Source organism: Vanellus vanellus, assembly GCF_965231255.1.
Source record: "Vanellus vanellus genome assembly, chromosome: 1".
Taxonomy (NCBI): Eukaryota; Metazoa; Chordata; class Aves; order Charadriiformes; family Charadriidae; genus Vanellus; species Vanellus vanellus.
In genome coordinates, this window is record NC_138905.1 from 87,828,856 (window position 1) to 87,893,562 (window position 64,707).

Genomic DNA, 64,707 nt, shown 5'->3' on the forward strand with positions numbered 1-64,707 from the left:
CAGCAGTTTTAATTTAATGAATTCCACAGAGAAAAGACTTTCTGCAGCCTTCATGCCAAAGTGTGACCCAGGACTTTAACCTGGATGCACTTGCTCAATGCAGTTCTCCTCCTCCCCCAACACTTCCCTACAAGTCAAAGCGGGGGGCTGATAAAAGAGAGAGGGAGTCCAGTGAATGTTGTGCTGACTCTCATTATCACCCCTGTATCAGCAGCCAGTGATAACGGGAAAGGTTATTGCCACAGGGGAATTCCTTTTTCCTCGTTTGTGATGGATTTATTACTCTGGCTGCCAAGACAACTACTATCTTCTGTTTACCTTTGTCTTTATCTCATACTACTACCACCAGGGGTTGTTTTATGGAAGATGGGCCAGACCCGTGCTGTGCAGGAGAGTTAGGTGGTTTTGTGTATGGGTATCTGCATTTGGATGGGGAAGGAGAAGGAAAATGGAAGCCTAGTCAAAATTGTACAAGATTTACTAGTATAACTAGTATAAATTAGGTATTTAAAAATCTTTAATGGTAGTGATAACATGTCTGTGCTACAACTTTTACATTGACATCATTTACTTCAGTTAGCTGAAACAGGACAGGACACACTAGTACAGTCAGCAACCAGTACCATGGAATTCATATGAGTAGTTTATAGCATTTATTCTAATAATAATGAAAGTCTGAAATGTAAGCAAGACCAAGACCCAAGTGTTACTGAGAAAAGGTTTATGGTTGCTTATGTCTCTGCTGCAATCCGAAAAGAGAGTACCTTTCCGCCTTTCTAGGTGTGTTCCTTACCCCTTCTTTTCTGGCCATGCATCAGCTGGAATGGAGAGCTGAGCTGGCTGAAAATTAATTTTTTGTTGCATCAAGCTTCTTGATCACTAGTTCCAGTACCTAACAAATTAGGACTGTCCTTTACAACCAGTCTGCTCCTTAAGTCCCCTAAATCAGTAGTGTGATCACCCACTCAGAGATCAATAGATTCTAAGGCCTCAAAGAAGTGACTTTTCAAGCATTTGAAAGTCGAACATGTATCAGGAAAATGAAATAAATTATTTCTTTCCTTGCATACCTGTAATCCTAACCATGACCTCCTGGAGATACCTGTCCATACTCAAGATCCCTTCTTCTTGCCCAACCGCAGCTCAAGCATACCCCTAACATGTCCTTGAAACCTTCCCTTTTCATCTCAGTCCAAATAATTTTGTTTCATAAGCCAGTCCTCCTCCTAAATTTTTCAGCTGTGAGGACATTTTTTCCTAGTTGGCCATGGCTTACGTAAGAGACATCATTCTGCTCTTGAAATTAGCCAAGTCCAATACAAAACCAGGAGTCCTAACACAGCCAGTGCCAGCCCAATTCTACACAGCTTTTTCTTTCCACTCTTATGATGTCAGTCATGTTGGTGGTGTAATAGCATCATTCATGGATGTGAAATTATTAATTTTACCTGTGCAACAAGCAATCTACAGGAAGGAAAGGAAGAAAGGCACAAATTATCTACCACGCACTGCCTACCATCTCTCAAGGATGGTTGTAGCTGACAACAACATACAGGTCATGGTGCAGGTGACTTATTAGTGAACATTCACCATTTACAATCAGAGCTCATCGTCTAGATATTCAGGTAAGGAACAGTTTCCCAGAGAGTCTGTAGATTCTCTGTCCTGGAATAATAACAAATTTGCAAGCTTAGAAGCACCCCTAATATGTTTCGATCACTAAGGATGAACCTGTATTTCCTAGATGTTCCTTAGTCTCTTCTGCTAAAAATGTCTTCAAGCTGATTACTTCAGAGAATACTTGTGATGCAACATTGTTTTCCTAGAAAATAAGAAAACCACTGAACCCACTTCAAATAGTTCATTGACTGTTCGCTAGTTCTTATTGACTTTGGCTGCTTTTGGATGCATAAAACTGTTATAAAAAGCGTTCTGCCTCTCAGCAGTCTAATTTTGCTTTTTTTGTTTTTGCTTTAACTTTTTGATACTTGCACACACACTGTGCCTATTTGATTTGTTCTCAGTTTATTCTAAGACAAGTCAATCAGATCTCTACCCCACCAGCAAGGTACCTCTTCCTTTGGAAAGCCATTGAGCATATGCAAGGAAGAAATTATTTAATAGAGGCTACAGAGTACTGCGGGATAGAGAGTCACTGAGGGAATTGAGGGCTGCAATTTAAGAAGAGGGGCAGCTGTAGGGGAGGAGCCATCCAAGCTGTGGAGGTGCAGAAACTATCTCCTAGGCAATGGAGCGTAAGCACAAAATTTTAGCAGCTCAGAAGGTCACCAAGTTAATAACAACCAAGGTTGCAGTGGGTGCGGGGGAGTTGTGTATAAACTATATATTTATTTCTGTTATTCCTCACCTACATGCTTAAGTTTTCTCAATTTTTAAAAAAATCAAATAATCTTAATTTTATTCTAGTGAAGACCATTCTATTGTGAGTTTTGAAGCCTGCTGGTCTTGACCTGAGAGATCACCAGGACATCTAGTCAGATCCACCTTAAAGTTCTGGATGAGTTCGGATCCATTTACAAAACCTAATTTTGCTATCTTCTCTTTCATCTGATTTTCTGTGTCTTGCTCTTGCTTCTGGGTTTGTTTAAGTTCTCTCTGCTTGTTCTTTTCACTCTCAGTTCCAAACCGTGATGACACTGTGATGTAAGATAAGACAACCTCAAATTAACAAGTAATTTACCTTAGGTACCAGCATCGATATAGGTATGGCTGTGTTTCATTTGATTTCAGGGTGAATTCACAAAGTGCTCTCTGCAGACTGTTACATTTGGATTGTTTCTGCAACTGGGACACAACCCTGCCCCTTTTAAGCTCATTTGGGTTTTGCCAAGTCATGGCATATCATAATGTCATATCATGTCATACCACAATGTCATCATGTCATATCATGATCTGTTCAAATTTCCTTCCAAGTTCATCTATTCCAACATCTACTTCAATGGCTCCTTCATGTCCCTGTGTTCCCATAAGTATTTATCTGCTTTCAGTTGTGCATCTATTTTTTTTCCCATTCTGCCTTTACTCTGGTAACATCACCATCTCCCTACCTGAGTTATCAAAAGTTGACGATTCTCAAAATCTGCCCTGTTTCTGTCAATTCTGCTCTATTCAGTCTAGTATTAATCGTACATGTCCTCTTCAATATCGTCATATTATATTGTTATTTCTCCACGATGAAAGCCCTTAAACTTTCCGGACTTTTTCTTTCTACTTCTTACTGTGAACTCAACCCTTCTTTCAAGTGTTCTCTGAGAGTTCTCTGTCATCATCTCTCCATATTCGGCCTTGCTTGCAATACGCTCCTGTACAGCTTAAATTTCTGTCTTTTGCTACTGTTCAAGCCTTAGTCCACGGTCTATTTCTTTCTTTCACTATAAAAGCCATCTTTTCTCCCAGTCTCTCTCCCTCTTCCTAACCCTTTTCACAGCATTCTTTCTCTCCCAAAGCTCCACTTGCCTCCTGTAGCTCTTTGAAGCCTCCATGGGTATCTTGTCTAATAAAATGTCCCGTTCAAGAACCTTGTTCTCATCTACAAGACAGTGCCTTATCATATGTCTACGGAAGTCTTTTTCTTGCCTTTTCACTGTTTTTTGCTCTATCTGAAGCTATTGCTTGAGGCAAAGTACACTTACTGTGACTTCTTTCTGTCCTGTATCTCATCCCCTCGTGTTCTTCTGTGCTTTCTTTGTCTCTTATTGCCTCTGTGTTGACCTGTTAGAGCCTCTGTTACTGTTAAGTAGTCCTCCTTTTGTCGTCTTTCTCCTCTTCCTCCTTCAAAACTCCCCTTCTCCCTTTCACCTTTACAGTTTGTTTTGTTTCATAGACTATCTTTTATAGTGTCTCCTTCATAGCGTTATTGGACTGTGTTCTCTTAAGCACAGAATATTATTTTTTCTTTGTTCTTAAATGGCTGCTTTTCTGTTCTGTATGTATGGTTCTGAGTAACAATAACTCTGCCTCCACAAATTCATCTTCTTTCATTCTGGGGTGGCAGAGGGCTCTGCATCACCATCTGCTATAAGTCTGTGTATGCAGTACTGGTGGCAGCTGAAAAATAGACCTTGTGTTTCATTCCAGAGGAGGCTGCAGTCTGGCAGTGGGCCATAAGGTTTGTATACAGTGAGGTCATGAAGTGGTCTAGATCTTTTAGGATGAATCTGCTAGAGAAACACACACACACAAAAAAAAAGCTCTAGTATAAGCAGAAGGCTCAGAATTTAGTACGGTGTCTCATAATTGTGTGGGCAGGGCACAGGGAACAACATTAATCTTGTCACTGTTGATTAACAGCACTGGGATTTGAGGTGATAAATCTCCTGGGACAGGACCATGAGAGAAGGGTGAGTCTTCAATCATCCCTCCCCCCATATTACCAGAGCTTTCACTATAAAGGCAGTAGGATGGGAAGGCTAGGAATTACACTTCTGCATCATGAAAAGCATTCAGGAGAAAAAAATAAAGTCAAGGAAAGGGAGACCTGAGAGAAAAATGGGAAGAAGAGGGAGAAAGTTAGATGGTTGAGTGGACAAGAGACTCATCTTGGGTGAGAGTTCTTCTAACTTCTGTTCCTTTCTTTTTCCTCACCTAAGACCCTAATTTAGGCTGTAGCTGTAGTTTCATCTGTCGTGAAGATGTTCTACTTGAAGGAAATACCACAGAAACACACTTTGGAGTCCCTCTAGGGCCTGTAATATGCAAATTAAAAACTGGTGTATGAGCAGGTTGTATACCTTTCCTCTTGTGTGCTGTGGGGCAGTCCAGAAACATTTGTGAGCCCTTTCAAGAGGCTTAGGTGGACCTGAGGAGTCAAGCCATACATACAGGTCATCTGTGTTTGTGACTAATGCAAGATGGTTATTACATTTTCCTCTTTCTTTACATGTTCCTCCACTTCTGTGCTAGTCTCCTGAGTCTGTTGGTAACCTCTCAAGCAACAGCAGTACTACATTGCTGTGTCCTGGTAGAAGGGCAGAGCGAGACCTTGGCAGTAAAAAGCAGGACAGATGAGCAATAAGGAAAATACATAAAGATGAAATACGGCAGGAAGTTACAGAAAAAGCGATAGGGGAGATTGGACAGCAGTTGCTGGGCAGCAGCAGTGCGGAAAGGCAGATCTTTTTCAGGGTGTGCTCAGTATTCTGTCCTTTTGGGACCCTGCTGATCTGAAAACATGGACAAGACAACGGGTAGAGCTGGAACAATACCTTTCATTAGGTCAGCTATGCCAGCTGGAAGAAGTGGACAAGCTGTTGCGTCTATAAGTTCTTCTTTGAGTCTGAAATAGAAGCAGCAGATCTCAAAGCAAATATAAGTTGAGAGTAGCTGCTTTGAATTTAACTAGACTAGTGTCAGCGAGGCTGTGACAAAAGATTATTGGTATCTTGTGGAATAGAGAGGATGTTAATAGTGCCCAGAGAGCTGACAAAGTACTTTCATCCTAGAGAAAAGAGGGAGACGGGTGATTTATAAGCTGTGGAGCATGATAAGAGTAGTGTTCAGGACACAGGAAATAATGTGACTTAAATCTAGGATCTCTACAGGTAGCATATATTTTTTCATGCACTGGAATGGCGGATTTCAGTTCTCAGTCTTTTCCTTTGTAGATAATATCTGGGCAGAGAGATCAGAGGTAGAGAGATTGTTTGATGAGAAGTGCTCTCCCACTGGGAGTTAGATAAATACTAGGTCCTTAGCTGGAGATGTCCTTAGAGCTAGATCCTTAGAGTGTACACATGTACCACTGTGTGCATAATAATAATTCGTTTTCATCTGTACAGTTATCATTCTACCATTTAGTGCACTGGATGAGGTGCATTGCACTGTGGAAAGTACGAGTGAGGGCACAGGGTTATTGTGGGTTGTCTTCCTTATGAAGATAGTAAAGGTTTCTCATCCGAGTGGCATCTAGACCCATTTGGTGAATGTTGGCCTTAGGGACCTTCATGCTTTTATTGGTGAGATGAGTGAGGCTGGGACCAGTTTGGAGGCCGAGAGGGAAAAAAACCTTTTCTTGGAAAAAAACCTTTCAGGGTAGGATCATGTTATTTTAGGCTATAATTACACGATTATTTTCCATGGAAATTCCACAACAGTATCATACAAGACAGACAGTAGAGTGTGATTAGCTGGCAATAGGTTGGGTTTTTTTATACTGAAGACATTTCTGATGTGGTATTCTTGTGCCTCTTGAAAAACAAGAGCTAGAAGAGTGCACCTTTGGGTAAAGGTTCCCATTAGTTTTCTCCAGTGGCTCTGATGAGTGTTCTCCTCCAGTACGTATAATAATAACTGACAATCTGGTGCTGTATTACAGCTTTGATGTTTGCTGAAACTTACTCTGGTTGGTCTTTAGGTTTTCTGTATATGATGTACACTTACACTCTATACAGGCTTGTGGTTTTTTTATACACTATATAGTATATGCTATGCATCATTTTTTATGTAAACCATAGTGACATTGGTCTTCCAAAAGCATCTTGATAGGTTGTGAGCAGTTAATGCCTTTATGATGGAAATCCATGAGGGTATCCAAATGTTCTTCTTCGATTTTCTAGACACGGTCACTTGAAACTCTTCTTTAAGAGTTTAAGGTGGCTCATTACCAGTTTTGTCCTACTGATGTGACACAGTCTTCCTCCAGGAAATACTGTTTATTGACAGTAAAGTGAGTGCTGGTGAGAATGAAAGAGATGAGCGTCTATGTTTTTTTAAATATTCAGGGCTTGCCTGGCCTGCCACCAGGTGTGGGTTGTACAGACTAACAATATCCATATGGATATTATTGCTAATGGATATCCATATGGATATTGTTAGCAGAAACACTGGAGGAGGTGGGGAGGTAGTTCATGGAGGAAATCAAGTGGCCCTTCCTCTTGGAGACTTTCTTTGTACCCCATTCTCAAGGACTGTTCAGACTGAGAAAAAGCAAAATGAGCCTCCAAGGGAAATGTTTTACAGGGGTCTGCAAAATGAAATAATGAGACTACTGTTCTGGACCCAAAAGAAGGGTGTTTTGCCGCTTTCTCTCCCCCATCCTGCCTGCAGATCTCTTATCCTGCAGTGTGAGAAGCTTGGAAACCATTATACTGGAGATGTGACAGTGTACAAGAGGAGGAAGAAGGGGTTAATAGCAGCCCTTTAGTGACTGTGTTTGAGGCATGTGGGGTCTTCTTTTCTTGTACACAATTTCTAGGATCTTGAACTCACTGCTCTTAGTTGATTAATAGCCATCAAAAGACATATGGTTACAGTCAGCACACTGACAGTACTGGGAGGTGTCTCTAGACCATATTGCTGGAACATGCTTCTCATTCCTGTCACTGGCTGGTAGCTCACTGGTATTGGCTGAGCTCATTGCTTTTTTTCCCTGGCTGAGAAACAAGTGGCAGAGTGGAGAGAAGAAGCTGTTGAATGCTCTAGCCTCTGGAAAGGTGGCCATCAAGAAGAATAAATTTCTGCATATACCCATAAATGAATACCCACAGAGCAGTTTGGTGACATTCTTCAAAAGTTCAAAGTGTTCCCCATAAAGGCATATGGGAAGGCTACAATTAAGCTGTAATGCTCAGCAGTTTACAGGGATGCATGACTTCTCTGTTAGGGCTTGCTGCTTCTCTTGTTGACCGTGGACTTAGAAAAATTGTCTCAGGACACTGAGTGTGTACCCATCTTGTTCTATCTCACCATAGTTGCTGGCATCTTTATGATTCTCACTCAGTCTTTTGGACACCTGGTGTTTGGGAAGAGAACGAGGAAGCCCACTGAATTTTGTTGTCACTGCAAGTATGGCTTGCTCAGGATGGGGAGGTGTGAAAGAAGAGATCTCCTGGATAATAATTTCTGCTTCCTCCTGTCTGCTTTCTGTCTCTGTACTTCTAGCTCCGTCTGTTTTACCGCCTTCTTTCCTCCTTCGCCCTCCCCCTTCCCTCTCCTTCAGGAGTTCCCCTCTTGCCCACACCTGATATTCAATCCCGTCGGAGTTAGTGCCTTTTGCTGAGATCAGACACGGCACTGGGGAATCATGTGGCAGAGGAAGGTTGCTAAAAATATAGTTAAACCCTGTGATCACTGCCTTTGGGCAGGAAGGGGAGAGAGAGGCACAAGGAGAAGGAGAAGGGGCAGAGAGAAAGTGAGTGCAGGAACAGGACAAGTCAGAGTGATCTGAGGAGAGAAAGAAAGGAAGGAGGGAGTAGAGGAAAGTGCAGAGGCCATGCTCTTGGCCAGAAGATGAGGTGGTTCTAGGTAAGGCCCAGAATGGCAGCTCCATTGCAACTGAGTGTGAGGAAGAGTAGAGGCATGGAGAGCTCAGAGACCACGACGCAGGAACCCAGATCGAAGTCAGCTTTGTGGGAGGGCACACCGCAATACGACTATGTCTCCTTTGAGAAATGCACCCGTTATGGGATACCTTTGGAGGCAGGACACGAGGCCGGGGGGACAGGGGACGACCTGCACTACCTGGAGAACTCCCTCAGCTACCCACAGGTAGGGCTGGACAACTGGGACATTTGTGGCAGCACAGGTCTCCCTGGGATCACACAAGCTCTTGGGGCTCCCAGAATGGTGCTGGTAGAGCACCCATTCCTGCCCATTCCCAATCCTACCAACTCTCCCCTTCATTTGTTGACTCCCAGGTCAGGCGTTGACTTTCACAGTTGTACTTAGATCCAGGAGTGCTACCAGCATTTTGAGTCAGGGGTCATTTTCACCTGCCATGGACACAAAGAGAGAATGGGCAAGCTGGGATGGGGAAAATCAACCCGACCATTTATGTATTTGCAACAGCAAAGAGAAACTGCAGCTGCCTTCAGCTGCGTAGTGATATTAAGTAGAGCAGAGGAGTGAATAAATACAAAGAGAACAGTGATGTATGTAGGTGGGTATCTACCTGCACATCTGTATAGATAAGTCATGCAGAGCTCTGTTCTGACTTTTCTCTGAACAAAAAGCACTTCATGGCCACAGACCCATACATGTTTTGGTAACTCTTAGGGGATCTGTAAGTGAGGGATTTTCTAACCCTTAAACATGACTTGACTCTTTCTCTGGTTCATACAAGCAGCAGTTCACTAAAATATCTGGGACACAGATGTACTCTGGTTATAAACTCTTGTTCCATTAACCTCTGTACCTCCTCTACCTCTCCTTTTGGGACAGCCTCCTGCAAAGGGAAGGTTTTACAGCAGAGTCCTGGTGTCTTATGTTCTACCACTCTGCTCAGACTAAGCTGATTTAAGAGGGCTTTAGAGCAATGAAAGATGCAGTCAAACGGGGAGGGAGAGAGCATGTGAATGTGAAATTCATACAGAGTGGACATTTCTCCTACGTGAGTACAAATCTTCTTACATGAATACTTAGGTGAATGATTGGGAGATGAGGGAGAGGATGCATTAATCATCTCCTGAAGATTTTTGTGATGTAGAGATAGGAATATAGCCACCTTTGCCACCAAGAAAATCTCTTCCGGTAGGTAAGCATCCCAATGAGTATTATAGGTGCCACATTGCAAAAAATTAGAAAATCAGTTCCATGGCCACAGTCACGAATTTCTCTTCCGAAACCACCTAAAACATCTGAGAGTTTGCAAATGTCTCCTACACAAAACCCTTCCAAAGCCTGCTCCCTGGCTGATTTGGAAGCAGCAGCCCGAACGGGAAGGTGTCTAGAAAGAGGTTTGACTGGAGCAGTTTATGCTTTATTTACACTAACTCAAGCCAACGCTTTGGCTGCGGCAGTCACTGTAGCACAGTGACCACGGGCAGGAGTGGGATGGAGAGGTTCATGTGCCCAACTGGAGCTGAGCTCCAATGGGATTCAACCTTTGAATCGCTGCCTGATGCCGAGCACTAACCCTGTGGCCCTGCGGCCCGTTGGCCCTGTGGCCCGGCCCAGCCCATGGCAGTCGGCAGACCCGCAGTGGCTGGGACCTGAGGTAAGGTCAACTTGCGGGAAAGAGATGTCCCGGCCCCAGCAGCTGTGCCCGAGTCCCCAGTTGGCCCTGGGTGAGTGTCACGGCTTTGCTGGGAGGATTGCAGACACCTGCGCGGTGGGGTGCAATTGGGGCAATGCCAAGGGCTGGAGAGCTGCGGTGGGCTGAGGAGATGCACCCTGTGCTGCATCAACCATTAGTGAGTTGGTGCCCGGGGTGCAGGGGAGCTGTGGGATGCAAACTGTTTCTCCAGTAAGGCACATCCAACAACATCCCAGTTCACATGCATCCACCCAATATGCCAGTGCCCCCCGTCTAAAACCTCTCTCGCAAGCAGGCACAGGTGACACAGTGAGGCAACACAACCCACCTCCGTGCTCTTGCTGCGTGGCATCGCAGTGTCTGCGCCCAGCTCCAGAGCCATGCTGGTCAGTGCGTGTAGACAGGCAACCTCAGGCACAAACAGGCTATCAAATGCGTTCCTAGGCATATCTTCAGGCAGTAATGTCACCAAGCAAGCACGCATTTGTGAACGCAATTTGCAGTCTAAAAAAACGACAGCTGTATTTATAGATTTACTGAGAAATGTGCCCTAGAAATACTTTTAAATGAACAATCTCCTACACACGTACATGTACGTTTATGTATGAAACTTTGTAGGCAGACATATTCTGGCAAAACCAGGCTTGCTGTGTATATGTATATTTTACTAGCCATTTATGCATATGTACGTAAAGTATAAATATGCACGCTAATGTACACCTTGTACAAATGTGCACACTTATGTTACCAGCATGAAAAACAACCTGCTGCATGTGTTTTCATCCATTTCCATGCAGATTTCTTTCCCCCTTTTCATGTGAAAAAACACTTGGCAGAGAGAAATTTTCATTCTGTTGTGCCCTTGTCTTTTGCTAGCTGTTGCTTTTTGTTTTATATGTAGGTTGGAAACTATTTCAAACTGGCTCTGTGATTTGATTGGGCTTACACAGATCTCAGAACAGTGAAATCTTGGCCTTTGGCCTGGGACCTTCAGATATCTGATTGTCAAAAAACATGTAGTGGTTAATAGATAATAAAATAATAATAGGAGGAGGATAGTAATATATACATAATTTTGGACAAAAAAGATAACAGATAATAGGTATATCATATATGATGTAATATACATTGATAAAAATACACATTCTTATACACTGTATGATTTTGTATTGTTTTCTTTCTGCATGAGAAAGCAGATACAGCTGGTGAAGTATTTAGAAGCTGTGTTATTCATGACTATAGAAAGGATGTTCATGGCAATACACAGGCAAGTATAGTGGGAGGGATGTGTAATGAGTAATTAGGCAATGCAATAATATAGAACATAGAATAACAGACTCAGAAGGGTGTAGATGAGAGGGGCCTCTGGAGGTCTTCAGCCCAAGCCCTTGCTCATAGCAGAGCTGACTCGAAAGTTAGGTCAGGTCCAGAGCCTTGTCTAGGCACGTTTTGAACATCTCCAAGACTGAAGATTCCCCAGCCCCTCTGGGCACCAGTTCCTGTGCTGAACTACCCTCAAGAGAGGGTGGATGGGAACATGTTTTCCTTTTGCACAGACTTTCCTTTCTTGCAAGTTAAGCCTTTTTCCTTTTGTCCTTTGCTGTGCCCCTCTGAGAAGTATCGCTCTGATGTTTCTCCAACTCCCCTCTCCCTGCAGGTGGTGGGACTGCTGTTAGATGTCCCCTTTGCTTTCTGTTCTTCAGGAAGAACTATAATCTTGTTGCTGCTGCCCGCCCCTCCGTGTGCCTCATTGGGTCTATGTCTAAGCAGTTGAGCCTAGACTTTTTACTGACATTTATATTTACTTATGAAGTGAGTTTGGGTAGGTTTCACCTTTGAGAGCAAATATGGTTACTTTTTTGTGATCCATGAGAAAAAAACCCTAAGGAACAACCTTTCAGGAATAGCAGGATGGCTACAAGGTGGGAGTGAGAGGAATGAGCAATAGAGCTCAAGGCTGCCTCAGTGGCCAGGAACAGCAGATTAAAACCAGTATGCACTGGCAGTGCTGGGGGATGGGATTTCAGGATTGGAGTATGCTGTGGAGAACAGTCTGAATTGCATGGGAAATAGCTTTGGACTGTTAGAGGAGGGCAGTTTTATGCACATGCTGAGCTCTTAGAAAATAAGTCCAGAAAAGTCTTGAGATTGTGGTGCTGTACATATTTTGGAGATTCTGTGCAGCTTTTCCTCCATTACTCAGGCAATGAAACTTCCCCATCTTTTTTGGAAACACAAACCCTGCTAGTTTACAGTTAAACATTAATAAATGCTTTCTCCCTGAAAATGAACTTTACCCTGGTTGTGCTTTCTCCCTGGATGTTTTCGGAGGTGTCCCCCTCCCCCCGCTGTCAGCTGTTTTTGCACTATTATCATGTTCTCACTCAGCATTTAGCCAAGCTGGGTGTGATAGTACCTTTTCTGGCTCAACCCTTTAGGTAGCAATTGATATATTTTAAAATTCTCTCCAGTTTTTCTGGTGCTCGGAAACCCTGTGTTCGTTGTGTTACAGAAGGAGCATCAGAAGGAACAGTCTAAGTCCTACTATGTTATATTTTTAGTTTTACATGTCTTCTAATGGAGTGGATATTTCTTGCCTAACCTAATTTTGCATTAAGGTTATCCTCTTATTCCTGGATTTTTTTCTCTCTCCCACAGTCTCCTACCATTTTAAATAGTGCTAGAGTCTTGGAGAAGAAAGGACATGTATGAAGCATTATTTGAGTTGAGACTAACTTGTTCTCCAGGACAGAACCTTCATTTTTGTGTCCAGAGACTAACTCCTTTTTTCCCACATCCTGAGTGCACCATTTTCTAGCCAGACAGAAGCAGTGAACTGGGATACTGCATGAGGACTTTTACCATTGATACTATTATACTGTCATACTGTTCCGTCTAGGTAGATGGAAGACTCTAATTTGAACATAATTGGCGTGGATTTGTGTTCATAGTTTGGATTAAACTGTATTTGATATAAACCCATCCCTCGTGACCATGTAAAGGCAATGAAACATTAGCTGAGGTGAGATGAAGACGCATTTGTCTAAAATCTGCTGGTACTTGGCATTTCTGGCTGAAATAGACACAGTGAGAGAAATAAGAACAGTCTGCTATTTAGGACTGGATTCTGTATGTGACAGCTTACCTTGTGTATGAAGCTCTTCAGCCTTATGTTTGACTGTCCTGTCTGTATTATGGGGGTCAGAGCATGTCCATTCCTCACTGCAAAGAGTCTGCATTGCTTAATTTGCCAAGAGTGTGTTGATAATCATGTGGTTAATAATTACATTCTATTTGTCAGCTTCCAGTACAGTGATGAATAGAATACTTTCAAATGTTCGGATAAGATCAATTTGTTTAAGAGACTGCAGGTAAGCCACCTTAACAACAGGATGTTTTAAACAAGCCTAGATATGTGTTCTGTGAAAAAACCACCAGTGTTTTCAAAGGGAGCTATTGCACGTGGTTCAAGTGTTTCTTGAGGAATATGCAAATAAATAAACTATTTAGGAGGTTCAGTTATATTCGGAAATATGAATTGCTAGAGCACTGAAACAGGTGCTCAGAGAAGCTGGGGAATTTCCACCCTTGGAGATGTTTAGGAGTTGCCTGGACGAGGTCTTGAGCAGCCTGATCTGGCTTTGGAGTTTGCATGCTGTGAGCAGCGGCTTGGATTAGAAACCTCCAGAGGTGCCTTCCATTGTAAATCTTTCTGTGAGTCTCTGAATCTATTGGATCTCAAGGGAACAAGAGCAACATCTCCTGTGTCACTTCGAAAGGAGGAGACACGAAGCTGTCAAATAGAAATGTCCCCTAAGCACTTGGTAGTGCTTTATATCTCTCATATGTCATGTCATTCTCCAACTGAAGTGTCTGATTTTTCTGCCACTCAGAAAATCCTAAAGAAGCAGATGGGGAGGAGGCAAAACGTCACCTTCTCACAGGTGGGAAGTGCCAAGATCAGAGGCCATGCGTCAGGTAGTAAACTGACCTCAAGTAAAGCCAAAGCTGATTTATTGAAGGACATGTGAGGAGGAGAGGCTTATTCTCTGCCTCTCAAATGCACACCTTCCCCACCTGTACTCTGAAAGAGTGATGTAGGATAGCTGCTCTTCAGGGAACTTGATAAACAAACAAGAGGGCACAGTCAGGATCCTTCAAGCTGCCTTGAGACCTTGTTGACAAGCCAGCACAACTGCCAAGTTCACTACAGGTCCATGTATGAGGTGTCGTTGGTAAGCACACGTTGTTGAATTGCATATAACCAATTGCATTTCAAGATTAGTATCTGAAGACAAAGACTAGATTAGGTAGTTAGGAAATCCAGAGGAACTGGAGATGTGAAAGGACTTAGCATGATGATTTGGGCGAATAATGTGAGGAGGTGTGCAGTACCCTGCAACATGTCTGGGTTGATGCTGCTTCTTTTCCTCCACAGGCACCACCAGTGGCTGTGTGCCCTGTTGAGTATTCCTTGGCAGCGAGTGGAACAGATGCAGGACATTCCTGCAGCCTGTTTAATAGTGTAAATACCTCTCGAAACCTTCAGAGATGTTCTACAGTGCAGCTGAAATCTATGAGACAACCCTGAGGTTGGCAGCCTCATGTGAACTATTTTGACCTTCTTTTGTAGCTCCAGAAAGCCTGCTCAATCTCTTCAGACCACAGCCAGATCTTTCTCAGGATGTTAAAAAGCAATTAGTATTCTGTGATCACATCTTGTACCCCCAAAGAGGAGATTAAAAGATTTTGGAGAGGTTGGGAAGAGGAAACTAGAAAGGAAAAAGAAAAAACAGATGAGCTGCATCAGTCTGAGAGTTTCTGTGTGTCTCCCTGCTTGGGTACATTTGGGTTTGCACCTCGCACTGACAGTAGATCTGCCTTTTCATCTTTAATGCTATTTGTGAAGGAGCGTTTGCCTTACCTTTTCCTTTTGATCTCTCTTGCTTTCTGCTCCTCTAGCTTTATGGGCAATACACAGACCAGATAACCGACTGTGCAGAGAAGGAAGCAGCAAAACTACTGAATAAGAAGCAGGCCCAAAAGAACAATGAAAGACCCCTGAAACGTATGAGTCAAGTAGAGATCAAAGAAGAGCACTATTCCAAATGTCAAGGTAGGGACAATTCATCTTTCATTACCCTATGACTAGATACTGGGTAGGCCAGCCAAAGAGATGGAATTTAAGCAAGGCAAAAAGACAAGAATATTGTGACTGGGGAGAAGCAGGAAAGGAAGGAAAAAGAATCATAGTGGATCGAAAATACTTTTTCATGCAAGCTTTCATCATATGAAGAGCCAAGATCTGTTTGAAAAGAAGACCAGTCCCAAGTTAATAATTTGTTCCACAACAGATCTCTGTAACAGGAGAAAATGGACTTTCTTGTGTCAGATTTTTGCTGCTAGTGCATAAGATGTTAAATTCCACCCCATGTTGTGTCCCCCCCCCCCCTTTTTTTTTGTTTTTTTTTAAACTGCATAAGATTTTGCAGGACTAAGTAAGAGATGGATGGGTACCAGTCCTTCAACACGTAGCCCATGATGCTTCCAAATAAATCCTTATTGTAGTTGGTTCTCAGCATAGGAGAGGAGAGACAGACACAGGCTTCATCTCTGTTCCCTCAGTTTTTCTGGTTCATTCTTCCCTCTACAGACTGTGCTAGACGCATCCAGAAATATGTTACCAAGAAGCTTGGAGAGGACTGGATTTTCTTGGTTCTCTTGGGTCTGGTCATGGCGTTGGTGAGCTGGGGAATGGATTATGCCAGTGCGAAGAGCCTACAGGGTGGGTCCCATTCAGGTGTTGCAAAAGCACACTGTAAACTACATGAATGTTTTACAAAGCCCAGTAACAAATGTTCCTCCTTTAACATCAGTGTCCCATCCTCACCCCTTGCTGCCTGGGAAGTTTGAAGTACTTGCAAGATAGCAGAGAAAAGGTTAACTAGGGAGAGGTTCTTTAAAGGGATGGCAGGGAAAAAATTGTAAGTAAGTGGGCAGAAATAAAAGATGTGTGTATGATGAGTCAAAGAAAAAACATTATTTTGACTCCATTTCCCTCATGCTCCTTTGAATATATAGGGGCACAGGGAAGTGGTACTGTGGTGCTTCCTATCATGCTGGTTCCCATCCTCCCCAGGAATAATGAGCACATGGAGGATGGGGAGGAGAAGGGGCTCTTGGATGACCTCCTGACATTGTTTCTGCTTTTTACCTTATTATTGTTCTTTCTAATTTTTATTTATGCAGTGCCCTGCAGTTTCCTGCTACTGGCCTTATAGTGCTCTCTCCTTTGGCTCTTTTCACAAAGATCTCCTAATCACTGTCTTATATCCCTTCCCTGCATTTTTCCTGTGTCCCTCTCCCCTTTGCCAGCTGTAACAATTACAAGATCTTTCAGTCTCCCTGCCCTCCACGTTGGTGGACACACGCACACACAACATTGCCCACATTCTGTTAGCCTGACCTGCACGTGCACACCAACACTTTCCCCTCAGTGCTCTTGGCTGCTGATGTCCATCAGTCACTGCAGTTCTTCAAAGCTCACAATATCCCTTCAGCCCAATGTTCCTCCCTCTAGACCTTCCCCATGTGCCAGGCATCTGGCTTACCCTACCAGTCTCAGAGAGTCCCTGTCCTTTATACTCCCTGCAGCTGAGTCCTTTCTGTTTGGTTTGCTTTTTTCATTCCCTCCACCAAGTCTCAGCCTCCTACTGTGTGCGGGCCCAGCTCAGGCAAAGAAGATGAACTGCACAGGAGCTGCAGTTCAGTTTGGATTCTTGGTAGCTTGTGCTCTTGTACCTGGCTGAGTAATGGTACCACTGATGCTCTACAGTTGTCACAACTGCTTTCATGCTGCTGCTCTAAAAGACAAATCATAATCAGAGCTTTTAAGCTAGTTTTTATGAAGGAACAATTTTTCTTGTGACTGAGATGGAGGAGAGGGCACTAGCTATTGGTTGATCACTTTATTGTCCTTCAGGACCCACAAAAGGCCCTCAGGCTGCCACATGAAAAGACCCTGTACAGCGATTCATCCTCACAACTACATGTAACATATCTCTTCTTACGCCACATTTGGGCACGGGTATTAATAGTATTTAAGAACAGAGAGCCATTTCTACCCATTCCTGCAGAATGCCTGTTTTATTTGGGCACTCGTACTCAAAGGGTAACAAGGCTTGTCTTAGAAAATGAGGACTTTAGGATAGCACTTCTCAGGGAGATTTAGTATGGGCAGGTTTAGCAAGTGTGTGATTCTTTGATGTCTACCAAGCTGTTTGGAGCAGCTGTGGTTACTGACAACTTCTTTGTTTGTCTGTCTACAGCCTACAAGTGGATGTACAGAGAGCTGCACCCAAATGTTCCTATGCAGTATCTGGCGTGGGTCGCATACCCACTTGTTCTTATCCTGTTTGCGGCCATTTTCTGCCACCTCGTCTCTCCACAGGCTGTTGGTGAGGGCAGAAGGCATGGCAAGATCTGTTTCTGTCTGTCTCATTTTTATTATTCCATTTGGCTGCAGGTTTTGTTCATCCCCTGCTCTGCTCTTGTTTTTAGGGTCTGGAATCCCAGAGCTCAAGACCATTATGAGGGGAGTGGTCCTCAAGGAGTATCTCACTCTCAAAGCTTTTGTGGCCAAAGTTGTGGGCCTCACAGCTGGGCTTGGAAGTGGCATGCCTGTGGGGAAAGAGGTAAATATTGCTGTTTTCATGTGCGGTAGTGGCCAGGATCTGGGAGGTGGGAGGAGTTGCCTGTGGAAGAAGAGTCTATAAATGTTTTCCTTCTTTTGCCACCATTCCTCTTAAAGCTCTGCTCTTTCCAGCAATGCTTATCTTCAATTGGCCATTTTCCTTCCACTTTGAAGGACTTGATATAGAAAACGTCAAAGAACTCAAGTCAGGTAGCCTTTGAGAGGGAAAAAAAAAAGATTGGAGGACTGCCTGAGATGGCCAAAGAAAAATTATGAGATCTGCAATGGCTAAATGGTTGTCAGTAACCAGAGGGTAACACTCTCTTGTTTCCTCCTCCTCTTCTCTTGCAGGGTCCTTTTGTGCATATTGCCAGTATCTGTGCTGCGGTACTCAGCAAGTTCATGTCAATCTTCTGTGGTGTGTATGAGGTAAGGCACATGTCTGCATACAGCTCTTCCGCAGGCTGAACTCCTAAGACACACGGGATAGTATTGATGGTCCACAAACAACAGAGGAAACATATGGATTGAAGTTCACTGTACTGCTATAGAGCAGTAAAATACGAGGCAAAGAAAATGGTAGTGGGAGGCCAGATACACAGTCAAATAACTGTGCAGGACCACCAATATTAGCTACCAATTACACAGAGGCTGGTTAGAAATATGCTTTTGACAAGTTTTCAATCTCGTGATGTTGATACCTTTGCACTGTGATCACTGTCTGTATGAAAAAGTAGCTGCAGACAAAGATCAATTTGTCTTTAAGCCGAATTTATACAGCGTTGCTAATTATAGACACTGACACTGTCTCTAGGCTTTTGCTGTCGCAGAACAGCCTCTGCAGGCTGATCACTGTATTGACTAGTTGTATAAAAAAATCTAACTGCATATATAGTGAAATGTAGGAACTGCTTTACATACAGGCTCTTAGCAGAAACTGGCTGTGTAATACAACAATGGGAGGTGCTGTTCTACTTGAGTAGATTCTGTCTGTGCATAAGGACCAGATGTCACTGCTGAAGACCAGCTGACATTACTAAAGACTGCAGTAAAGTGTGTAGAGTCTGCTATTTGTAATAGCAGTGGCTGAATCTGCTGCTGGCTGTTGCTTTGTTCCATTGTTCTGGATCCTAACCCCCTTGCTTTGCTCCCTCTAACCCCAGCATGCCCTTCTCTGGCTGCACTCTGTTCCAGAATGTGCATAGGCAGTTCGACCTCCTGGTGGCGGCTTGCGCAGCTGGAGTTGGAGGTTGCTTCGGGGCTCCCCTTGGAGGCAAGTGTCTTCCTGTATGTGACATTTAATGTACAACTCGTATAGCCTTTTGCTGTGAGATTTCCTGCTCTCAGGAAAGGTTACCCACAGATACCTCTGCACTCTAGCTACTCGGGTTCTTTCTTTTCACACGTAACTGCTGGAAGTGAAAGAAAGGGAAGGCTATAGGAAAAGTAACACCTATTAATGTGCAAATTTCTAATGACACAACTTGTTCAGTCCCTGCCTGCCTCAGACATTGTTCAACCCGGAGAGCACCAAGGGCTGTCCAGAAAGTCAATAAAGATCGAGTAGAGAACAATAATTAAAAAAAAAAAAAAACTTCATGTAAGGAGTAGCAACATCGAAGGGCAGAAGATGATGACAAGTATGACAGGAAGTGATAATATGAACAGGAAACTACTGTATGAATACTTCGTCAGTGGACTGGAGAACAGAAATATCAGCGTGTAAAGTTTTGAGCTCCCCATATAAGGGAGATGCAAAGGGCCAGTAAGATGGTTCGGAGGTTGGAGTAATGGTATATGAGGAGAAGCTGAGGAAGCTGGGTTTGTTCAGCCTAAAGGAGAAAAGGCTAAAGGGGTATGGGGGAATCTCCACCCTTGGAGATGTCCAAGACTCACCTGGACAAGAACCTGACTGAGCCTTGGAATTAGCGCAACTCTGAGCAGGGAGTTGGAGGAGACACCTCCAGTGGTCCTTTCCTGCCTTTCTATGATCCTGCTGTGAGGAGAAATGTGCAAATTTATCTCTGTCCCTTTACATCTGTGCAAATCTTCTGATTCATGGAATTTCCTTAAGCAGCACATGTGCCAGAGGTACATGGTAACTTCTTCCCAAAACAGTGGAAATACATTCATAAAAAATTTGTCTTAAAATTTTCTCCATTCTTTGTTGTGTCTTCATTTCACTGTCCCCCCATGCACTGCCCTGAAACTCTCTCCATTGTTATTGTGCCCAGAAGTTTAAGGAGTTTTTGAAATGCAATGTTTTTTCTAGGTTGGCTTTATTTCTTCCATGCACTACTTTCCTGTTAGTCTACAAATGGATGAGTTAGCTGACAGATGCAATATAGCCTTGCACCCACAATAATGATCTTTACTCTGGTTTGCTATTAAAAATAAGGAAGGAACATGGTTTGTCAGCTACAAATCAGAGGTTCTTCAGTTGCTAACTTGAGAAAAGATGTGCCAGGAAGAAAATCAGGTTCAGCAAGAGGGAGGCTGAGAGCTGTGTATATGTGGGCAACATAGCAAGTTGGAGACAGCCTGAGCTGAAGCCTGAGGCTTCAAGGCAAAACTTGTAAGTCTGCCAAAAATCTGAGAGAAAACAAGTTCAGAACCAAGGATTAGACCACAGTCAGGTGGAACCATTGGTAGTACAACAGGAGAATAGTATCTCTCTTAATAGTAAAAAAAAAACAATGGGAAAAAAAACAAACAAACAAACAAAAAAACCTTCCATAACACAGTCCACACTTCTTGTTTCTTTCTCTGTACCTGGAATTTATATAGTCTCAGAGACTGCAGGACACTTTATACACAGTTAACTAGGAGAGGCTAGAGAAGAAAGCAGAAGGCTAAAGGGGGAGTGGTCTAATTGCTGTCTTGTGTACCTAAAGATGTTAGAGAGACAAAATAACCAAACTCTTCTCAGAGAACAGTGAAAGGACAAGAGACAACGGGCACGACTTGCAATAACAGAAATTCTATCTATGTGTAAAAAAAAATTCTCCCCTTGCCTCAAAGGTTGCTCAGGGTGGCACAGGTGTCAAGAGAGGCTGGGGAATCTCCACCTGTGGAGGTGCTCAGGGCTCACCTAGCACCTTGATCCTGAGCACCTTGATCTAGCTGTGAAGTTAGCCCAGCTCTGAACAGCGAATTGGAGAAGAAGCATTCAGAGGTACCTTCCAGATTAAAACTTGCTGTGAGTCTGTGAAAACATTGTAGTATGAGAACAAAGTAGCCCTAGTTGTGTTCCTCTTATGGATTCACTCCAAATTGCTGAATGTGATTTCCATTACCTGGGAATCATGTAATCTTTAGCTAACCCTAGTGCAGGATATAGCTTGCAACTTCACGTCATATTGCCCATGGTGTATAACTTCTTGGTGGTGTTGCTGCTGAACATCACCCTGTGTATTAATGAGGAGCCCTCAAAATGGATTTGAAAAACAAATTTAGCCCTTGACAAGAAAAAGGTGCCCAGGCTACTTTTTCTGAGTGCACTCTGGTACTCTTTGATTGCCTGTTTGTTTTGGTCTATCTGGCTATACCTATGCTGCTACACAGCACCAGCACCCTGACACAGTGTTGGGTCCTGGGAGATGCCGTATGCCACAAGCTGTTCTCAGTGGTTGCTATAGGTCTCTCTGTCTCATGCTGTTCTTCAATACTGTCCCATCAGGCTTTGCACCTTCAAACAACTCTAATTACCTCTTGCCATACTTCAGGTCATGTTGCACGTACCCTTAGTTTCAAGCTGTTAATCATCATGCTGGTGGGCTATAACACAGCCTTCCCACTATTCCAGACACTTTGCACTGAACCTCATCCCTGTTCTGGACATGATTATGTCTTAAGGCCACAGGGACACTAATAGGGCCCAGAAGTTACCTAGGACAAAGCTGTAGATAAGGACACATTGGTTTGGGTTAGGGAATGGTCCATGGCCCATTTCTGTTGGATTGTGCAGAGATAGCCTTGAGACACTTTTGATTGAGGCTCTATCCAACACCTGCTCAGGTAAACAGGAATTCATGGCCTTCAGGCCCCAGAATTCAGCCTCACCATTCAGTTTCCCATCATAACACAAGACCACCCTTTCTCAAAACTCTTATGGGAGATCTAACAGGCTACTTTGGGAATACGTGATAGCAGAAAGTACCAAATACACAGGCTTTTAACACTAGTGTATTACACATCACCTAGGATGTAGACCAAATAAAACCTCTCTGCTGACCTTTCACCGTTCTCTGGCAGCACAGGGACAAATCTTGGAAAAAGAGCAGAAGAGCATTTTTTCCCTTTCAATAGCTCTATGTCTTCCGAAACTGTCTCAGGAGACCTTTTATACCTTCCATTTCCCGTTATTATCATGATTGTTTTCACTAGGACAGCACAAATCTAGGTGATCTGTTACCCACTCACCTGCCTGGGGTGACAGGACCAGGCATCCATCCACACTTGGTTCTGGATATGCACATGCCTTGCGCACACAGGCTCACAGGGTGGGTTTTTTGAGACACTCTTTGGCACGTGTACATTCTGGGATACCCTGCCAAAGTGAAAGAGATGGAGTAAAACATACTTATGGGCTCTCCACCCTCTGGAGACTTTTCCACAAGACATTTCTTCTGCAGTGACAGAAATGTGCTTGTTTCAATGAAAGATGAGATGCTGCTTTCTCCACGTGTCTTGAAGATGTAATTCCAGGTATATGCTCATCTTGTACCAGGTCTTGTCTTTTGAATATTTTGAAGTAACCCAGAAGGGAGAAGTAAGATAAATATAGCTATAACTTTGAGACTGGGAGGGAGCCGGGTGACATCATGTGGCCGCACCTGCCAATTCTGTTACTCACTCTCTGCATTCTTTCCCTCTTTCTTCTGTTTGTCTGTCTGTCTTTGTCTCTTTCACCAGTAGCAGCCATATTATTACTCGGATGTCCTGACTGTGGGTTGCGCTGTGGGGGTCGGCTGCTGCTTTGGGACACCACTTGGAGGCAAGTGGCTGTTCTGTTTCCTTTTCCTCAGGTACCTAAATCCTCTCCTGCCTGGTCCTCTTCTCCTCCCCCTTTCCTGCAACATATTTTTGATCTGTCATCTACTTTGAACCAAGAAGCTTACCTTTAGCGTTACCAACCTCCCCAGACACAGTCTTTTTTCCAAATGTTGTCAGCCTCCTGGAGGCAAGAGAGGAAGGTTCTCTAGAACAGTGGTATCCAAATGGGGATGTGCATACCCCAGGGTATGCGTAAGATGATCCATTGGGGTGTGGGAAGGAAGTACTGGAATTTCTGGGGTTTTTTTAAATCTAAAAAAAAAGAGAGAGAAATCAAGCTTCACTATCATTCAGTATATGTATTGTCAGTAGTGCCTTCACTCAGTCCATATGTCAGATGGCCACTTGTCGCATACAGTGCGTGAGGTGTCCTGAGTACAGAACTGTTCACAATGTGGAGGGTTGACAGTGGTGCCCTCACTCATTTGCTTGCTTTCACCGTATTGCAATATATTGCAATCAATGTGTGCCAAATTAAGTGGATTTATGGGTTATATTATCAAGTGTTAACTAAATTAACCCTCACAAAATGGACAAGTGGCTTAAAAAGATTCCTGCAAAGAGACCGCAAACTGAAGATAATACTAATGCAAGCACAGACAAATGACAAGAAAATGGCAGAGCTGACACTTCTCCTGCTCCTAGTACAGGCTCTTAATCAGCTGCATTACAAGGTACAAACAATGACCAGCTAATCAGGTCTGACAAGAAGTTGTCCAAAAGAATCAAAATTATCAAAGGCTATTTTAAATACAGATTTACATCAGCTATCGTTAACAATGAACCTCACCCTAAGTGTATATTGTGCTTTGAGAAGTTAGCTAACGATGGTATGAAGCCACCAGAATTAGGACGACATTTAAAAACTAAGCATCCAGAACATGAAAACAAAACCCTACAATTTTTTTCAGCAATGTTTCAAACTACGTGATATCCAATACAATACTTTACAAAATTTCACTGAAATAAATGATAAAAGTTTAGAAGCCTCCTTTGAGGTTTCTTGCTTCACAGAAAAAAAAAGACAAAAAGCCACATACCACTGGGGAAACACTTGTTCTTCCTGCCACGGTAAAAATGTCTGCAATAATACACAGAAAGCAATACGGCGGCAAACTAAAATGCATTCCTTCATCAGCAAACACTGTTGGAAGACACATAGAAAACATTGCTGCTGGAGGTTTGAAGAAACAGGTATCAGTACAAACTACACAAAGTGAGAGGCTTGCTGTGCAGCTGGGCGAAAGTACAGCTGTTTGTAACATGTCTCAGCTTACGATATTTACTAGATTCTGTTCTGATAGTGAAATACACGAAGAACTACTTTCTGTGAGCCACTAAAGGAAAGATCTACCAGAGAAGCTGTATCCTCAACAGCAAATTACTTCTTTAATAAAAATGTCTTATGGAAAAGCTATGTAAGTGTATCCACCAGTGGAGCAGCTGCTTTGACTGACATAAGAAAAGGATTGCTTGGTAAGGTTCCGTAGCTAGCACCACACCTGAAACACATTCACTGCATTGTTCACAGGCAAGCTATTGCAGCAAAGAAATGAGAGCCACAAAGTGCAACAGGATGTCATCGATGGGGTTCATTTAATAAAAAACAAGACATTGAAACAGTAGAATCTTTACAATACTCCGTAATGAGACGGGGAGTGGCCATGAAAATCCTCTGTACCATACAGACATTTGCTGGTTATCTCGTGGCAATGAGCTTTTAAGAGTTTTTGACTTTAAAGACCAATTACACCTTTTTTTTTTACAAAAAGACAAGTGTTCTGAATTTGCTGATCTTTTCTATGATGACAAGCACCTGTCAGTAACACGAAACCTTGCAGTTATTTTCAAAAAAATAAACATACTTGATGTGACCGCAAAAGTGGTGTTCTAACAGTGGGTGAGAAAGTAACTGCTTTTCAAAAGAAACTTGCGGATATTTTGTGATTTTGTTGCCAAATACAATTTGTGTCACCTACAATAACTCTCATACATGTCGACCTGAAAAATGTGGAAACAGAAATTTTTAACCTGTTTAAAAATCTTCCAGATTAAGAGTTTGAGTGGGTTTTGAGCCAATTTGTTAGAGATACACAAATTCCACACCTTCTGTTCAGTTACAAGAACAACTGATTGACATCTGGGAAGATGGAAATTTACTATCCAAATTTAAACAAAAATCTTTGCATAAGTGGTGGATGGGATTGAAAAAATAGTACCATGATTTAGTCAGCACAGGTAACGACTTATTTCTTGCATTTGGTTCTAAGTATCTTTGTGAGGTATCTTTTTCAGCTATGATAGCTGTTAAGACCAAGTATCAATATAAACTGAGCATAGAACCAGACCTTTGAATCACTTAATCACAAAATGTTAAACCAAGACTTCAAAATGAAAGAATATTGATATTTTTTGTTCCATTAATAAATAAAACAAATGCTTTTTAAAATTTTGATTATTTCTTCTTTATATTGTTCTTTTTTAAATGTTTTTTGTGTATGTTTTGTATTGTACATAGTATATTAGTACAGTAGCACATTTATGTAATTTTTAAATAAATCCACATATATTGGGGGTACTTGCTCAAAAATCTTTTATTGGTAGTGGTGCGTGATCAAAGAAGTCTGGAGAACACTGCTCTATAAGACTATTTAAAAGCCTCTCTCATGCTTCTAACATCACACTTCTGATTTTAACTTTGCTCCTTTTCCAATTCTTTCTAGGGGTTCTTTTCAGCATTGAGGTCACTTCCACCTACTTTGCTGTGCGCAATTATTGGAGAGGTTTCTTTGCAGCTACCTTTAGTGCCTTCATTTTCCGCGTCCTTGCTGTTTGGAACAAGGATGCAGGTAAGCTAAGAGCCATTCCTACTTTCTTTGTATAAAAATTGCTCTATTAGTTTATTATTCTCCATCTTCCTCAAAACCACAACCTTGTATGATATTTGAAACTTTTGCCATGACATGTGAATTCCAGCAGTATAGAAGGAAAGAGAAAGGGAGGTATCTTATATCATCAATTGTGTAACCCAACATATTCCTAGGTGTGCTGGGGATATGACTGAAAAATTACTAAATAAGAGTCCTCAGCAAGTAAGAGGGCCCCTGAGGTGGGATTTTTGCTTCTACTCAGCATAATGTCAAGGCTGCAAACGTAGAGGTATCCCAGCACAGAAGACGTAATATATACTACAGTGTATGCTGCTGCAATCTCCTGGAAATGCCATGGTCTGCTTTGGTCATCTCTTAACAAGCATAAAAACCAAATGGTCTAGAAAATTGAAATGATAAAATGATTAGGAAGGCTGCAACATTGGTAGGGTGTGACTGAAGGTCCTTGAAAACATAACTGTCCCAAGTAACTGAAAAACATGAGCGCAACGTTTGTGCAGATAGAAATAGCACAGGACAAGCTTGTTCAGGAGAGCATTTCGGATAGTGTGGGAATGGAGTTCCAGCTGATGAAAGCAGCTGCCATTTCTTTGTAAACTTTTTTCCTTATCAGAGAATCATAGAATGGTTTAGGTCAGGAAGGACCTTAAAGATCATCTAGTTCCACCCCCCCTGCTGTGGGCAGGGACACCTCCTACTAGACCAGGTTGCTCAAAGCCCCATCCAACCTGGCCTTGAACACCTCCAGGGATGGGACATCCACAACTTCTCTGGGCAACCTGTTCCAGTGCCTCACCATCCTCATAGTGAAAAATTTCTTCCTAATAATTATTCTAAATCTACTGTCTTCTGGTTTTAAGCCATTACCCCTCATCTAGCACTACATGCCCTTGCAAAACGTCCCTCTCCAGCTTTCTTGTGGGCCCCCTTCAGATAGTAGAAGGCTGCTCTAAGGTGTCCCCAGAGCCTTCTCTTCTCCAGGCTGAGTAACCCCAACTCTCTCAGCCTGTCTTCACAGGAGAGGTGCTCCAGCCCTCGGATCATCTTCGTGGCCCTCCTCTGGACCCACTCAAACAGGCCCATGTCCTTCTTGTGCTGAGGACTCCAGAGCTGGACACAGTACTCGAGGTGGGGTCTCACAAGAGCAGAGTAGACGGGTAGAATCACCTTCCTTATAATGTCTTTGTCTTTTATTTTTACAGTATTATCTATTTTATTGATCTGAGCTCCATGTGTGCAGTTCCCTTACTTAAAACTGGTATAACTTATGTGTCTCTTGACTTCACAGAGTTGGACTTTTTTTGTGCTAAAACATTATTTGGCTTTAATGTTCTCTTGAATATAGAAACCGACTACACTTTCTACTTGAATGTAGAAAGTTACTACACCTTTGTGAAACGCTGCCTTATATTGAGGGGTATTCAAGCATCAGATCTGTCACAAAAAAAAAAAAAAATCTTTTTGTTCTCTCCAGTGGAAAATATAAGAAATCCAAAGACAGATGACAGAAGATAACATCTTATTCTTCACTTTATCTACTTTAGCTCCCTTGCTGATCTCCCAAATCATTAGAAATTAGCTTAATCCTGAAACATCTTAATTACTGTCCCTTCTTCAAAATTGTCCAGACACTTTAATATCCACATTAATGGCTCCTTACATTCTGCTTCATTGACTGTCTGGGTGAAAAAGTTCCATGATCCAATTGTCTATGAGAAATAGTTCTTTTTCATAGTTCTGAATTTTCTTTGTCGTGTTGCCAGTCTCCTTCTCCTTGTATTGAGGAACTAGAAACTTTTGTCTAGCTAAGTCATTTGTTATTTTATGATCTTTTATCATGCCTGCTCTAACTTATCTTTCATGTCTTCTCTTGCTCATTTCCTTCTGAAAGTTACAAGCCTGATCTTTTCAGTCTTTGTTCATGCAAGGGTTTTTCTTAGGTCCCCTCTCTGATGTCTTCACAGTCTCTAAAGGCTTGCCTGCTCCCAGAAGTTATGCACTCGGTAGATAAGCGGATGTCTTCGTGCTAGTTTCCTGTATGGCTGCTATTATCACCCAGTAGGAAAGCCTTTGTATGAGGTAGGTTAATGTACTTGAAAGTGGAAGAAATTGCTTCCCTTAATGTGCACTATGTGCATCTACCTGTAATGTTCATGTGGAACATGTGAACTATTGCACATTCATACATAATACGTGAACCAACTTTTCTGCTTAGGCAGGCATTTGTCATCTTCTTCCAGAATATTTTTGAGATAAGATGATAAGAGTTCCAAGCAGGTGCAGCTATTGCATGGGTCTCTTGGAAGGCATTACAATATTGCAATGCAATACTGTGAATTATACTACAATTTTTATGCAGATTTTGCACATTTCTAGCAGCTGCAGTTAGGAAAAAGGTAAAAAGACCATTTTCTTAGATCTGTCTACACTGATCCAACTCTCTTTCTTGAAATACTATTGTTAAATTAGATTCCTTCCTAATGTATGAATAGTTTTCCCCCACTACATTACTTTGCACTCATCAACGCAGAATATTGCCTTTCTTATGCAATCCTCTCTGCTTCCAACAAGGGTAAATTGATTCAGTATCATGTGCAGATTTCGCTTTCTTCCACAGAAAATTCTGTATCGTGGAATCATAGAAAGATTTAGTTTGGAGGAGACCCCTGGCGCTCTCTACTCCAAACTCCTGCTTACAGCAAGGACAACTTTCCGTTGCCTGTAGTGGCATCTGTTCCAGTGCTGAACCATCTCTCCAAAAGGAAGCATTTTCTCATCACATGTAGACAAAATTCCCTTGCTGGAAGTTGTGTCCATTGCCTCTTTTTCTTTCACTGTGTCTTTACAACTTCTGCATGAAGGGAGAGTGCTGTTAGAAGCCCCTTGGGCCTTCTTGTTTCCAGCCTGAGTAGACCTAGTTCTTGCAGCCTCTCCTGGTGCCCATGCCCTGGTCCATCTTGGGGATCACCACTAGGGTCTCTCCAGGTTTGTAACATTTTGTTGGTACTGGGTTTTCTAGATGTGGCTTCATCAGTGCCATATCGAAGGAAATAATCACCACCCTCAACCAGCTGTTTGTGCTTTTGCTGATGTGGCCCAGTATGTGGTTATCTTTCATTGCCACAAAGGCACATGTTAAGCATTGTATCCACCAGAACCCTCTGGCATGAGAGCAGAGCTTTTCCTGTTCACTAGGCCCCCAGGCTGTACTGACACACCTGCCATTCCAGGTGCAGGACTAAATATTTGTCTTTGTTGAATTTATGATGTTCCTACCAGTCAATTCCTCCAGTTTGTGGAGACCACACTGAGTTGTCCTGGTTTGAGGTAAAACAGAACCAATTTTGTTCAGTAACTTCGCTCCTTAGCTGGGCCTCTTCTAACAACTGAAATTAACTGCATATTGTGCAGACAATGTTCACTCTCTCAGAGTGATAAGGCCAATTGTTTATAGCTGATGCCCAGGCACGGTATGCAGAGAGGCTCTTGCTTATACTTATTGCTATAACAGCCAAGGCCAACCAACTTTGTTATTTGCCACGTTGGAGGGTCGGAAGCGGAAAAGCATAGTGGGGTCCCACCTGCAGGGTGGAGCGGACAGGACAGGTGACCCAAAACTGACCAACGGGGTATTCCATCCCATCTGCCTCATGCTCAGTATAAAAGCTGAGGGATCAAAGGGTCACGGGCTCTTCCTTCGATGGCCGATGTCTGAGGAGGACTCTGTTTGTCTGCCTGTGATCCCGATCCTGAATCCAGTTCCCGTCCGTCACTGAGTCCAGCCTGGGACTGCCCCAGTGCCAGCCGGTGACGTGATTGTCATCTCGGGAGCTTGATATGGTTTTGTATATATTTTTCATTATTTCTTTTTATTTTATTATTAATATTTCATTGAAGTAGTTTAGTTTCTTCTAAACTCATAAGTCTCTTTTTCCTCCTCTGCCTCTCTCTTTGTAGAGGGGTAGAGGGGAGCATCTGTCGGTCCCATCTGGGGTCCCTCGGGTCCCCAGTGGTGGATTTGTCCTAAACCACGACATGAGTGAAGCCCTCTAGGTGAAAAACCACCCCATTTTCTCCTTCCCCAGTTCAGTATGGCCACTGATGAGTGAGTTCCATCATCTAGGACCTTGATGCAGATGTTAAACAGAATCAGCTCCAATATTGACCTCTGAAGAAATCCATTGAACAACATGGCCCCAAGACAACAATTAGCGACTCCTGCCACATATGTACTATGACATGTATCTTTACATGCCTGACATGATAAACTCACTTTTTTTCCGTCTGTGGTCTAGTTTCTGATCCATAACAACATTTCCCCTTTTGCTGTTTAATCAGTGGACCTCTACACAAGGCTCCACAGCCTCATGTGGGACTCCTTAATAATCTAAATAAACACCATTCCCCTTAATCTGGTTTTACTGTTTTGTTAAAAAAAACAACAAACCTCCACATCACAAAGTTTTTATTCATTTGAATTATCTTTGGGTTTTTTCCTTGGCTTTGAGGTTCAAAATAGGTATTTCCAGGGTTGTGCTTGCTTTTAAAATCTATATGTATTTTACCAATTTGGCAGTTTTAATGCACAGCTCTTCGCACTTGACCACATTGCCCCACAACCTTCTTAAATACATATGCTACCCATTGGTTCCCCTCCAGTCCCTGGAAGCCCTGGTACTCATTAAAGAAGGTGAATTATTTTTTTAAATGGCTCATCCACCTCATGCCTAATCTGCCTCAGATCATAACACCTTTTAAGCCTGCAGCTTGTTTAACACCTGTTTTATTGTAATTTTTTACCTCCAAACTGCACCAGGAAGTAGCAGATAGAGAAGCAATCACATCAGAGTAGACAGATGCAAAAAAGTTGTATAGCTTCTCATCAAAATTATTTTCTTTCTTTGATCCACAAAATCTTTGCTGGCTTCTGGATACTGACGGCTTTATTGGCTGGCTTTACACCATTATCTGGACTTTCCAAATAACATCTGTCCCACTCTGGTTGGCTGCTGCAACTTAGGCCCCTGTTTGCTAATCATGGAAGACTGGAGTTCTGCAATTTGCAGGATTTCTGTTTCACCATGTCCTGAGCCTTCATCTTATTTGCTATAGGGTTTTACACCTTGCGTTCTTCCACCTTCTTCTGATCACTTCTACACATGGGTCAATGTTATTTTACAGTTCAAAGCTTTTTTAAGTAGACTTTCCCATTAACTAGACTTTCTTATTTCTTTTTACTTCTTTTCACTTTCACCTCGCACGAGTTGGACAGCTACTCTAAACCAGTAGAGTTTGTATCCAATGGAGAGAAAAGGGCTTAACCATTCAGTTAAGTCACTGATGGCTTAGTCACTTAGGAAAGAAGATGAAGGTAGGTGGATGAATCTTTCTGTAGAAATCTGCTTCTGTCTTGTGGGAGTAGAGGGGGAACCTATAAAGACTCAGACTAAGTGCTGTGACTGTTTCCCTTTGCTCCGGTCATCTTTGCCACCCTGTGGGAAAACTTTGAAAGTGAGCTCTGCTATGTTTTTTAATGCACTGTCATTTAGTGGCTTGGACTATCTGTTTCCTAAAACTAAATTGACATGATCCCTTTCTTGGGCTGATCTAACAAAAAAGAGGACAACCTGACTTTTCACCATCTTCCATCCCTGACTGTTCTCTACCCGTCCCTTGTACCATCTCTGTGTTCACTGGACCCCTCCATTCAACTCACTTCCCTGTCAGAAGACTAACCCAGGAAAAGAGCAGACAGGTTTTCTGGTAGGTTTTAATGAGGTGAAAGAACTCAGTGAAGGCTTTGACATGTGTCAGAGTGGGTCTGACAGGAGGGGAGAATAGTGCATCCAGGAGGGAAGGAAAGGGGTGAAGAGGCAGGGAGTAAGATCTTCCCATTTTGAATAGCAGCATGCGGTTAGACAGGCTTCGCTATCTTAGGTAATGTAACCCACAGAGGTCTGATCAAATCTTTTCTCTAAACCTAGTCCTGTCTGGTCAATTAACTAGTAATTAACACTTCCTGTAATAATCGCATACTGCTTCTTTTCTTTCCTCATTGTGCAAATAGTTCCTTCATCCAGGGCAAGCTGGGATTTATCTGTCCTCATTCAGCTGAATTTCCACTCTGCGCTAGATTGCTAATTTGTAGGTCACCTGTTGGCATACAGATGTGTACTGTTTCCACACAATCAGGTACCTCCATGTAAAAGCAGGACAGGTTTCAACATCCGAGTCATTTTCACAGTGCAATGCTACCAGGAGAGGTGAGCTGGAGAAGATGAGGCTTAGCTGATATTTTCCATCTCTGATTTCTAAGACTTTCATTCTTTTGATACCAGACAAAAATTTTGCAGATAGAAGTTCAGAGAGTATCTGTGTTTTGTTTCTAGAAGGCAATCACAACTGTTTGTGACATAGCTTCTCCAGATATGTAAGCACTACCTGCCTTTGCAAAGAGAGTTTTCAGAGTCAGTGAGCATAGTGGGAAGAGTTTTTATTTTCTAGAGAATGGATGGTAGAAGAAAAGAAAGAAAAGAAAACCCTTTTAAAATCTGGGATTGTAGCTAAAAGATATATATATTCTTTGAAAACAAACCTATACCATCTAGACTGTTCATGTTACAAGTGCTCAAAAATAGGCACTATGAAAATCAGAGCAGTATTCCAATCTGTAATACTGTATATAAAATAATGAAACCACACAGGAGCACATATGAACTAGTTTCCCTGTCCCTACCCCGACCTCTTATGGCATTAACTTCTCACATCCTTATTCCCTTTCCTCCTCTACCTCTTTCTTCTCTCACAGTTACCATCACAGCCCTGTTCAGAACAAATTTTCGCATGGATTTTCCCTTTGATCTGCAAGAGCTTCCAGCATTTGCCGTAATAGGGTAAGTTCCCAGGAACCTGGATCCTTGCGCTATCATGTGAACTCACATGAGTTATCACGTGAGCTCTGTTAGGAATTCTTTTGCAAAACAGTTATGTACATCTCTTTTAGACATCTTGATTGTCACAAATAAGCCCTCTGCTTGTTGGCATTCCTCCTTCAGAAATGGTGCCCATGTAGCACAATGGGTAAGGAAGGAAATGTGGGTATTATCAAGATGTTTGTTATTTCCTTTCCAGATATCTTTTTCAGAAATTAAGTTCTGGGGAAAAAAATAAGTCTAACTTGCTCTAGGTTCTGGATATAGATTTACTGGCTGGCCCTTTAACTGTTTGGATGGCATCCTCAAATGAACTGATCAACCAAGTATGGCCTTTTCATTTGACAAAAATGGGACAAAATATTTAACCAGGAAGTTTCCCTTTTACAAGGTCAGAATATTTATCCTTTTCAAGAGAGGTTGGTACATTCGACATAGTGGCGAGGGTAACTGAACTGTAATTGGATTCAAGGAGAACAACGGTTAATTTATGAAGATGACTGTCAGTTTTATTTTATTTATGGAGATATCAGAGTCAATTTCATTTGTGGAAGAAATTTTGGAAAATGAAAGAATGAACTATAGAAAAATGAGAATAGAATTGGGAAATACTAGAGAAAAGCTGAGTCTGGAATTGCTGTGAGGAAAAGTCTTGGGTTAGAGCTTGAGAGAGGCTTCAGGGAAATCACTGCAGAGTAGTAGTGAAGGGAATAGACTGTAGGAACAAACACCTGTGCTGGCATTGTGAACATAGTCTGTTGCAAGATCTGGATCTCAGACTAGGAATATATTCAAGGTTTTCTAGCTCCTTTTAGTAGGCTGCCCTCATATCCATTAATATGAACTCAAGTGGGATTTTTTGAAAACATCATATATGCCGAAAATCTACGAATATACAGGAGCTTTTGCTAGTAATATGTACCTACTTTGTTCTTCTTAAATAGACTTGCATGCTGAACTCGAGGGAGTTTATTTGTTTAGATTGGCAAGGAAAAAGGTAGTCCTTATGATTTACAGCTGATAGAATGCAAAATTTCTTGTCATTGTGTTTTGACCAGAGTTGACAGGGCTGCTATTTTTCAGTATCATAGAATCATAGAATGGTTTGGATTGGAAAAAACCTTGAAGATCATCGAGTTCCAATGCCCCTGCCACAGGCAGGGACAACTCCCACTAGACCAGGTCGCCCAAGGCCACATCCAGCCTGGCCTTGAACACCTGCAGGGATGGGGCCTCAACAACCACTCTGGGCAACGTGTTCCAGTGCCTTACCACCCTCAAAGTGAAAAACTTCTTCCTAATTTTTAATCTGAACCTGCCCTCTTCCAGTTTAAAGCCATTCCCCCTTGTCCTGTTGCTACATGCCCGAGTAAAAAGTCCTTCCCCAGCTCTCCTGTAGGCCCCCTTTAGGTACTGGAAGGCCGCAATAAGATCTCCCTGGAGCCTTCTCTTCTCCAGGCTGAACAGCCCCAACTCTTTCAGCCTCTCCTCATAGGAGAGGTGCTCCAGCCCTCGGATCATCCTCGTGGCTCTCCTCTGGACATGCTCCAGCAGGTCCATGTCCTTCTTATGTTGGGGACTCCAGAGCTGGATGCAGTACTCCAGGTGGGGTCTCATGAGAGTGGAGTAGAGGGGCAGAATCACCTCCTTTGACCTGCTGCCCACACTTCTTTTAATGCAGCCCAGGATACGTTTGGCCTTCTGGGCTGTGTTCACACATTGCTGGCTCATGTTGAGCTTCTCGTCAATCAGCACACCCAGGTCCTTCTCCTCGGGGCTGCTCTCCAGCCATTCCCCACCGAACCTGTATTTGTGCTTGGGATTGCCCTGACCCAGATGTAAGACCTTGCACTTGGCCTTGTGGAACTGCACGAGGTTGGCTTGGGCCCACCTCTGCAGCCTGTCCAGGTCCCTCTGGATGGCTTCCCTCCCCTCCAGTGTGTCTACCTCACCACACAGCTTGATATCATCAGCAAACTTGCTGAGGGTTTTCTCGACCCCACTGTCCATGTCGCTGACAAAGATGTTGAACAGTACAGGCCCCAGTACTGATCCCTGAGGAGCGCCACTCGTCACTGCACATAGACTAGGAAAGGAGTATATGACAACTGTGAAATGCTTTCAAATTCCTGTGTATCCAATGCGGTATTTTTAAAAAAAAAAAATCTAGACTTGGATAGTCTTGGATAAAGTCCTGACACCAACTTGGAATGCTCCAAAGTCTCTTAATGTTAAGTCTCAAAGCTGAAATCTCTTTCTATCCAACTTATTTCTTCACTTTCAGGTAGGACAAAAAAAAAATGAGCCAGCCCAGGCACTATTAACAGGTAGATCTTCTTCTTCTATGTCAGCAAATGTTGTTAATTTGCAAAATACATACAGCAGGAGCCCTTCTATTTAATTGATAAATTCATAGGCAGGAATGGAGGGATCTGTTTTTTAATATAAAATATTATAAAGAAATTCAGTTCACTGTGCAGCCCTTAGGCTTATATTGCCTAAGGGACTGGTCTATTTTAACACTAGTACAAAACAGTGCTGGCTTAACAGATTTAAGAGAAGTTCATTGGACATGTTTGGCTGTGAACAGCTTTATATTTAGTTTAAACTTGTTCCTATGCAATTTTTAAATGATCAAGCAGGCTTTTTTCAACATACAGCTTTTTAAGTAAGCTTAATTAATCTTTGAATGATTTGGCAAAAGCCTGCATAACGTATAACAAGGAAAATTCCATTCATTTTAAAAATTAATAGAATGTAAATGTTATCTGTTTATCCTCAGTATTCTGTAGGTTAATTATTTGCAACATAAAATAATACTTCCCCTAAAAATTCTAAATGCACTCTTTTTTCACTCTTTTTATTTTTTTCCTTCACCTTTGAGTATTAGGTCCTATTTCTAGGTCCTATTTTGAGTATTAGGTCCTATTACCTAGCTACAGAGCATAAGGATCAAGGCCAGTCCTTAGACAGCTATACATTTTTTTACTTTGTTAGGTTCAGGAAGGTAGGCCTAAGTGATTAGGATCATAGAGATTACATACTTTGCTTTAGGCACAAGATTACTGTTAATATTTGATGTAGGTGTATAATTTTGCTGAAAGAGAGTTAAATTCCCTTCAATTTTACTATTTCCTGTTCCAACCTAATGTCTAAGTTCTGACAATACTTGTCTCTGCTCAGTTGCTCTTTGCCAATCCCCGCTGAGATCTGTCAGTCCCTTTTTATAGATTATTTTTACAGATTATTTTATAGATTTTTATAGGTGGGGTTTCCCCCTCTAAGCAAGAGAAAATCTAAAGGTTAAAATGGCAGCGTGTGTGAAAAACGGGTCCAAAATATTCTTTCCCCTTTTACCAGGGAGTTAATGTCTTCAAGTGAGTTGCTGTAGGAGTAACCCTCTAGGTGACATTTAAAAGACTTCATAAACATCTAAGATGAAAACACTTAAACTCATTTTCTTGGTTGATGGTTTGTGTATTATTTGTTGTTTGGTATAGTTTTATTTCTTTTTCTCCACTTTAGGATATGTTCTGGATTCCTTGGAGCGTTTTTTGTTTATCTCAATCGCCAAGTGGTCCTATGCATCCGGCGTCATACGGCTCTGAGCCAGTTTCTCACCAAATAGTGAGTGCCTTTGAAGATACTTTCTTTAGGGACCGTATTTCTATAACCTACTCGTATAAATATATATATATTTAATATATATAAAAAATATATATTAACAAATGCTTTCTGGAAACTAGTAGAACTATTTCAAATGTAAGATAGTAAAAACATGAGAAATTGAATTTCTATGTGAGTAAGATACCTGTAAACATCAAGAGAATTTGTTCTACAGTGGATTTTCTTCTTGATCAGCCCCAATAGTTTCAAATAGCTTCTTGATTTAGGAGGGAGGTTCTATAATATTCATTAAGAGGACAAAGGAAACTATTGATTAGACAGAAACTGGTTTTAATTAGAAAATCAATGATTGTGTTTCTTAAGATCATGCTGCTTCTGCTGCGTTTCTTTTTAGAATCTGTAAAAAGGAAATTCAACATCATTTATATTTTAAGAAAATGAAATACGACTGAAATCTAACTGTCTTTAAAATCTATTTTTTTTTAACAAAAATGTAGGCAAAAATGTAAAGAATGTGCTGCAGTATAGAAATTACTGCATACGTACAAACCAAAAGCTGAAACTGATAGTAACCAAATGCTGTGTGAATTGCAGTGTGGAAGAGAAATGCGAAACAAAATAAAAATCTTAGCAATAAAGGTTTTACGGGACACTTGAAAATACTTCTTTTTCTATCTCCAATAAAGTTATAATCTCCAAAGTTATAATCTGAGGAAGAAAAAGTAACTGTGACATTTACTAACTGTAAATGTTTTCAGTCTCTTTACAGAAGAAATCTGATGCTATTAGAATTTTTTAAGTTGAGAGGTGTGGAGGACCTATATTTCTTAGCAAGTTGCAGATCTGAGCAGAAGAAAACCACTAGTTAAAAAGAAGTTCAAACTAACTTAATTTATTATGTGGCAGAAAAACTGTCTTTCTTCATTATGTAGCTTTAGCCACAAGCACCAGCAGAGCCACCAAACAAGTTAGTAGAGAAAAAACCTGAAAAGCAGGAATTTACTTTAAACTTTGGACTCATTTCGTAAAATTTTGTAGGTCCTTAGAATGAAAGAAATTAAAGGTTATATTTTGTCTTCCTGCATACCACAGCATCTCAGCCAGAACTTCCTGTAGGGAACACAGTAATTTGTCAGGGGACAGATGACAGGCTTAGTTCAGCACATGGAGTCAACTTAGACTCATGTTGTCTTCGTGCCCATGAGGTGTTCCAGTGTACTCAGAAACACATCCTGGGATTGGACACAGCAGTAGGAAAACACAGATAACTTCACCCTGCTCTCCAGCTATGCCCCACTGGCCTGGCACAGCTAAACCCATTGGCCACCCAGGACACCTCCCCAAAAATTGTGATGGTCAGCAATACAATGGAAAGAAAAGCAGTTTTTCTTATAAGAATTAATGCAATGGGGAATGCATGCAGAAATGGAGAAGAAACCCCTACATTTGAATACACTAGGACAGGATACATTGCATGGGTGATGTAGAAGCAAGACTGGCATAATCAGGACAAATGGAGGAGGTGCTGGCTTAGAACATCATCGTAAATACACATCTACCCTGCTGCGTATTCAAGTTTATGCATTTTGTACATCCCTCTCTCCCTCCATGCCTCCATTACATTAATTCTGATGGGAAAAATGGTTTTGCTGACAGTTGAACTCTCTATGAATGATGATGATCAGTGGAGCAGGGTGTTAAATTGAACAGAACTCCAAAACAATGGATACAAATATGGCAGAGAGCTTTCACAGAAATAGCATCCCTAGTCCTGAGGTGATAGTGCTACAAGAAAAGGATGTGAGGTTATATTTCAATAAACTTTTCTTTCTTTTCAGCCGCCTCATATACCCTGGGGTTATAACCTTCCTTATAGCAACTGTGACCTTTCCTCCTGGATTTGGGCAGTTCATGGCAGGAGAGGTGAGAATGGGATATGTATTTGCAATTCGGTGCAATTCTGCAGAACAGCCTGCCCTTATCCTGTGCCCCAATTACCTTATGTTATGGAAAGGGAAGAAAGACATGTGAGGAGTTTGGACTGAGGAAGGACTATATTCTGAGATTCACGATCTCCGCTATCTCCTTCATATAAAACTTGATAAAGGTCCACTCTCCTAAGCAAGTAATAAGGAAGATGTTACCCCATGTGTAAAAGTAGTTATCCTTTCACCAGTTCAGGTAAAGTCCTGTCTCTCTTCCTGAAGATTAAAAATGTGAATTAAATCTCACAATCATGAATTACCTAAGTAAAAATCTCCTCCACTTTCTTGGAACAGAGGTAGAATATTTACTCGGTCTAATCTCATGGCTCCTGGCTCTTTTTTGCTGTTTAGTTGATGCCGCGGGAAGCCATCAGCTCTCTCTTTGATAACTATACCTGGGCAAAATACACAGGGGACCCTGCGATCCTAGGGAAATCTGCTGCCTGGATACATCCTAAAGTCAGCGTCTTCATCATCATCCTGCTCTTCTTTCTCATGAAGGTAGGAAACCCAGCTCACCATAAACCTTCTACACTCAGAGTGAATGCTCTTGATCCTTTGTAAAATAGTTTGTGAACTGCCAATGAGGAGTTGCTGGGTGTTGAATGAAGCACTACGACTGCAATGGGTTCTTACATCTTTTGATGTGATGTTTGCCTGCCTTGAATGCAAGATTATCAAAATTATTACGGAGTATTTCCCTGGCCTAAATATAGTGACCTCCTTCACTGCTTCCCTAGGTCATCTTCCTCATGCATCCTGCTGAATGACCCTTGGTACCCACTGTGTAGTACTTGGTAGGAAGAACTACAGCAGGAAAGATTTCTCAAGTTTCACAAAAATAAATAGTTGAGTAAAAAGTTCTCAGATATTTTATATTTGGTCTAAACAAAGTCTGATACCATCTACTTGATATTCCTGACTACAGATAGGAGACAAATAAGACTACGCAAGCACGATCTCTAGTTTTGTGAGGCTCAAGGATTTGTTAACAATACTGTAATCTGATGGAGAAATGCAGCTTAAAACAGTTTTGCTCACTTCTTGGAAAGCAACAGCATATTAAATGTTCTGAGCTGACATGGTCTGTCGAAGTTGCAACTGTTCAGCCTCTGAGAGGATCAGCTGTATAACTCATACATGACAGAGCAAGAGAAGAGATTTGAAAGAAGAAAATATTATATTCCAGTGTTCAAAATACAAGTAGCAAGAAAGAGGTTTTTTAAGAGGTGTGGGGTTAGGGGGTAGAAATAAAACTGTAAAACTATCATAGAAATGGTGATTTTTTTTGTTGTTGCAAAGGAGCAAAAGAGCTGAGGTCGCCTTGTAATATCAGTTGAACATTTCAGTAGATCAGGAATGGACATCAATGATTGACTGACACAGCTGATTCCACCTAAAGTAAAACACTGTATTGAATTTCTGACAAGCAGTTAAGAGTTCTGCTTCTGTGATAATTCTGGTTATAGTGTACCAAGCAGATGAGGTCTCATTTACTTGAATACAAGAGGGATGAACTACATGGTGTATCTATCCTGAGTCCATCTCTTCTCCTTTGGAAGAGCTGTGTCCTCAGACACTAGATTCATTGGCCTTGTCCTGTTAACTAAAGGCTTTCTCAACTCACTAGATAACAGCTCCAAGCAGTTTATTTTCTTCTGGATATATTCAGAGTTGGGAGAGACCACATAAAAATGACTGCTATTTCAACTCTGGGGAAAGACTTGGCCTGATTCTCCACTGCACTATAGTCCCAGATCTCAGCTGTATTTGGTCTGGGTCAGGTACTGCAAACACAGAGATTAGTTAGCGGTACTCTACTTCTGCAGCTTTCTAGCCTCAGCCAGCCAGGAGCTTCTCCTCTTGAATATTCAAATGGCTTATGGAAGGAAGAGCAACAACCAGTATCAAATTGATGATCCAACCCATCATCACATCATGTTCCTCTACCTTGGGCTGAGAAATGCTGTACTGCGGGTTCTTTGTTACCTTTGTAGGGGGCTTTCCTAAATGGCAGGCTGTATCTTGGCTTAATTTTCCCTTGTATGACAACCATCCTATGACAGTTACAATAGAAAAGCTGTCAGGTAGATTTCCTCTCACCAAACTCTCTGTCTACAGATTAGTATCTCCTCTGTCCACAACAATGTCTACAGAGGCATCACCTCCTCAAAGGTTGACCTTGAACAGATTTCCCCACTCAGAGGAGAGTATGGTCCCAAAATACCTGAAAGTAATGCTCTTGATGTGCTAGATCATGGTTCTCTCTCTCCTATGGATGATACTGCTGCAGCAAGGGACATCTTGCCAGTACACTTCTTTGTACAAGCTTTTGAAACAGCAGCATTCTCTGTGTTTCATTCAACTGTGGAAATCTCTTATCATATTGCCTGAGAAAGTCTGAGTGTATTGGCCTTTGAGGTGTTCATAAGGTTAGGCTGTTGCCTCCAGAAGAAGTCTATATGTGCTGGGCTAAGTCAGCATTTGAACTGGTTTTAGCAGTACCAGGATGGGTTTCACCATTTTGCCCAATATAGTGATAGGACAAGAGACAACAAACACAAGCTAGAATAAAGGAAACTTATGACAGTTGGAATTCAGGAAAAAATTCTCCCCTGAGTGTGGGTCAGCAGTGGCAAAAATGCCCAGAAAAGCTGGGGAATCTCTGCCCTTAAAGATGTTCAGAACTCACCTGGATAAGCAACCTGATCTAACGTAGGAATTAGCCCTGCAGGGAGTTGGGGGAGACACCTCCAGAGTTCCCTTCACACTGAAATCTTGTTGTCTGACAACCTTGTTCTATGAAAAGCTAAGCTGTTTGGAGCAGTAGAAAATCTCAAGTTCTGAGGTCCAAGGCAAAGGAGTTCTCACGTTCATCCATCCCTTTGGTGATTCAACCTCCCTGCCACCACAGCAGTTGCCCAGAGGTCCTCCGCGTCAGTGTTGGTGTGTTGTCAGAGTTTCTCCTTCACATCTCACAGCCCCTTTACCCTTCATTGTCTGGCTGAACTGCCAGATCGCTCAGAACACATCTCCTCATTGATTCACAGCTGGGTAGTAGAGTGGGGCTGCAGGAAATGCTATTGCTGCTCAGTAACAACTGCACCCTCTGCCTCTGTTCTAGTTCTGGATGTCTGTCATTGCTACCACGATGCCAATTCCCTGTGGAGGCTTCATGCCTGTTTTTGTTCTAGGTGAGTTTCAGTTTTGTGTTGCAGCATATTGGTCTGACAGGTGGAGAGGATAAGAGAGACATCACATATGTACCCAGTAGGTTTCTTCTAGTGGATGAGGAGTCATCACTTGATGTCTATGACAAGCTCTGTTAATAGTCCATACACCAGCCTCTGAGTCTCAGCTTTTGTCCTTTTCCCACTCCCCAAATCCAAATGTTGAGGAGGAAATCCCTGTCCTTTTACATAAGGAAAGCCACACTGTGGGGAGTCATGCTGTGCGATGGCCTTCTAATTTCTCTGCCTCTTCACCTACAGAGAAACTTTCATCCTACAATGATTAGTAGTTGTTCCTTTCGCCCCTGAAGGCCAACTAGAAGAGATAACCTCAAAACTAGTACCTGCAATGTAATCCACCACTTATTAATTTCTTCTGACTGAAATACGGTAGCATACAGGAGTTTATTGGTTTTTAACTGGTTTTATTTCCAAGACCAAAAAAATAAAAAGAATATGATGCTAATGTTAAAAATGAGAGGCTACATTAGGCTGAAGTATACAAGTTCATGAAGTTCAGCATTAATTACCCACAGCTCTTAAATGAAATGGTGTGCGCCAAGGACCTCTGAGTTCTGGCAGATAGCAACTGAACATGAGTCAGTAGCATGCCCTTGCAGAGATGAAGGCTAACTACGAACAAGGCTGTATTAGGAAAAGCCTAGCCAGCAAGGCAAAGAAATTGGTTATTTCCTCGCATTCAGCATTTTGGACACAATTCTAGAATATTGTGCTATTTTGTGTCCATCAATACAAGAGATTTTGACAAAGTGCAATGAGTCCAGTGAGGCCACTGGGGTTGTTGGGGAGCTGGAGCACAAAACAGACAAGGAGAGCTGGAAGAAGTTGGGCATGTTCAGCCTGCAAAGAGAAGGCTGAGAGGGGATCTCACTGCAGCCTCTACTACCTAATGCAGCAGGGGACAGAGAGGATAGAAAGATGCCTCTTAGAGACACACAGTAAATAGGAGGTCAAGGCACAAGTTGCAACAGGGGAAATTCTGATAGAACATAAGAAAAAAAGTGTTTCCTTGGTTAAGGTGTTCAGAAAGGCTGGAGAATCTGCACCCTTGCAGACTTTTAAAGCTTGTCTGGACAATGTCCTGGGTGACCTGATTTCACTTTGAAATCAGCCCTGTTGTGAGCAGGGGTCAGAACAAGACCTTCAAAAGACCCTTCCCACCTAAACTCTTCCGTAAGCTGTGATTCTAGTGTTTGGACATTCATAGAATGAGTATGTGAAGGACCTCAACTGCGAATTGGACTGACATTGTATTTATTCTGAAAACATTTCCTCCTACCTGAGAATAACAAATACCTCTGTGCCTTGAATGTCCCTAAATGGAAGGATAAGGGGTTAACTGTATTTACATATCTTAGTACATTTTTCTCTTCTTGGAGTCTAACTTCTATATTTTGTAACTGAGAACTCCTCTTTAGTCCCCAGTGTCATTTTAATGTAAGTTTTGATTTTGTTTCTGTTAGAAAATACTCAAGTGGTTGCCAAGCACATCTGCACAGCACAGACTGGGTGTTCCTTAGATGTTAATTCCATAATTGTCAGTGATATTTTCCAGGTGCCGCATTTGGGCGTCTTATTGGGGAAATCACAGCATCACTTTTTCCCAACGGGATCCTCTTTGATGGTATCGTTTATCAAATTTTACCTGGAGGGTATGCTGTCATTGGTGAGTCTCCATGTCTTTCTTTTTCTTCACCTGGCCCCATCCCCATGACTTTCCTGGTTGACGTGACATGTCGTTTCTTTATGACAGTCGTCTTCTCTCCCTGTGTCTTTTCTACACTACCTGGGAAAGGTGCAGCAGCTCTGACAGGAGCGGTGAGCCACACTGTCTCCACTGCTGTGATCTGCTTCGAGCTGACAGGTCAGATCTCTCACATCCTCCCCATGATGGTGGCTGTCATTCTTGCCAACATGGTGGCCCAGAGTCTGCAGCCCAGCCTCTATGATAGCATCATCCAGGTGAAGAAGTTGCCCTACCTGCCAGACCTGGGCTGGAATCCCATAAGGTACAGTGGTAGAACAGAGGTGGAGGTGGGGAGTGGCAAAGAAATAAAGCAGAAGAGGAAGAAACCACAGGAGAATAAAAGGTCGTGAAAAGGGGATAGTACTATGAAGAAAATAAAAAGGCAGACTATGCTTGCAGTGAGAAAAAACAAGTGGTGCAGTACAATTAGGGTTCATACACAGAAATGGAGAAAAGTCTTTTTCATTTTTTTCACTGAAAGCACAGGTTTGAATAATCTGCAACATTACTGTATTTGTGTTAATATTGCCAAATTGCTTCAGTTTAAAAATTTGAAATTCAAGTGTCTCATTTCCATTTTTTTCTGAATTCAGTGGGGTTTGGATATTTTTCTCCAGCAAATGTTTGAAATGTAATCTTATTTGAATATTTTGCTTTAAACAAAATTCATATATGTCTTCTTCTCTCTAGTATATGTAATATGCATAGGTATGTATGTATGAAACCTCTATACATATATGTGTATATTTTTATGGTGAGGGGTAATGGAGTGGAATACAACTGGAATGAAAATCCAGTTAATCTGTGTTGATCCTGTTGGAAAGTCCTCTTTGGTTACTCTCACAGAAGATCATTTAGCAACTGTGTTGAGAACACTTTAAAGGAATTTATCTGCTAGACATTTTTAATGTGCTAACTCTTCCCCTTATTGTCCATAAATTCACAGCAAATACAATATCTTTGTTGAGGATATTATGGTCCAAGACGTGAAATTTGTCTCCTCCAACTGTAAATACCGGGACTTGCAAACTCTACTCCAAAGCACCACTGTTAAGACTTTGCCTTTGGTGGACTCACCAGGTAAGCAATGTGGAGAAACTGGTCCTTCCTGAAGACTATCTCGGCTTAAAGAGCCAAAGAAACTAGCTTTCAAATTACATGCTGTGAAGGAGACAGTGTGACCCACTACATAAAAAATCATCCTAAAAATCTTCCGCTATGTATGACAGAAGGCTGTTTCAGCTGGTCAGACAGGTAAGCCAGAGTGTGGGCGGAGGAGCAGATATAGGAGGCAAGGGAGGTGTGGGGGAAGTTTGTGGACCGAACTGTGACACCCGGGAGGAATCTTGCATGTGTAAAGAGCCCGCTTCTGATGTGGTGCTGAGGAATGGCCCACAGCCCCACAGTGTTTTAACAGCAATTAGCAGGGCTGGCCAATGACTCTTGTATAGTTCTAGACAGTATGAGTCCGAGCACTTTGAAGAGGTTGGAGGGAGGAAGGGGCAGTGTGTGGCAGGGGACATTCAAAACCTTGAAGCGGCTTAATGGCTTCCCCACTCTGTTATGCAGAGACCATGATCCTTCTGGGGTCTGTAGAGCGATCTGAGCTGCAGGCTCTCCTCCAGAGACATATAAGCCCAGAACGGCGACGGCTCCTCAACAGAGAAATGCAGCAGAAGCTGTCTGAGGCACCCTACGATGGGCACAGCAAGGGACCGTGGGCAACGCTGCCAAAGCTGAAGCATGAATCTTTTGCTTATGTTGATGAGGATGAGGATACAGATGAGAAGGGAGAGGTGAGGGAGAGAAGTGGAGAGACTGCAACACAGAGACTGCTTAAGAAGCGGTAAGGCGTTTGCAGAGGCTGAGAAAGAAATGACACAGGGTGAACTTTGTTTTCTCTCCTTTCCAATAACAGCTGCCTCGGCCCCCAAGTCCCAATCCCAGTTACCCAGAGGAACCCAATGGCCCAACAAGTCCTCTTAAACAAATACCTGAGACTTTGGAGCCACAGCAAGTCCCAGGTATGGTAACTTCTGGCATACCTCAGCCACATCTTAGCCAGCTTGTGGAAGTTCTCATGCTAACTGGGTGTACGTGTCTGTGTGAAGTACCGATTTCCCAGAGACTGAGAGGAGTTTTCTCTGCTGTTCCTCTATTAAAGGTACTTTGTTAATGCACCTCAACATCAGTGTAACGTACCTGGAAATATCTATTTTTGCTGATCCCTCAGAGAGCATGGCTAAAGTAGGCCCACTCAGGCTGCTCTCTCTCTGCCAGTAATAGCTCCTCCCTTGGACACACACGTCTTTGATTCAGCTACATTAATATGATGGACAAAGACTGATGTACTGTGTTCTTTGTGTGCCACCCCAGCCTTTATTAGCTTTGCTTCCAAGACTGTACTCATAGCTCATTTCTGTCATGTGTATTTGATGCAGTATGGTGTTGGTTTTTTTCCTTTATGTGTCTTGAAATATGCGGACAGTGAGTAAGCAAGGAGGTGTAGCCCAGTCTTGAGAATGAATACAGAGGATAGTGCTTGCTCTGGCTCATGGTTTTAGGCACCCAAAGGTTAGCACGTAAGATCCAGCATATAGCACATTTTGGTTCCTTAATACCGCTTATGTATGACTAAACCTCTAAGGCATAGGAAAATCCACTTCATGTTTCCAAGGCAGCACATGGAGGGACAGCCATCCACCTTCCTTAACAAAGCAGAAAAAGAATCACATGAAAACAAGGACAGTGTGAGAGACATTTTACATGAAGCTAGTACTGAGTGATCCAGGAGTGACCAGAGGAAGTGGAGCATGGGGTGACTTCACAAGGCTTTCCCTGCCATAATTTTCAGTTTGGCTCACAGCTGTCATTGTTTCTGACCAACCTTCCTCCACAGCCTTGTTCTCAACAGCACCAAACCCTGTCGCCTCCTTTTTGCTAATTCCCAACTGTCCTGCCTGGGAGAATAATTCTGTAGTCTTTTTCATTCCCACCATTACACTACTGGCACAACCCATGGACTCCTCACCATTTTGTACCTGTCACTTTCAGGCTGTTGATATGGTTCGTCTTTGAAGTAATTTCCAAATTCTCACCTCCACTTTCCATACTCATCCTCCAAACCATGTTCTCTTTGTGGACTGCAGAAAGCTCTCATCACAGCAGTTTATCCCTTGTATCAGATTGTTTGCTGTGTTAGTAATCTTGCTTCTGGGCTTTGTTTTTTTCTTCAGGGACACTCATCTATGGATATTATCTGAAAGGGCTACTTTGTAATGGTTCGTTTCCTCTCCTTGAGGAAAAGATATTGCATGGGAATATTTATTCTGGCATGTCCCAGACACCATCTGACAAATTGAATGCTAGATTGTGACTGGCTCAGCCCTGTCATATACCATCTACTATGTCCCTCGTATTATTTCCCAGCCTGCCTTGGGCAAGGAGATGGGCATGGAGCTTTGTATTTTTGTCTCTTGCTTGTTCTTCATTCTTATCCATGTGTTTGTTTCCATCCTTCAGGCAATATCAGGAGTTTGAGGCAACTGATCCAGCAGCTCTTGTGCCATTACAACCGTCCACTTGAAACAGAGAGTGCCATCCAGGTTAGGGATACAGAGAGCCTAGTAGTACCCTAAAGAGGGAAGGGAATGCAATGGAAATAGAACTTACCACACAGAGCCATTCAGCACGTGGACAAAGCATGGACACGCTTATGGTTCTGAACTCTGACAGCATCAGTGGGGAACCCTCTCCAAGGAGAAAGGGTGTGATTATTGTAAAGGAGTGTGCATCTTCCTACAGATGTGCTCAGGTGTCAAGGTTACCATCATGACTGGGTGTGGCATCTTTTTCTCAGTGAACAAATTAATGCTATTTTGGTTAACCTGGAATAAAGTGCAGTTCTATTCCATTTGGCAAACAGTTTTGGCCAGATAAAAATCAAAAAATGCTTTTGCCTTGTGCCATGTTAGATGCCCTTAGGTGTCTGATATATCTGCATAGAGTTGGCGGATACCATACAGAGCCTATGGGAGACCTATCCACCTCTAGGGCAGTGGTTGGCTTCCATGTGGGATACCTAAAAGCATCTAAAGCAGTACTAGATGACCATGTTTAGACACCTGAATGGCTCCACCAGCATTGCATAATCAATCTTCACTGACAAGGGAAGCACAGCAAGTAAAGAGTACCTCTTATAATGTGTGAGTATAAAGAAAATCTAAACACTTAGTAATACACTATTTGGAACAAAAAGTGGATGACACGGGGTGAGGAGGCTGTGCAAATTTTTCCTTCTGTACTCTGTGAAACTGTGGGTTCTCTGTCCTGAACAGCGTTTTCTCCTACAGGAGCCAGTGGAAGCTGTTGACACAATGAGGCCAGAAGAGGTAAGACTGGGTGCAGAAAGGGAGTGAGGTTAATTGAGTGCTTCTTTTGCCCATTTCCTATCACATGCAATACATCCTGAACTCTGACAACCTCAGTGATTGCCACATAAAGCTATAGCTCAAGCCATTTTCTTCTTAGAGTTGCACAGAGGGCAAGTCTCACCCAATAAAAGAAGAGATTGTTCTGCTAGATGTGCTGAGTAAGGCTCTGACTAATCTGATCTAGCTTTGAAGTCAGCCCTGCTGTGAGCAGGGTTTTGGACTACAGACCTCCATAGGTCCCCCCTCACCTAAATCCGTTTGTGCGTCTATATTGTTCCTTCCTTTTTTACACAAAGGAACGATTATCTTGCAATGACAAGGTGAAGGTGTTCTCAGAAAGGAAAACTAAGATGTTGACTCCCTCTTTAAGCAGAAAGGAGCAAAACCTCACCTTCTCAGGAAACCTCTGAGGTACTGGAATTGCTCTGTTTCCATAGGGACTTGACATCTGGCAAGGAAGGGATGGGAAACCTGAGGGCTGTGATATAATGGGCAAGATGAATGATCTACATAGGAAGGAAGAAGCATTAACAGGAGAATGGTACACAAGACAGCAACACTGCTGATTACTGTAAGAGTGACTCCTCTTCTTTCCTGTGTCAGATAGATGCTTGGGAACAGGAGGAGCTGAACAAGAATGTGTGCTTTGACAGCTGCCGCATAGACCCTGCCCCTTTCCAACTGGTGGAGAGAACTTCCCTGCACAAGGTGGGTGCAGATGTCTCTCTGAGGCATACACTGGTTTTCTCCACCCTAACTATCATTGCAAGTCTAGTCTATGACTTATTTCTTCACATTGTTTTCATCTACAACTACTATCACCAGCTACTTCACATCCAGCTACAGAAGTCAGTTTGTTCCTACAACCTTCTGTGTGTACCTCCAAACTCTTGCAAAATGAAAGGCTACATGATAAGAAGTATGAGTGCAGTTATTAAAATAGCTTTTGGACACCACGTAGGATTTTCCAGTCACTACATTAACAGAAGCGTTGTATGCCTTGCTGCTGGGGGCATTACACTGATATTTACACTCTGCTTTGTCAGTGTGCAGCACTGGAGTGACTACTCCTGGATTTGTCACGCTGTTTTTGTCAGGGCCTAGAGACTGCCTCGGTGCATGAGAAATGTTGCTTGAAACCACCCTATATCATAGGGTCTTCATTGAACTGAAGCACAAGGAAGGTGGAAGATGGGTCATACAACTTTAGAGTTAGCACAGGATGACTGGGGATAAAAGCAATCATTGTATATCAGGAGTAAGAGAGGACTGGGCTTTCACTCAACAGAAAGAGAAAGCAGTCTGCTGAAGCAACAGTGCGTGTTTTTATCAATATTCACTTAACGTGAATGGTCAGCATATGCCTTGCACAAAATTAATTAATTACTGTTATCAGAGGGGTAAGATCTCAGCCTTGAGCGAAATAAGAACAGGTTAGCATATAATTGAGTTTGGTGTTTTCTAAAAGGCTGGCTGAAGTAATCTGAAAATCACTAGCATTTATCTTTGAGAACATAGGGGTTACAAGAAATTATACCTGAAGACTGCAAATGGGGAAGTTTCATACCTGTCATAGAAAAAGAGTAAATGAGAAGCTCTGAAATAACAGACACATCAACTTAACTTGCCTGCACAAAAAATGCAGGAATAAATAATCAAGCTATCTGAGGTATGCATAGTTAGAGCTAAATGTGAGACTACTGACAATGGCAAGAATATCACAGCTTATCATGACCAAATTGCATTTAACCGGTCTGATTTTCTTTTACATGAGGGTAAAATGTGTTGTTTCTGAGAAATGAGATTTTCCTTAGTTTAGACCTGAACATGGCATTCAATATCTCATGTGATATTAAAAAAAATATAAAGGCAAGCACAAGCTGTGAAAGAATGACTTCATATGAGGCCACAGATGAAGTCTAGCTAGACCTCAGCTTAAAGAACTTGGAATTTGGAAATACGCCACAGATGAGCACTGAGAATGCTGAAAGTTTTAGAAAGCTTGATCTATGAAGAACAGTAAAATAATGGGGTATATTTAGGCTGAAGAAAAGGAGACTGATAGCTGCGTGATATCTGTCCTTTCAAGAAGGCTTTGTAAGAGTAAGGGAATAACTTGTTCTCAGTGTTCATATTGCACTGGATAAGCAGCAACAAGCTTAAGTTTTGACAGGAAATATTCTGGAACAGGAAAAAAGGAAATTTCTAGTGTTAAGGAAAGCACTGGAATAAATAACCTAGGCAAGTTCTGACTGCATATTACTATATGATAGTTTAATTTCCAGCACCAAAATGAAATAGGATCTGCATAAGTCCCCAAATACACAGTAGTTGTGCATAAATCTCTGTTTGCCAGATGCAGGATGGGAGTGACCTTGAGAAGGTGCTCTCCATCATCAACACACTCCCAACTATGGCTGTACTACCAAAGAGTAGTATTTGCTACCTGCAAAAGAGGAAGGGAAGAGAGGTAGTTCCTCACTGGGATAGCTGCAGACTTGTGCACCTTTGTGATTCCTGTTTCTAAATTCCAAGTCACAGCTCCAGCACCAAGTATCACATTACCAGTTTCCAAAGTCCCTGAAATGGTTGTTTGTGTTTTTGCTCATAGACGCATACATTGTTCTCATTACTGGGCCTCAGTCATGCCTATGTAACCAGCATGGGAAAGCTGAGGGGAGTGTTGGCTTTGGAAGAGGTAAGTAGAGAAACTTTCATCTCTTCTTAATCAACTGCAAATGTCCTGTGGATCATTGCAATAACTTACAGGTGCTGGAGGATCCAGCTGAGAATATATATAACTGCGATTGCTACATTTTCAATCTAGTGTTGAATTCTGAGTCAACCTTTTGGAAGCCATGTAGAGGAATGGATGACTGTATTTCAGAGGAGGCAACAGATGTTGTTTACAGGGATGTTAGATGGTTCATCCTTTTCATGAACATAGAGCTCTTAACTGAGCGGCTATTACCATCTCTGAAAGCGGTGTGGAATTTGTTATTTATGATAGAATGAAAAATTACACCACCACTGTAAAAGATGATCGCCACAGGCCCCAGAGGTAGAGCTGTGACTCTATTTGTTTAGCCTGGAGAGTAGATGAACTTCTGCTGGGTGGGGCTGGGTCAGCCTCCCTTTCATCCATTTTTTCTGAATTTTTTCTCTTCTCATAGCTCCAGAAGGCAATAGAGGGTTCCACACGCTCTGGGGTTCGCCTCCGCCCACCCCTTGCCAGTTTCCGTGATACCAACCGGACTTCCATCAGCAGTCAGAAGGTCAGACAGACCAGTCAGGTGTGGAGCCAGCAGGACAACTGCATGGTGGCAGCACAGCAAGAAGCGGACTTGGGCACAGAGAGCCCACTGCCTCCCAGCTCACAATCCCCCCAGCCCTCACACTTGCATGAAGAGGGGGGAGTCCTGTGCTCCACTGATACCACTGATACTGAGTTGGAAGAGATGGAGCTGACAGAGCCAGTTGCTGAAAACATCTCAGACATCCTCAAGGACATAAGCCTACGCTCCACTGACCTGGATGAGGATGAAGATGAGGATGAGGATGTCCCCTTATAGCTGGTGTGAGGGGAGTAGTCCAGTTGGGAGTTGAATCAGTCTTCTTGTGTTTGCTCCTCAAAGAGAAGCTTTTGGATGTTCTTTGCAATCCCCACAGATGATTGATTCAGCTGGGAGAAGGGGTATTGGACTGACCCTTTCTTCTGCTGCTTTCTTTCTGTGCAAAGACTGTCAGGCTGTTGGACTACACGGGTGTGTGCAGGAGTTAGATGTGGACAGCAAGGTGACTAAGGGCAGGCTCATAATGCTTAGGCTTCTGCCATGTCTACATAACATGGCGGAAGGGATTGTAACAGGACATGAATACTGCTGGACGCAATCAGGATGCTCTGGGTCAATCTGCCATGTGGAAAGTGGAGGAGGAGCAGCTCTTCTCATTCTATGTCAGTGCAATCCTTCCAGTCACACCTGGCCTGCACGCACCAGTGTGAACACAGCCAGACCTCCAGCCTAGAAGCATATTGCTGCTTCTGACTGCAATCATGTCCGTGTTGCTGCAGTTTCTTTTCACTAGCTCTTATCTTGCATCCCCCCAAACATTCCCATGTAGAACATTTTTCTTCTTTCTCAATTTTTACTCTGGGATTTTCCTGGATGGGGGTGCAGTGAGGAGCTTCTCCTCTGTCCTTCAGCTGAGATGTGCCCTGAAAACAGATGGGATGAAAAAATTTGGTCTATGTTTTATGTCTTGAATTCAACCAGGGCTCTAAGAAAAGCACTGGAAGGGAGGAAAATCTCTTTGTTTTCCCATCATCTCTGGAATTTTTAAATAGAATGGGAAAATCTGAAGTAGAGGCAACCTCAGTGTCAGAGGAAGAGGAGCAAAACAGCATGTAGGCACCTATATTTCAAATACCTGTGTTTGTCTCTCTGAATCACTGTTCACAATTTTTACAAAGTTATAGTCTTAAAATATAAGAACTTAAAAAAAAATATTATGGAGTGTCAGCAGGCTGCCAAGAAATACAGCAGAGGGAAGCCACGTTTTCTACACTTTGAAAACAGGTTCCCCTCTGAAAACTCCTGCTCTCTTTCCTGGTAATTCTACCCTGCCTACTTTCCACATATTTCTGCATACCTCAGATCTGAGAATTCCAGCTCTCTATTTTGCCAGCTTGTCTCAGTTGTGACTAACAGCGGAGACCTCAACCCTTGTCTGCAGTATCCCTCTCTATTCCAGTTCTAAATCTGGAGCAGATTTTGATCTGTATCTTGCAAAAAGATGTCTTGTCAGTTCGTGTCATGCATGCAAAACCTTAGCATCCAAAGATAAGATGCTGCTTTGTTTAACTCACTGTCCTTGTGAAGTTTTCTCAGTAAATAGGCAAAATCAAATTCTGTGTATTCTGCAGCTATCCTCTAACATTCTACATCTCCTTCTATCCTATTTTTGGTGTGCCATGGCACTTGGATGCTGTCCCAAGCAGCCTATTGGATGTGTTTCCACTTATCAGCAACAGAGAAGAAACCCAGGTTCTGAGAATATGTGCTTGGAGGTATTTTCCCGGATGTTGGGCCACATCCCCTTTTCTGATATTAGTAAAGCATTATCTAACTTTGAATCACCATCTTCACTTTAACAGGTGAGTTTTCATAAGCTGCCTCAGTAGCAAGTCAAAAATACCATTACCTCTAACCCAGTCTCCCTAGGAAAATTCCTTTCTGGCTTTAATTCCAAGGACTGACCTTGTACCAATTCCTCTCTGATGATCCTCATGGGTGGGAGAATCTGTGATAAGTTTATAGTAGAGGGAAATCTCCCCAGCTAGTCTCTTGAAGAGGGAGAGATTTATTTTTGCTGTCTGGACTTCAGAACCCACCAACTCTGTATTGTTTTTGACATGTGATCCCCGTCTATAAGCTAACTGGGGACAGCCTTTCCCCGCCTAAAGTGATCTTCAGTCCTCCAAGGGTCACCCTCTCCTTGTGAGAAGATAGCGGTGATCTGAGGGGAAGTCTTTTGTGCACACCAGCTGCTTGCCTCCACCAGAGGGTTGTGGCACATTTCTGGCTGCCAGGCATTAGCAACACAGCCTCCCTGCTACCTTTGTGTCACCTTCCCCTGCCTGCAGAGAAGAGGCAAAACAACTGCTATTTTTGCTCAGAGAACTGTGATAGTCCTTTAAATAAGCAGGGGAGAGAGGACATTCCTTTTAAAAACCTATAAATGTGCGATGAGCGGCAACACTCTGAGACCACATCTGCTCTGAGGGTCCACACACCCTCTGGAAGGACAAGTTCCTCCAAGTCAGCCCCAGCCTCATTACTAGCAAGTAGAGATTACATTTTGCAGCTTAGCCCAATGCTTGCACTGAAGCAGATGAGACAAGGAGAAACTTTGAGGCTGGAATCAGTACACTTCCCCCTCCTCTCTCCTGAATACATGTTCTGCTCCAGTCCCACACTTCTCCTATGGTGTTACAGAAGAACTGGGATCTGACTGGCTGAGAAAGCAGATGGAGTCTAAATCAAAGCCAGAGAGCGTGTGAGTCATGACAGACAGATTGTGAGCTGGGGGAGATGAAGCTGGAACAAAAATGATGCACATGGAGAGGCTCGGGGAGCTCAGAGTAAGACACAAGCTAACCTGGAAAGTTTCTTAAGGTTTGTCACCTGAGAGTGCAAAAGTACACACATGTGTGCCTACACACGCACACACACGTTTCTCTCCATTCCTATTGCCTTTAGCTGTCCAGAGTCACCATGAGGAGCTGGGCTGCTCTCCGTGGGGAAGCCGAAAGGCGGGTGTTACTGCCGCTCTCTGGAGGTATTACTCAAGATCCATTCCAGGTATGCCCCCACACTTGGAGAAGCAGCAGCATTAATGTGCACCATTTTCTCACCTAGGAAAAAGTATGCATATACGAATGCATCTGGGGAGCCAGGAGGGGACAAAAAACATACTGCAAAGATGGTTCGCGATGACTGAAGATGTTTCCACTTCCATTTCGCCAATAAAATCTTCACTGAGCTGATGCCAAGTACTTTAATAGGTGTAAAATGTGCAGTAAAGTGACACTGAACCTTCGTCAAGGGAACTCTAAGCTTGCACCCTCTCAGGCAATCCCACTATGCCCCCTCAAAGTTTAAATTTGAAGCCTTCGTCCAGCAAACAAAATCATGCTGATCTCTCACTCTAAAACCTGCATCTCTCATCCTATCCAAGTAGCACAGACTTGGTTACCTCACACAAGAATAATTTTTTCCCCGACCCAAAATATCCCCAGAATTTGTATCGGCACTGAGGCCTTCCCATTCAGCTAGAAAGTCACACCTCAGATCTGCCCCCAAAAATCCATGCACAAGGCTTGAAAAACACGAAATTCTGAGGCTGTTTTGAACCACAGAAGCTTGCTTTTTTTCCAAAACAGCATGCAGAGTTGCTTCAAATTGTTGTTTTGGGCAGAGAATCATGTTACACCAATCTTGCCACTACCACTCAAAGCACCAAAATAGAACTGATCTGGTTCAGCATTTTCAACTCCAAGCACCCACTGAACTACAGTTGCTACCCAACATATAACAGCCTGAGAAGAACACAGTAGTGAAAAATCTCCATCAGAGCAGAAAATTTTGGGAAAACACCACCACTACCACCACCACTAACAATGAAAAAACCTAAAAAACATCCTTTGACCTTGTATCTTCAAGATAAATGTAGTCAACCTCAACTAATTGCCAGTTTACTGATATTCAGTTAATGAAGGCAAGAAGTTATCTATTACATTTTAATCTATCAAAAAGTTGAACTCTTCCTTTTACATGGCATTTAAATGTGAAAGCAGAAGTCTTGTTTTCAAACTCATCAGTATAAAGAATTAACAATTAACGGACTTAAGAATGATGAGACAACACATAGGGCTTTGGGTAGTTATGACACGGCTAAGAGACTTGGTCATGATGTAGATGAAGAAGAAAACACATGGAAGCAGCACTGAATGAGAAAAATTTGCCTGAAAAATGTAACTTTTTTTTGGTTTGCAAATTACTTTAGAGCAAAAAAAATCTAGTTTGTTAACCCTATGGATAAAACCAGTTAGTTCAAGCGGAAATAGAGACAGGATCAAGAGTTCATAAAAAGTAACTGCACCCCTCTCCCCAGTTATGCAAACACTATATAAGTGTGTGGTTTATGGCCAAACATTACAAGACAGGGCAATAACCAGCTGAGCAAGCAAAGATCCCTCTTTGCCAAATTAGTCCAACCCCAGGAAGGGTATAATTAAAAACACACTATTAAAAATACTGTCACAGTGAGGACTAAGTTGTTCATGGCCACATAAGCAATGATCTGGGCACAGCTCTCATAACTATTTAATCAACACTGGAGACCACTAATAATTATTGCTGCACAAAAGCCATGGCTGAGCATTAGTATTCTCAAATAGAGGAAAACATTTTTTATCTTAAGCCATGCGAAGCAAAATTTTTAAGGCTTTATTTGTGGAGGCAAACTTAAACTGGTCCTTACCGTAAACCGCAGGCTCTCATTCTGTGCCAACCCCCATACTGGACGGACAACCCTGTGCACGTGTACTCATGCACGCACACACAAACACCCCCTTTTTCAAATCACGGGTGTGCAATAGCAGATAGCTTTGCAACTGGGTTGCCTGTGCTTTGAGCCATATGTCCCCCTCCCTCAGCCTGCCGGAAGTCAGGGAGATCTGATGCAGCCTCACGTCGCTAAAGACGCTACTGTGGACACTGCTGGGGTTAGCGTGCTGCCTAATGAAGCCGGTCTCAGCCAATCCTATTACTAGTTCAAGCGTTGGCCTTTCAAATGAGCGTTTGCTCATGTCCCAGCAGTTTTCGTGTGCTACTTGTGCAAACATCTTGTGCTCCATAGTAAAACCAGTTACTGAAACGTATCTAGCCAACTTGGAAGGATTGCACCTGATATGGAGGACAAAGTATGTTGAGGAAAAATCCAGTAGAAAAGGAAACAGAATGTAGAGAAATGAAAATGCGAATTGCCTGCTTTATATGAGCAACAATCTCAAAGCTGCTAATATCTGGCTATTTACTGAATAGCTACTTACTTACTTTGAAGAACAGAAGGTAAAAATATAAGACCTACTAAGATATGTTCAGAATTAAAGCCACACAAACTCAAGTTAAAAACTTTTCAGTTTTTCCACACAGAAACAAGTGCAAAAGACAGTAGTGGAAAGTTTATGAGGAATACATTTGCCAAAAAAAAATTAATCCGCTTCCACCACCCCCCCCAGCCTCAAACTTCTACAGTGCACTTAAGCAAATGGGCTGTGAAAAGAAATGGTAGCTGCGAGATGGTTGGATTATAACCAAATATGGCACAGAATCTTATCCTGAAATTAAATTTGCAGTTTCTTTGGCACAGAAGATATGAACTGTCTGAGGGACTGTAGAGAAAATACCCTTGCAGCTGGCAAAGTGTAGAGCCAGTGAGGTGTGCAGCAAGAATGGCCTTATGCCCTTTTTATTTATTGTTTTCATTAATGACTTAGAAGTAACAGATGAGAGCTTGTAAGACTTAACATCAGAGAAACATATGGTAGATTTGCCATCTAGTCTAAACAGAGAAATAAGCAGCAAGTGGAGATCAGAGACTGAGGCAGATACCACAGAATGAGGTTCATGTTGGGGCTAAGCAGCTAAATGTAGAGGAGATGTACTTAACGGAGGGATAAATCTAGACTAGTATGATGGCAAAAGAGTTCTGTTACATGAAGCACTCAGCAGCTGGACACCATCTTCATAGCATAATGTGAAATTAAGAAAAAAAGACATTTTTCCTAGGCAGAGGTATGACTTCCAGGCCCAGAGACATGTTGTTTTCCCAGGGACTCAAGTCTTATACATCTGTGGAGTAACTGATTTCATTTAAAAAAAAAAAAATAGTGACAATTCAGAGGCCATTTGGAGAAAAAAAAAACAAAAACAAAAACAAAAAAAAAAAACCTGGAGTGAGTACTAGAGGACTTACAGGACTGACCAAAAAAAAAAAAAACCCACGACCAAAAAACCTAAAGGAGTTAAGTATGTGTGTCTTATGTAAGTCACAATTAATTATATGAGCATAATTAGGCAGACATACATACCAAGGGGGGTGGGAGAGGTGGGAATCTATTCAGTAGCAAAAGCAGGTAAACTGGAAGGAAGCAAATTAGCTTCAAATAGAACACAGAAAGCTAAATAGCCCTCGTTGTGAAATATACTATGCCTTAAGCAGGGCAAGTGACGTTGCGTAGCCGCTGTAAGAACCAGTGGAAAAGTGCAAGTACCTTCACAAGGAAATAGGTATCTTTTATGGCTAGACAAAGCACTGCTGGATATGGCCTAATGGCCTAAACCACAAGCAGATGATACAACAATGTTGGAAGTGCAGAGATGCTCCTTTCCCTTATGGGTCAACCAATGCCCCAACCTGCTATGAGGACAGCAGGCTGAGAAACGCCAGTTTAAAGCAGAATGTGAAGCCGGAGTCTTTGCTACCCGGTGTCAGTGCCTCTTACAACCCCAGCATCAGACTCCTCTTTGTGTCCTGCCCTGAGCTGCTGTTGTGAAACTTCTGTCCAACTCTGTACCAGATGTGTCTGTGCGTCACCAATATTGGGACAAAACTTACACATATCATCTGGAAAATGTTGTTTCAGTGTAACAGGAAAACTCACTCTATGCTAAACCAGAGGATGTGTTGATGTGACGCAGTCTGTCGTCAAATCTGCCACAATGGCCTGGGATTTGTGCCGTGGTAGCCACAGGCAATCGTGAGATTTTAGCCTTGTATAGTCAAACATGTGATATTCTTATCTTCTTAGTGAGAAATATCTATATTTCCTACTCTGGGATGCTTTTCCAAGCCACGATGGATCCTCCTTCCTTAGACGCAACTCCCCTGGAACCAATCCCACAGAAATAAAACACTTCCACCAGCCAGGATGGCAAGACCACATTCTGTTTAATAACAACTCCATAAAGGACTGTACATGCTATTTTGAGCTACCTCCCCTCCTTTACTGTGGTTGCTGCCACATACAGGCATGGAGGTGTATAGTGCCATATAGTTTCCTAAGTCTATATGTAGTGTGTGTACATGTATGTAGGTGGTTGTACATGTATGTATTTATATATATCTTTGTAGAAGTGTTATCTCATAAGTCACATTATCAAAACATGCGAAGTATATCCAACAAAAATTTTCAGGCAAACATGTTTTGGAGCTGGAAGACCAAAGGCAAATCAGACTCAATTTAGTTACTAAGGGTTAGTGTGGGACAAGGTAAGGATGAAAGCTTTCACGAGTGGGTCCCTTTCCATTTTTGTTTTACCTCCATTCCGTACTTTCCCCCCAAACATCAATGCACCTCTGTAAACACTAGCTTGAATGAATACATATAATCACCATGCAGCCTCCCCCCTACAGAAAATGCGTACAGGCTTGGGGGAAGCTCTTTAAAATTGCTTTGCGGCAACATCCATTGTCCCATACACTTATGCTAAAGCAGTTTCAGATACTGAGAATACAACATTTAAAGACCCGAACCTTTAGTTACTTTTAAACATGCTTCAGGAATCTTCCCGCATGCCACCCCTGAGACTCCCATCCACCACCCTTGTACCTCCCAAATCCTCAGTCTGTACCCTCCCATATCTGAAAAGAGCTCAAACAAGAGAAATCCTATTCCCTGTAAAATTACTTTTGAGTCCCAATTTTATACTGTAGGGATTCCCAGAGACCTCCAATCATGCACAACATCCACAAATAAAAATTGAAGCCAAACAAGAATATATACTTGCAAAAGAGCTTTTGGCTTGCTGCATTGCTCACACATGCAGTATCTGAAGAGAAGGGAAGTCCACCTGCACTTGCCTCATGGGAACTTGGCAGAGGTCTGGAAGAGGATTTTTAACCTTCTGACCTCCAACTCATGACTGGATTTCCATGCCCAAAGAAAATGAATCCAGAAGACCACTGAATCTAGATTAGATGCCTTTATCTTATTAGAAGTAAATCTTGGTGCATGATCTTGTCTCCATAATGGAGAAAAGCCTTTTTAGATGTTTTTGTCTTGCTGGCATGGACATTTGATCCCTTATGGGAAAGCAAAAAAATGACTAGGTTTCAGAGGACATTTAAAATGTCCCAACTCAATAGAGAAGAGAAAGATGAGAGTAGCATTCTTTCCATAGAACACCGCAACCCCTCTCTTCCTAGAAGACAGCAGCTACTACTCATCGGTAGGTAAGTCCTGCACATGGCAGGGGGGTTGGAACTAGATAATCTTTAAGGTCCCTTCCAACCCAAACCATTCTATGATTCTATGATATCTGCACTGAGAACATTCTTGAACAAGTCTTTATAGTTTCAGTAAATATACTCTTTCTCAGACAGTCACAGCCTGATTAAATTTTTCCTCTTCCAACAACATATATATGCACTGGAAAAATATATCACATATCCATTTTCTTTTGTGCAGACCACCACTGGCAATCATAGAGCTTCTCTTGATTTCCAAGGAAAAGATAACACTTTGTTCTGCCTATGCTGGGAAAAGTGTCAGTGCAAGGATGTAAATAGACCCTAATGTTCTAACCACAGGTCTTCCATGTCCATTTGTTAACGCAATAACCATTTGTCTTCATCCCTATCCCGGTCAATTCATGAAGCTGGTTCTGCTGCTGAGAGAACAGTGTCCCCAGCAGTCTTGCCCAGGCTCTATGACGTGTTCTGAGACAGAGAGACATCGATCTGGCACAGATGTCCAGCTGCTCTCTTCGGCTCCTGTGCAGGTTCACTACTATTTAGCCTGGGAAAAGCCTATGGTACAAAAGAAGCACCTGACATCATTGACTTTATAGCTTGCATTCATATTTGAGACTGTGCTTTAACGACTGTAGGCTGTCCTACACATACATGTAGTTCTAATAGGCACTACTTCACTCACATTTTCCCTGTTTATTTTTCCTTTCCCTGAGACATGGCATAGAAAGCTTTCCCTGTCAGGTTGCTAGGGGGAGGAGAATCAAAGATGAAATTGTTACTTATTTATATTTTTCTAGATGTAAGGACACCAGCTGCTGATAATCTCTGCATTGGAATTGATTATTTTCTTCCTTTCCTTTCTTTTCCTTTTTCTTTTGGAAAAAGTCAAACAGCTAGTTTAAGGGAAATGCCTGCCTGTTTAGAGTTGTCTGAACAAGGAATATGGGAAATGCCATCTGGGAGAAATTAGAAGGAACAGCTTAGACTATGACAACATTGCTCTGCTCTCTACAACATTGAGAGGTGGATCTATTTTAGTTTGTTTCTCCTTCTAGGCAATTACCAATAAAATAGTTAAGGCAAACTGAGCTAAATTTAGATATTTTGTGTTTCCAATGAGAACAGAATTCACATTAACTTAATTTTGACAATGACTAAGTTCTTATTTGGTGTATTTCTTATATGATTCCCCTGAAGAATTAAGCATATTGTGAACTGTTTTATGAAGATGATGAATAAGAAGCCAGTAGGTGTCCAAATTCAGGGAGGTCTCTTTCCTGTCACTGTCTTACAGAAAGAAGTGTGGCTTGGACAAAGGAGTACCATAAGCTGCACCAATCCTGGAGCTACAGCTTGTGTAGCAATTCTATACCCGAGCCCATTCTGCCTGAAGTCTGCCATGAAGCTTCCTACCTGTGTTGCGTAAATAGAAGATGTCAAGCTTTTCTTGATCCTTTTCCCAAGCCTTTCTCTCAATGTCTTTCCCTCTCTGGCTATATTTCTCCTTGCTATTGCTCAGAGCACGCATAGCTGTCCTGAAGTCTGTACTGTTGCACACCACCTTGCCTCACCACCATGCCTCATACCTCTGCCAAACGAAGAGAACAGTTTCCTTCTCTCCAGTTCTCTTCTCTGGGCCTACAACTAATATATTTCAGTCGTTGTTGTACACAGTACATCATGCACAGACTCTGCCTAGTTGTAAAGTGCCATTCTGGATCTCACACTAGATTGGAAGTGGCTTAAAGATAGAGATAAACCTCATCTTCAACAGCTGAGCTTCACTCCTGCACTCTGCCTCTTGCAATTACAGGAGAAGACTTATAAGTATCTTTAGCTGCCATGGAGTGTAATCACTGAGTGCAAACGACATTTGTGCATGTTAATTTTATGAATTCCATGAGTATATCAAATTACTCATCTCCTCCTGCCCAATTGCAAGGGTTTACCTCAAAGGAGCCTGTGGAAGGGGAGGGAATAGTGAGGGAAATCACAGGGCACTAAATAACAGCAGACCAAATCAGATAAGAGCATACTAGAATTTCTAAGGAAAACACTAAGGAAGGAAGGTGGGAATATGTCCTCCCTGGTACCCCAGCTGGTTTTATTCTTCTCAGACAGATATTTCACAACCAGCTTAAGGCAATTTGAGTTGCACCTTCAACCAAGGAAATATTCTTCAACGTGGCCATCTCCACGTTTCACCAGCCCTCAGTGATGCTTGCCTCAGCAAGTGAAACAATAAAAGGAGCTGATCCCACTGAAACCCTTATTTTTATAGGGTACTGGGTTAGTTTTCAATGGGGCCAGTTCCTGAGCAGCCAAATGAGCGTTAGCACTGGTGCTTCTTAGGCAACAGAAGTATGTAGCTGGTGGTGATGGAAGGGAGGAGGCGTGACAGCTCCTTTTAGCAGTTTAGACACATCATGAAGATGACTGCACTTTCAAAGTGCACTTTCCCAGTTTCCCTACCCTGACATAAAGGCCAGCTGCTGAGAAGAGTGCTCTCTCTCCCTCGGCTCACAGCTGTTCCCTCTTCACTTTTATAGTAGGGTAAAAGTGCACCGGCTTTCTGTGGGGTCAGCTGTGCATCAGCATCCGCACAAGGATTGTGGGAGGTGAGCACGGTCAGGGCAGAGAGCTGCCTCCTTCCCAGCAGCTCATCATTTAATCGGCTCAGAGGTACGGTTGAACTTTGCTGCAAACCTATCATGAAAGGTGACGTTAAAGTTTTTAAGGGGGGGAAAGCAAGTGGGTGACTTGTCAGCAGCTTCCCAGAAGAAGATGATTTAGAGGCACAGAAACTGAAAGAAGCAGATTGACTTCTCCATCCCAGAGCCTGAGGTAATGGAGTTGAAGAGAACTCACGAGGCTTGTAAAGAAAGCTTAAGATTTATGTAAAAGAAAAACTTATGAAATAGTGTAACTGATCAGATATGAGCAATAATGGGAAAAGGAACAAGAGAGAATTTTCTTGCAGTGGAATCAGAGTTCTTTTTTAATTAGGGTGAGTTGTGTTTAAGCCTTCCATCATGTTCAGCGCAATAATTTCAACAAGTTCCTGTTGAAGACAAAGGCTTGAGGGGAAAGATGGGAATCTTCTACCTTCAGTGCTTCAAGAAAATCCAAAATTTTTATGTAGTGCAGTTCTGCTTTACAAAGGGTTTGTGCAAATGAACAGCAGGGCTCAGTTTCTTAGTAACTGTAGATCAGGGATACCGAGCTTACCTTTCCTTCTTATTTTCAGCCTCACAAACCCAGTTTGGGCTCTATTTGGCTGGACTCTCTCCAACTCATCCCTCCTCACCAGGATAAAGCAACTGCAGGCCAAATTTTGCTCACAGAGCACCTGTGCCTTCCATATGCTTGAATAGGTGTAGCTATATAACAACGGCTTTTCTGGGAAATGTACAGTAGGTCCCAGGTCCCTCTCTCTTATATTGGATACACAGAAGCAGCAGGCCTGTTACATAAAAAAGGCCGGGTTATACAAACCATTTTCCATTTTCAAAGAGATTCAAACTGCCTTTCCAGTTCAGCTCGGGGTGGTCACTCAGGTCTCAAGTGTGGATGGGCAGAACTGCTCTCTCCACTCAAGCTCCTAACAAATGTAGATACATTTCTCTTTAGGATTGTAGAGACATCATGGAAAATAGCCTTTTTCTTTTTCTTTTTTTTTTTTTTTCCAGAAAAAGGCTGAAATTTTATTATTCACAGAAAATCAAGACCTTTATGGAAAAAAAAATATAGAATTCAGTAAGCTTGAAAGTTTTTATAGACAGTGGTGTTCAAACCAGTCTGAATTCACAGAGAATGAGAGTCTATCTACAGGTTTCTAGAGATGAGGCTATGAAATTATAGAGCAAGGTATAATTCTCTATCCCATTCCACAGTGGTTAGAAAACTCTACAAATAGGTTTTCTCTTCCTATTGAACTCCATAGAATTTTCTATAAGGTCAATTTTTTTCACACTTTTTCCCATGTAGATAATTCCCTGTCACTGCCTTGCAAGGCGATAATGTACATCTTTTAGACATCGATCAGACATCTTAGTAAACATACCACATGTCCACATTAAAAGAAAAAGAAGCCTTGGACAAGTTGACCCACTTGTCCCAATTCTGTAAACAACACAGAGGGATCATTAGAAGCTACTCTGAAAGTTACCGTAAACATCCAGATTGGTCCTGGAGAGGCACGTGGGAACAAAATGGTTTGGAGAAAAAAGCAACAAGCCACCCAAATCTTCTCCCACAAAGGAACAGACCTGACCATTTTTTGATTCCCTGAAGGCTTTTTAAAAAAGAAATAAGAAAAGGTTAACACTTGCTCATTTGTCATCCGCTGAGGTGCTCTTGGCATTTGCCCTGTCTCCCTCTTCTGGTTAGTGTGATTTCCGAGGTCCTGCTCCATGGCTAGACCCAAGCCAGTTCAGGACAATGAGCTAGCACTGATCCTGCAAGAACTATAGGAGATCATCTTTATCAAGCCCTCCTGCCCAGGGGAGGTTAGCACCTGAATGTGTAAACATCTTTAAAGAGATATTGAAAGGTCATCATTCAGGAGAAAAGCTACCCCCTTAGAGAGATGTAAGCAAGCCCAAGCTAACGGGTAAAAAAGAGTGGTCACAAAAACTTTTATCTACTACCTGCACCAAATCACCAGTCTTACTTAAATATCCCAAAGGTCTTTCCTTTAGAGGTGCAATGGAGAGGGAAGACAGATCCGCTTGAAGTGGACTCGGCTGGAAAGACTTGGGCATTCATAGAGGAGACCCTCTTCATGCAGCTGCCTGTGTAAGTGGGAGAAAGGTGAGTGGGGTAAAATTCTACCTGAGAGTCCCATTCGTACTTTCGGTAACTCCTGGACATCCTCTGCTTTGCTTGCCAGGAGCTCTCTGAACTCTGACACTTGATGCTATTACTTCAGTCATATTTTATTCTCCTCAGACATTCTTCCCTGCAAATATGCTGGGACTAAACCTGAATCAGGAAAGGAGTATGTATCAGTCTCCCGTCATCCAAAAAATATACCAAGCCTGAAGAGGAGTCAAAGAAGAGACAAATGTACCATGAATTAGAGTAGATGTGAGTCAGAGTAAGTGAGAAAGAGTTGCCCCTGGGACAGTATGGCAGTGCCCAGGCAAATTCCTTTCTCTAGCTCATCAGATCTAGCATCTGATCTAAACCCATGCTTTCCTGATGCTTCCTTGCAAGAGGTATTGTAATTTAAACTCAGCAATTGGATAATCTCTGCTGGTTCTGTTCAGTCCTCCAGCAAA

General features: G+C 42.4%; 1 protein-coding gene across 1 annotated transcript; it reads left to right on the forward strand.

Annotated features, from left to right (window-relative positions):
• Window positions 1–8,143: 8,143 nt before the first annotated feature.
• CLCN1 (chloride voltage-gated channel 1) lies at window positions 8,144–52,497 on the forward strand. The gene is made up of 23 exons (XM_082481120.1): window positions 8,144–8,505; window positions 14,954–15,107; window positions 15,645–15,776; window positions 17,320–17,448; window positions 17,552–17,685; window positions 18,036–18,113; window positions 22,602–22,680; window positions 25,463–25,588; window positions 32,439–32,523; window positions 36,088–36,189; window positions 38,028–38,112; window positions 38,526–38,675; window positions 41,299–41,368; window positions 42,981–43,091; window positions 43,221–43,434; window positions 44,119–44,252; window positions 44,742–44,968; window positions 45,091–45,196; window positions 46,695–46,777; window positions 47,525–47,563; window positions 48,209–48,313; window positions 50,217–50,303; window positions 50,779–52,497. Exons 1-23 carry the CDS (start codon window positions 8,275–8,277, stop codon window positions 51,175–51,177), a joined length of 3,060 nt encoding a protein of 1,019 aa, XP_082337246.1. The 5' UTR covers window positions 8,144–8,274; the 3' UTR covers window positions 51,178–52,497.
• The last annotated feature ends 12,210 nt before the right edge of the window (window positions 52,498–64,707 follow it).

Bases quoted from the DNA above. Each gene is read 5' to 3' on its own strand.
- CLCN1 (XM_082481120.1), top strand. From the start codon at position 8,275: ATGGCAGCTCCATTGCAACTGAGTGTGAGGAAGAGTAGAGGCATGGAG. The intron at 8,506-14,953 runs GTAGGGCTGGAC...CTGCTCCTCTAG, and splicing joins ACTCCCTCAGCTACCCACAG to CTTTATGGGCAATACACAGA. The intron at 43,092-43,220 runs GTGAGTCTCCAT...TACCTGGGAAAG, and splicing joins TGGAGGGTATGCTGTCATTG to GTGCAGCAGCTCTGACAGGA.